The sequence below is a fragment of the Chenopodium album genome, chromosome 18 (genome assembly GCF_948465745.1).
Source record: "Chenopodium album chromosome 18, dcCheAlbu1.1, whole genome shotgun sequence".
Lineage (NCBI taxonomy): Eukaryota > Viridiplantae > Streptophyta > Magnoliopsida > Caryophyllales > Amaranthaceae > Chenopodium > Chenopodium album.
Genome location: NC_137851.1, coordinates 42,899,045 through 42,971,133, shown reverse-complemented (window position 1 = coordinate 42,971,133; position 72,089 = coordinate 42,899,045). Strand labels below are relative to the sequence as shown.

Genomic DNA, 72,089 nt, shown 5'->3' with positions numbered 1-72,089 from the left:
TTTGATATAGACTAAAGTCAAGTTGGCACTTTACAGGTACCTTTATCTGCTATGGGCTACTGTAATTTATAAGCAGAAATTTTTGAAGTTCATATACTCTTCTAAATTGACTATACTATGGAAGCAAGAAAAAAACATCAAGGCACAAATATATCTGAAAAATCTAATTTAAATGAAATCAATAATAGGAAGAGGAAGAGTTATACCTTAAATATGTAGCAGTAGTTGATGGTTTGAGAGGTTTGTAGTTTCTTGAATGATAAGCATGGATAATGAGGCTTCTTATAATAAGCTGTATAGAGGAGTATAAGGACAAAGAAATGCACATGTGGGGTGAACAGTAGGATTTATGTATACACAACTTAAAGTTTTGTCTTCTTTCATATTTCTTAAGGCTGAAGGTATATATCATATACTATGGGACTCATTATATCATACTTGTACTTTCAGAAAATTTTATACTTCTACTCACAAGCTATAGCAGGCTAAAAGTTGCTTTAGTTTATATATCCTTTGTATCCTAATTGCTTTATATAGGAAGGTATATATTTGATACTGCATAGTATTATTGTCTATTTTATGTAAATTGAACTTCATAAATGTTATATTACTTTTGTTTTTTGGTCGAGCCATTATTGACTTATTCTTCATATGATGGCTACTTTATTTGTAATTAGCTGATGTTAACTTATAACATATATGTGTATAACAGAAATCAAGCAGCTATTTATGTAGTACTTATCTGGTATATTTAGTCTAACATAAAGAAATTAGTGTGGTATACTGCATACAAATCTATCATAATTAGTATAGTGGAAGGTATTTCTGCAGATACAAATCTATCATAATCTTCAATACATTTCAGCTTGGACTTTAGCTTTAAGATAATCAGAAAGTGAGCATGTGGGAGCCCTCGTTTCTGAAAGTCAACCACAAATATCATAGTAGTGACCTCACCAAAGCACTTTTTTTCCTTGATTTCTTTTTTCAATGCAATTAATTTAGCATGAAAAATGCGTGCTACTAAATCAGGGCAATCTTGTGCTTGTTCATTAGGGCCCAATTCATTCCTGATCTTAGACCAGTTCGCATTGCATGTCATTGTCACAAAAAGATCAGGTTTTCCAAACTTTTTCACCAAAGCCATTGCATTAAAATACCTCCTTTTCATATCTCGTGGTCCTCCTATATAGTAGGAGGTAGTATAACCCGCCCAACATTTGCTGCAACAGTTTCACCACAACCAAAGAGTTAAGCACACCTTGATATAAGTCAGCCCTAATTGTGTCTTGATTCTTGCGAAAGAAACCTAGCCTTGTATTTTCTATTTTGACATAAATATCAACTATATATTGTTGTAAACATCTCCTTGCCCGGAGTAGCAAATTATTAGGCCTTATTTGTAATTTATAAGCATAATATTCTCTGGCTGACACATACTTATCTGCTTTTGTATTCCGTCTTGAAGAACCTACATTTTCAATAAGAACAAATTATTATGCACAGTGTGTAGTAAGAATGTATATTACTGAGATGTAACATAAATCAATAGGTCGGAACATACGTGATTCTTCTTCTGCAAGTAACTCATCTGTAGTATGAACAACACATGACATAATGGGATCAACCTGATTAGCTGATTGTTGCCTACCTCCCCATGTTGTTTTCTTAAGCCCCTGAGTCCATCCACATTCACCTCTTAGGAATAAAATAGGGTATTGCAATGGATCATAGCAGCCATAGAAGTGTTGAATGCGATGAGGTCTTGATGATCTAACGATGTGAGGACTACTACTATGGATAGAACCCGAGTTATCTGGCCATATACCAGAAACTTCATCAACTAATGGAGCATTGTACACTCTTTGATCCGGAACTGTATCTTTATTAAGGATAATAGTTGTGGTTTAATCAACAGGTATTTCTCACAAAGATCTAAAGAACATGGCATATGGATTATCCTTTGTGACATTCATCAATATAGAAACTATGTCCTCCCTTACTTCTGGGAAACTTTTTGTGCGATGGGTGGTTTCATGTTGACCATCGTAGAAATAAAGCTGTAAATACTTAGCTTTCCCATCAGTGGGAATTAAATCCGGAACAAAGTGATACATTTGACCATGCCCCTTGAACACATAAATTCCCTTGTGACTATCAGCACCATAATTACCACCCAGTGAGCTGAAAGCGAATAAATTGTTGTATAACCGAGCATATTTCTGAAATGAAGAGCATCTTCATCATCACTTGTAAAGAGTCTCTTTAGCTCAAGGGATATTTGTTGACAGCAATTTGAACTTCACCATTACCACAACAAAAATGCAAGGTCTCATATGCAAACTTTTTAGCATTACATTTAGAACAATAATGTGGCGGTGCTAATTTTGCAAGACCAGTAGGCAACTGCAATCCAATTGTTGCTGCTGGAATTTCTACAATACATATAGTGCATTAGTATGCTAATATTATTCTTGAACATGAAATAGAGGTTTTTGTATAGTATATAAACATCTTAACATAAGTAGAATAATTAATACCAATATTTCGAATAGGATGTCGACTCTGTGCTTGCCTAGCCATCCTAGTCCTAGTACCAGGAGACATAACAGTCAAATTAAGAAAATGACAAGATTGACTTGATTGATGTTCCAAAGAAGCAAATCAACATTAACTTGCCACTGCATTATATTATGAATACCTCACAGGTTGCGTTTGAGACCCCATTTCAATTGTTTTTCTTCTTCTGCTTAATCGTGTTCTAAGCCTAGTTATTCCAACATTGTGAATAGTCACCTCTAATTCAATTGGCATGCTGAGTTCACCTGCATCACTCAAAGCAGTCAATTGAATTGCAATCTCTGCTCAATAATCAACATGCATTTTGACATATCCATCAATAAATTTAAATGTTTAAACTACCTAAAGTATTCATAGGTGAAAGATTTGGTCGCCTCCGTCTGCTACGCCTACTTCAGGAAGCAGTAGAGAGTTAGAAAAGTATATATAAACTATAACACTTTCTATACCATAAACCACAACTGTTAAAAAGTTTGTATACACATCGAATTACTATTCTGTATATTCAGCATCTCTGTTCTGGCATCAGATATTGTTGTAGTTGCATAAAAAAGTATGTATTTAGTACTTTAGTCTGTTTGGCAAGTATTAGTATGTAGGGAATAACTGTAACTTTTAAGACTCTTCAGTACTATTCTACTAGTGTGATTTGCTGCCTGCTGAGCCTCAATTTGCCTACGTAATCTGCCAATCCTATTCGCTTGTGTGCTGTCATTGTGAACACTACATTAAACAAATGTATATAAACACTGCATAAGCAACCAATTGAAATAGACTACCTTAAAGCAAACTGCATATAGTAAGTACCTGACAATATTAGACTGAGACATGGCTGCTATTGCACGCCGACGTCTGCTTGTACTTGGTAGAGACCTTGACATCAAGCTCACATTAAAACCTATTCATAATATCACATATTAAGCTATTAGATACAACAATAGTATCATAACTAAGGGTTATATATATATATATATATATATATATATATATATATATATATATATATATATATATATATATATATATATATTAAAAAAAAAGAGTAAAATGAAATGTTTAAGAAGAAAAACAAAAATACTGCATAAGCATACAATACTGTTCTAATAAATGGATCAGTACAGGTATAACAATAAGACATAAAGTTATATATTATCTAAACAACAACGAACTTGAAATTTTTCGACATTGATTAGAAATGGCCATATATTCAAAAGTGTTTCATACAACCAAATAGATGTAAACATAATTTATGATACATCATAACAATCGGTATACATTAAACCGTTCTTAACTACATATTAGAAAGCTTAAATCCACAAAACCACATACTATAAGATAGTTGATATACAAACACATAAGACATAATGTATTTCGCTAACTAACATTCTAGACTTATACAAATCTAATTCTTTTTGCTACTACAGAGGGAGTGCTAGTTTCAGACTTGGGTGTACATGGAGTCCCTGATGGTCTTTTGGAAACTAAAAGAGCAGGAGTGCTTGGGGCAGGAACAATCACAACAACTTGAGAATTGTCCTTAGATGGAGTTGATGGACTTTCTGCAACCAAGAAAGGCATCAGTTGTACAGTATCTTTATGCCCTTTCTTTCGCTCTTCTACTGCTAAACAACTTTCCCCTTTCTAGAGAGCATAAAACTCCTTTTAAACTTGCAGATCCATAGTTTGCATCCACAATATCTAAATTATATAGCTACATAATATAATAAATTGTTTTCTTAGCAACCATTTGTCTGGACTCATTGCTATCCACACACAATTCACTGAATATACACTCCATCCCACTTTTGGCATGAGCACAAGTGACTATGCCAAGATACATAACCTTGCCTTCTGAATGCACTGTTTCTAAACCAGTTATGAGAACACCAGTTTGCCTAATGACTTTAGGTAGAAAGACCACATAATCAAGCAGAACATGTAGAACATCACCTACAATCTTCTTACTACAAGTATTTGTTCTATCACGAGATTCTAAAGAATTGCGTTTAAGCCTATACAATTTTCCACACAAGTCATACATTCACATTCTATCCATTGTGAAGTCACCAACACACACATCATATTTTTTTATTAAGAAGACACTGCTCTCTGAGCTGCATTTTCTTGAAACTCCTCAATGGTAGCTGCTTCTCCTCCATTATACCAGGCAAAAAGGCCACGCTCACCCTTAGTTCTTATATACACACATGAACTACACTTAACTCGATCAATCACGGTATAAGTAGGCCTAGGGAAGTCAAGACAGTTAGTGATCTGAACCAATAGTGGCTGGAAAGGGATACAAATTTTTTCGCGAGATGAAGATGAAGAAGCCATAACCTGAAAGGGGCACATTTCTATAATGTAGGAAACTAACCTTATGAATATAAGCAATCCTCATGATAGGAACATATACACACATAAGGAGACAAGTGATTATTAACTTGAATAATACCACATACCAAGAAATGTGATACGGCCGGAACAATGTAATTTTCCCTAAAGAGCATTTATCTTCTAGCCAACACTGACAGCTCCTTTTGCTCCTTTACCCCAAACTTTACACAGTTTTTTGAACAAGAATTACTCAAAGCATGAGGTTTAAAACTCTTGATCACTCATTTTTAAGTGATTACTAGTAGTTTCTCCCCATGTAAACTTTTAAACACCAACACTGTTAGCAATATTTCAAGGTTCCTACCAATGTTGGTGTCAGCAAGTGTACATGAGGTCAAATTATTGGAAATTATTGAAGCAAACTGATCAACGGTGCTGTAAACTCAGATTTATTAAATCCTTAAGGTAATTTTAGTTCAAAAGAACGGCCCAAAGCTTAGATTGAACTGGCAAAAGAAACTGATAGTGTTGGCTGGACCACAATTGATCATTAGCGATAATCAAATAGCTAGACTGGTAAGAGTCAAAAGAAAGGAAATTGAAATAACCTGAGCTATGGAGTAGCAACAGACAACGAATGGAAAGCCACATGAAACTAAGAATCTCAAGCACTTTCATGCCACCATGAAAGTTGTATCTTATCTTAAACTTTTTAAAATCACAAGCATTGAGGTTTGAAAACTTGGAAGAAGCCATCATGCTTTAAACAACATTTAAGTATCAATCTGAATCATCAATTAATTCAGATGAACAATTGGCTTACTTCCACCCTGCTTACAATGTCAACCAACACCTTAGCAACTGTCACTTACGATAGTTTATGTCTCAATACTTCCCCTATTCACAAACTTTAGATTTAAGGCAAGTGGATGGTACGAGATACAGTTTTCAATCTCACATTTAGAATTTTAGAAAGTGTGCAGGGCATGATAAATGCAGAGAAAGTAACTAATACCACAACAGATGGAAGATCATGAAAGATGAATCACACTATTCAACTACTTAAAACAAGCGGTATATTGTCTCATTTTCACATACATTATCCATTAAATCATTCTAATCAAACCAAGTCAACTACTATTTCTCATATTTCACTACTATTAACATAAACGTACAGAGAGGGGGGGAAATACATGCAAACCAATCAATATCAAATTCAAAGTTCAGATACACCTTATTTGAGGCATAATACTTGAGCTGGCAATGTATTATAACACGGTACACAAATATTATTCATAAAATAACTAAAATTAAAACAAGTCAACTCTTACTCTTCATAATTCATGACCACTAATTATTAACATTAAAATACAGGGGAAATTAAAGACATCCACTGCAATTAATAAGACATTTGATAAGTGACTTTTATGTCACTTTTAGGGTATTTATCGAGTCGTTTCTCGGCTTTTTTTTAGTTTAGTTTTATGTCCCTTATTTTCTATTTTATTTCTATTTTATTTATTTTATTTTATTTGTCTTGGTTTCATTTTATTTCGTCCTTTATTTATTTTCATTTTATTTATTTCTATTTTATTTATTTTATTTTATGTCCCGATCCTCTCCTCGGTTTTCTTTGGGTGTGTAGGTTTGCGTTCGGATTGAGGTTCGAGTGTCAAGTTTTCTTGTCCGAGGTTCGAGGCAAATGCACAAGCCGCTGCTCTTCCCTAATTACTGCTGCCAGCCTTAACCATCACCACACCCCTTCTTAACCTCCACCACAACCACACAGCTTCTCCCCTGCTCCCAGCTCTTCACGCAACCAACACCACGCATCTCACCTCAACAACCACGCACATCAACACCAATCCCCTGCTCCCTGCTCTCCCTTACGCAAAACAGCCTCACACCATCACCAACAACACAACACCAACAACAACAACCAGCAGCACCAATTAAACCACCAATCAAACCTCTAGCCTGCAACCCCGTAAACACCACACACACCAGCAACCCCAATTACAGCAATTTCCCCTGCTTCTCCACCGCAGCCAACCCCACAACACCCAGCACCACCACCGCAATCACCCCTTACAGCCACCACACCACCTCTGCGCGCAGCAGCCGCAAAATCAGCAGCACCAACCACCGCGTCCTCACAGCACATCATTCACCACCAATCGCAGCCCCCAAATTTCCCCAAATCAGCCCAATTTAGCCCCAATTCTATTGGAACTACTCGCGGCCGCGCAGCCCTGTCAGAAGGCGCACACTTCGGAGTCCAAAACAAATTGTATGCTGTAGCTATTGTGCGACCTCTGTGCGATGTGTGTGCGGGCGCGCAATTGTGGGTCAATCACGAGCTTTTCACGTGATCTTTATGAAAATTGGACGGCCACGATTTGATGTTAGATGATGATGGATGCTTGCGATGGTGGTGATGATGGTTGCGTGATGTGTGATGATGTTGCTTGGTGTAGCGTGAAGCAGGGGATTACACCCCAATTGAAGCAGCCAAATTCGAATAGAAGAAGATGGGGGGTCTGATGTATTTCGTGGGTTTGGTGGGAATTTTGGGGGTTTTGGGGTTATATTTTCTATTTTCTATTTTCTTTTATTTTCATTTTTATTTTAGTTTTGTTTTTTGGATTTAGTTTCATTTAGTTTTATTTATTTTATTTTTATTTTATTTTATTTTAGCCTTGTATTATAAATACCCCTTTGGGGTTATTTTCTCCTAACTTTCAATCAACATTTTAGATTAGATTAGAGTAGTTTAGCTCTTTTATTTTCTCTCTCTTAGGGTTAGATTAGTTTAGAGAGAGAAAGCTTGGATTTTTCATGGAGTTTTTGGGATTTTGAAGAAGCAAATTTGTGGATTTTTCCTCTCATAAATTCAATTAGTCTTCTTAACTTTCTCTCACCTTTATTGCTTTCATTTATTATTGTTTTTGCTTATTTATTTGTTATTTTGAGTAGATTAATTAGTTTAGTTATTTGATTCTTGCTTTTATTATTATTTTACCTTGTTTTCCTTGTTTTTGTTCCTCATGTTAGTTTAGGTTTTGTTCTAGGGAAATGGATGAAGGTTATGTTAATTAATTTAATGATTGATTGTGATTAGTATGGAATTGTTTCTTGATTATTGTGTATGGATGATGCTTATATGGATTAGAATCTTTCTAGCTAATTGATTCTATGTTTTTAATTGTGTTTTCAATCAATTGTGCGAAAGTGAGTTGTTTGAGAGCCCTAAATTCCTCCATACCTTTGCTAGGCTAGTTGCACGAGAGTGAATTAGTTTAGTAGGATAATTAACATGCTTAATTGCGCGAGAGTGAGTTAAATGTGTTGATTGTTCCTAATCAAGGTAATTTTCATCTAATTGTTTGATATTGTTGAATGCATTGATGTAATTGGATTCCACTTTCCCTAGTTTTAGTTATTTGTCCTTAGTTGTGTTTAGTTGAACCTCTCTTTACCTCACAAGCTCTCCTAGTAGTCTAATTAGCATAGATTGATACACTTAGTCATTTTGGGTTCGACCCTTTACTTACCCCTATACTCGTATTAGGGTAGTTTAGGTTTTATAAATTTCTAATTTGATTAGGGTTAGTAGACCAACGACACTACCTAAACCCCCGATCAACATTAAATATTCAGATACACCTAACTTCAAACATGAAATATTTATCTATTAAATAATGATAATCAAAACAAATCAAATGCTATTTATTACAATTAATCACCATTAACATAAATACAAGCAAAAATAAATGGATCCAGTGCAATAAGTAATGAAGCCAGAAATTTAGGTACACCTTAATTGAGGCAGCAATCTTGTGTCAGGAACCAAGAAACAAATGTAAAACTGCAATCAATATTGTAGCACAACAAAGATACAATCACAATATACATCGCACGAAAACTAACCAGAAGAAGCACTTCAACAACAGCAGTAATCCCAGTAGCTTCCAAAAGGTAAAGGAACCTATTAACACCAAAAAGCAAAGGAAGGGAAGTCAGATAAACGCTCAAGATAACAATGATACAGGCGAATTCACTTGAAGGGGGGAAATTCAGAAAAACCTAAACTCTAACCTCTTTAGAGTTCATGCAAAGAAATTGCTCTATCCAAATGTCAGTTGTTGTATTGCTTTGAGTGTAGTATATAGGAAAACTCATGCAAGTACTTTAAACCCAAAAACACAAGCACATCAAGTACACAGGTATACTGTTTAAGGATTCCTAATTTGTGCACTCTAAGGAGTATTTTAATACTATATTTTCACCTACTAAACCTTACAACCATACCCTACCTTACAAAACCTATATACAAAAGCACTCAATATCACTATATTATAGCTCAAGTGAATTGCATGTACTTTGTATAGTCTAGTCATTCATTGAAAAGCAAGACTATATACTACTTACGTGTACAAAGCAAAAGGGTTAAAAACACTAATTGTAAAATATCAATCAGATGCATGTAAGATTAACATTAGTCACTTCTATCTATGTCACACGTGTGATTTTCGCTTTAACGGAAAATGACGATATCTAAATAAATCGCATTTGTTGGCCATATTCATTTACAATGCAAACTATTTTTGTTTTCGTATATATAACGAAAGACCCCTCCCGGTTTTAAGATATCATGAGATCGATTGTTATTAAACGCAAAAAAAAAAGAAAAAAAAAAGGAACACAATTAAAGGAAAAGACATGACACGTTCGTGTGTGTCTTTTTGTTTGTATGTGTTTTTTCCCCCTTTTCTCCCTTTAGTGTAAATTTTATTATAAATAGAAGTAGGAACCGCAATTTATTATTCCCATAATAATTGATAAGTATCAAACGCAATTAATTACTCCTCACAAATATGTCTTAAGTCACATCACGACATAATGAAACGCAAGTAATTACTCTCGTAATTTGGTAGAAGGATTTAAAAGGCGATCGACCATGTATTAAGTCACATCACGACATAAACACATTTTAGTGTTCCTCAATGTCCAAATTTAAGTACAACCTTTTAAATTAAATTAAGAAAAAGGAAAAGGCAAAAAAAGCAGTGGATAAAGACAAAAGGGCCTTATAGCAATAGGCACATGAGAGGGCAAAGTAGGAATACACTATTCATTTTCAATAGTGTTGTTAGTTACTATTCATAAGCAACAGTAGAAGATTTCTCATGTTTTATAAAAGGGTTTTAAAAACATAACACACCACATAATCTAAGCTAATCACATAACAAAGACGTCCAATCCAAACAAATGCAACGGAAAAAACATTAAAAGAAAACAGATGCACCAAAAAAAATAAAAAGGAAAAAAAAATATCAAGAAAAATGATGAAGGGCCTACAGCTAGAAAAAAATAAAAACCGTTCAAAAAAAAGGAAAAAAATAAAAAGAGAACAAAAAAAATAAAATCAGAAAAAGGAAAGAGGGTTGTTAAATATCGCCCTCGAATATCTAACTAACGCCCGCAAAATAAAATAAAATTACGTATTTATCCTTATAATAACGATTATAAAAATAATTAATTTTACCTCAATTTGACACTTTTACTGTACACAAAACTTTTTACCGTTCTCTCTAGTGGGGTCAACGGCCACTAACGCTCATCGAACAACCACCCCAACCACCATGAGTTTCAAAATCAAACAAATTTTTTAAATTTTGCAAAATCAAATTCGTTAGATGTTATGGACAACGACGAAATACCAGAAACACAACCTTAGACGCTCGCCAAAGGCTCGTCAAACCGTACAGAATCGGTACGTCGCGATAATTTTTTTAAAAAAATTCGAAACCCAAGAAACACCAAGAATTTTCGAATACCCTAGGCTGAAACGCCTAGTTTTTTCGAAACATCCTAGGCTATTCGAAAAAACTAGGCGTTTCAGCCTAGGGTATTCTAAAAAACTAGGCGTTTCACCTCAAACGCCTAGATTTTTCATACAACCACACGGTTGTTTGCATGAATTAGGCGTTTGAGCCTAGGACGTGCGAAAAATTTAGGCGTTTGCCGCGAATTCAGAAAATAAAAAAAAATAAAAAAAAAAAAAAACATTTTCTCCGCCGGCGACCGACTCCCCTTTGTCCTTAATTACTCGTCAACACTGCGGCTGTGTAGATCGTGAAACCGGAGGTAAGGAGTTGATGGTTAAAAGAGGAGGAGGAGGAGGAGGAGGAGGAGGTGGTGGTGGTGGTGGTGGTGGTGGTAGTGGTGGTTAGTATGAAAAGGTGGTAGTGGTAGGTAGTATGAAGATGGGGTAAATTGAGGGGTAATTTTTTTTTTATTAAAAAAGGGTAAATTTGTAATTTTAGTTTATTTTGCGGGCGTTATTTAGATATTTGAGGGCGACGTTTAGCTTTCCACAAAGGAAAAGGCAAAAACCAAAAAAAAATAAAAAAAATAAAAAGGATGAAGGCGCCTACAGCTAGAAAAAAAGAAAAAGAAAAGAAAAAAATTAAATCAAGAAAAAGGAAAAGGCAAAAAAAGTAGTGGATAAGGACAAAAGAACCTTATAGCAATAGGCACATGGGAGGGCAAAGTAGGAAATACACTATTCATTTTCAATAGTGTTGTTAGTTACTGTTCATAAGCAACAGTAGAAGATTTCTCATGTTTTATAAAAGGGTTTTGGATTACCATTAAATTCATTTTTGATTGGCTTATTATATATTTATTTTTTATTGATCAAGCTAATTAAAAATGCTTTTCATCACAACGATAATTAAGTTGAATACTTGGAAATTTAACCAATGTTGTGAAATTAATCAAGTTTAATCTTTTACAGGTAGTAAACCTTCGTGCAGACACACAGGTAACACTTTCCTTTTGAGTTTATTTAGTCATTTATATTAAAAACGATCTTTTTGATCGAGCAATAGCTGAATATATAAGTTTCGTTTACAGTTTCACTACCAACCTCGGCAAAGATTGCTAGCAGAGATCTTGAAAGTGATGACCAAAGTATGCAAAGATCACGATTTACCTTTAGCACAGACTTGGATGCCTTGTACATGTCCTGACCAAAACTGCAATTCGCAGCAACTCTGCATGTCAAACGCAGAGTTGCCGTTTTACATGAAAGACTCTTCCTATTACCCTTTTTGGAAAGCTGGTGCCATGTATCACATGGCTGAAGGAAAGGCGGTCGCTGGTACGACATTTCTATCAAAAGGATTGTGTTTTTGTAGAGATATCACCCGGTTTCCTGACAACTTCGCCTTGGTACCTTTGTCAAGTGAATTCAAGATTAATTGCTCCTTGGCTATTTGCTTAGGGAGTGCATACGCAAACAACGATGTGTATATCGTGCAATTCTTTTGGACAAGAACCTTGAAAAACACGATAGAAGATGATGATCGAAAGGTCATGGATATTACAGCCTCAATGAAACAACAATTTGATAAGTTAAACTTGGTTTCGCCTACTTATGAAGAGTTCGAGGCAGAAACGGAGAGAGTTAGTTATCGTACAAAGCTCATCAATGGTAACAAAGATGATTTTACATTCTTACCGAGTACAATGACAGGGAAAGAGCACACTAAAGTTGATTTGATACAACCAGAGGAAATCCTTTCTAATATTTTTATTGATCAAGAACACAAGTCAATAAATCTTGGAATTGAAGTTGTCGAATGCAAAGTTACAAAAAGCACTAGGAAGAAAAGGTGCAATTTGTCCAAGGAAGATTTGGAGCCGTATCTCAAAGGAACATTATATGATGCAGCCAACGACCTGGGAAGTAAGCATTTATATGTTTCTAACTAGTCATTAAGCAGGTTGTCTGATAGCGTATATAAACTCATCCTGGGTTCAAATGTCAGCTTACCATTCTGATTGAGTTGGTCTATCAACATGGTATCTATGTTAACATGACATAAAAGTCGCATGTTCAAATTGGACACAGGCTCAAATCTTATCCACCCCCATATGTCCACATTTTAAGCCCAAAAAGGCTTTCAATCATGTGAGGAGACGTGATAGTGTATATAAACTAATCTTGAACTTCAACCATAAACTTAAAATTTTAGTTGACTTGGTCCTTTAATATTGTCTAATCAATAAGTATTCTAGTCATTGACGACCTGAGGAGGATCTTCTAAGGGGCAAGGCTGGGCTTGGCCCCCCTTAGATTTTGATCCAAAATTTATTATCTACTTAGGCTACTGCACTTATATTATTGTCTTGTAACTTGTCAGATAATTACAACACAAGCAAATAAAAATCCTTGCATTTCTATATATTTAATGGCATTTTTCTTCTTACTTTTCTTATTTGCAATGTTGTTAGAAATTTCATACTTGCTAATGCAGCTTTTATATCGCTAATTTTTTTTAGTTATACTTTAACATATACACCGTATCTAAGCCATGTTAAATTTAGTGTTTTCATACAAGTCAAAATCTGAATATGTTTTTTTTTTTTTTGGGTCGGTTGACGGATTGTTTTGTAACACCTATCCAACATGTTATGATAATATTTATATATTAGTAAAAACAATATGTCATGGTAATACATAAATCGTGTAAAATCGTAGATAGTTAAGGAATAATTAAATTATAATTCGATTGGCCCCCCAAAAGAAAGTTGTCAACATCCGCCACTGTTGACGACCACATTAACAACTACCATTCTGAAGGTGTTTAGTCTCATTAATCTTCTTTGCCATTCAAAGGTTCATGTCATCAATTTATGTGGCATCTTTTACCATGTTTAATACTAATAGATACGATTGCATTCTTGTATGCAGTCTCAAAATCCACCCTAAAGAGGAAATGCAAGGAATTGAAAATCGAGAATTGGCAAGATGAGCGAAAGAAAAAGGGTATTGGTGTTCCCGCTAGGAGGAAAAGAGCAGCTAAGTGTAATTTACTACAAGGTATTAATCTAATTCTTTAAAAATTATATTAATGTTATTTCATTATGATTCTTAAATATTGGAGATCTAATGTTTTTAAAACGGGTGCTTTGCTTACGGATATTGATAACAAAAGCTTGAATGCTCCATAAAGAAAGTACAAGTAGACGTAATAAGCGAAATAAAAGAAAACCATCATTCTACTTATTGATTTTATTAGGCAAAATTGGCTTCAACATCATGAAACATAGCTTAGGTGCACCAAATACTCAAAACTTTGAATAGAGGCACACACCAACTATTGATTGAGGTGCAATGCATGCTATTAATCGGTTTTTTTTGGCACTCAAACTAAGACATGTCTAGCTGCTAAAAAATGACACACGCACGTTGCACCTTAGTCAAAAGTTGATGGTGTTTGCTATTAGATAAGTTTAGGGCACATGGTGCACCCTAGGCCCCTAGCTATAGTTCAGAGTGTTGTGGTCAATTTTGTCATTTTATTATAAAAAACTGTAGCTGTAAGGACTACATATTTCACTACCTTAATTTAGATTATATCTTCTCTTTGTTTTTTCAAAAAAGTTTACGAACAGTTCAACTCTTTAATGTTTTATGTATAGATGGAACTTGTAGAAGAAGATATCTAAGAAGGTTTGGTGAGAAAATAGCTAATAAGGTACGTATTTATGCTTACTTAACTTTGTTCTACAAAATTTAAATATTAGGTCTGATCTTGTTCTTTTTAACTTAATTTTACTAATGAGCTGAAATTATTTTCATTAAACTTATATTATTATTATTAGAAAAAATTAATTTTACTATATTAAAATTAATTTTAAAGATTAAAAAATATTACAGATTCTCTTTAATAATTGTTCTTAAAAGTTAAAGATTTTTGTTAATTAAAATTATTTTAGCCGAACGAAGTTGGGAATTTTTATCAATTTTTCTTAATAATAAATAGATAAGTAATAAAAATCTGAGGTAAATGAATGACTAAAAAAAATATAGTGTTTAGGAGGGAAAATTCCTTCAAAATAAACTCTTATCTATCTATTAATAACGTATACTAAAAGCAAATCTTTCCGTGACACTTGCATTACCTTATAAAAAAATTTCCCGCCTTTTTCACCTTTTTTTTCGCAAAATCTTAAAGAAACTATTTATACCTTATGATATTTTCTTTCTAGTTTGAAAATCATATTCCATATATACCCAAATGAAATATTTTTGAATATCTTTTTATATACTTTATATTTTGTAATTTTATTGTCAATAATATTTAACAACCGTGCATTGCACGGCATTTTAACCTAGTTATAGGCATACGGACGAGTATTAATACATAAAGCACTATTTTTTTTCTTCTTTCCTTGTGCATATAACTTTTGGAAAGTTTGTTCATACAGTTACCTTGTTTACTTACATTTCCTTCCCTAACATGTGCTATTTCTTATTTGGTGCATGTTGTCCATCTTTGGAAGGATTGTGATCAATGATCCAACTTTGTGGAGGAGCTGATCTACTCTTAACAAGTCTTTTGGTATTTCCGTTTATTTTGAATGGGTCTGTAAATAGATGAATAAATATTTATCGTATTGAATTTTTTTTTTTTTTTTTTTTTTTTGACAAAGTATTAAATTGAAAAAATAGTTACTCCCTCCGTGTTTTAATAAGTGTTACACTTATCAAATTCGGTCGTGTTTTAATAAGTGTTACACTTCCTTTTTTTGGCAAAAAGCTACATTAGAGTATTATATCTCTCTTCTTTCATGGTCTCTTCCCAAACCCACTACTACTTTTTTTTATTATATCTTTCCTCTCACATTCATTACTTTTCAATAAACTATTGACACCACTATTTTTCTTTTACAATTTTTTAATACTCCAACTACCCCACTTACATCTTATTTTATTTAAGTCAATTAAATTTCCTAAAAGTATGTGCCGGTCAAACTGTAACACTTAAAAAAACACGGAGGGAGTATTGTAAGTTCAAAAACTTTTGCATGCCCCCGGTTTATAATAATTTTATTGTACATCGAACATTTTGGGCCCGTGAACAGTAATATTTTCACAAAAGTAACCCTTATTTTTTACAAAAGTGACCCATATTTTCACAAAAATGACCCTTTTTTAACAAAAGTAGCCCTTTTTTCATAAAAGTGACTCATATTTTCACAAAAATGACCCTTTTTTATAAAAGTGACCCATATTTTCACGGAAGTAACCCCCTTTTTTTTTACAAAAGTGACCCCTTTTTTCACAAAAGTGACCCATATTTTCTAATAAAAATTTCCATAATCTCATCAGTTTTTTGTTTTTTTTTTCAAAAATAACCCATATTTTCACAAAAGTGACCCATATTAGTATAAAAATGACCCATATTTTACTATACTCTCCTGCACTTTTTAACACTCTTGTATCTATTGTATAATGACTCATTTGGTCCAAAATTGTAGCTTTGGAATTCCTTGGAAAAAACCATCATCTCGAATTCAGAACACTACTCAATACATTAATTTTAATTACTTCCATAAAGTATAATTTCATATTGCAAGATAACAAAAATCAAATTACATAATCTAAAGACAAAGCAAAGTAAAATCCACAACATAGAAACCTATAATTTGATTTGGAAGATGAAAATAAATAAAATTTGCACAAATTACAAAATCCATCATAAAACCCAAGAATTCAAATAAAAACACGAATTACCTTTATTTCAATTGATCCTCGATGGTTATTTCTAATGTGTGTAAAGAAAAGTGAAAAACAGAATAAATAAAATAAAAATTGAAGAAAAAAAATTCACCTGCAGTAGCTTCATTTGTAAGACAAATTTCCCATAAAAAAGAAAAAAAAATAGTAAATTAAGAAAAGCGAAAAATGAGTAAACAAACCTAGAAATCGATGGAAGAAAACTGAAACAAGCTTGTAACAATGGCAGAAACGGGAGCAAAAATTATGGCCGAAGAGAGAATGAGCAAAGGAGAGAGAAGTAAAACTAGAAAGAGAGAGGAAATAAAATATTGTAAATGACACTGACACGTGCGAGCAAAAACAAAGAAAGTAATTACTTTCCTCATTCAACCCGCCACACAGTACATTAATGTAAATCGGTTTTTTTTAAATATTTGTGTTGTAAGTTATACTCGAATGGATTATATATATATATATATATATATATATATATATATATATATATATATATATATATATATATATATATATATATATATATATATATATAGTGAATTTATGTAATACCCTGTAATTTTTAAACGTATTTTATTTTAAATAAGTATTTTGTGAGATATTGAAATAATTTGAAATGAATTATTTATGGAATTTTAATTATTTATTTTAAATAGAGTTTGAAAATATTTTATAAAAGGAAAATTTTATTTAATTAATTATTTTATTAAGTTGGGATTTAATTTAGGAAAGTTAGGTAAGAAGGGTTCTAGAGAAAGGGGTATAAATATTCAACACTTGGGTAAATTAAACTTTGCCCAGAGTAGAGAATACCCAAGGTAAACTTTCTCTCCCTTCTCCTTTATTTCTTTTTCTTTTTCTTTTTCTTTCTCTTCCCCTTCCCATTTTTGCACAACCGGCCACCACCACCACACCACCGGCCGCCACCACGGCCACCGGCGTAACGGCCAGCAGCCGCAGCGACACCGGCAAGGCGCGACAGTAGCCCAGCCGTGCCGTGGTGGTGCTGCTGCTGTCCGGCCACCCCTTTCGAAAAAAAATTTATTCTTTTTATTTTTTTTTTTTTTGCTTAATCCTAGATCTAATTATAAATCATGAGTTTTGTGATGGCTTTATGATCATTGATTTTAAGTATGATGTGAATTAATTTTCAGGTTTTAATTTTAATTAAAAAAGCCCTAATTTTGAAACCCTAGATTTATAAATAATTGATTATTGAAGGAATATGATTTAGGGTGGTTTAAACCTTTAGTTTCAGGGTTTTAAAGTATAATTACATCAAGTTTTCATGAATTTAATATTGCTGGAAATTTTTGTTAGTATGCTAAAAATTAAGTTTCTTGAAGGAATTTTGACTACCCATCAATTGGGATTAAAGTATGAGGTTTTAAATTAATTTTCAGCTTGTTTTAATTAAATTATGAGTGGTTTAATAAGAGTATATATTGCTTGAAATTTGTGTAGAGTATATTTTAATGCCATATTATGATTTTGGATTATAGGAGACTTTGAAGTGAGTGATTTCTATTAGTCATGGCGATTTTAAGATCGTATTCAAGGTTCGTTCGCGTACTTAGCATAGTTTTGATGATGTAGTAACAACCTGGCTTGATTAATTTATCCCAAGTAGTATCATGTTAGATTATGATTGGAAATTATGATTTGGTTAATATTGGTGATTGAATTATGAAGCATAGTTTATTTGTGACGGATTAATGATTGGAAAATAATCGTTTGGCATGTTGTATATGAACCACACTTTTATTTATGGCATGATAGGAAGCATGTTTAATTAAACTACATGTTTAATTGAGTTTGGAATGTTGAGAAATAATTTTATTATGGTTCATATAATTTTTATTGATGCTTTAAGCATGAGGAAATAGATATTTAAGTGTCTTTGAACACGAGGAATAAATTATATTTTGATGCCATAGTGCACTTAAGGTGTTTTCAACACCGAGGGATAGGATTTGTGGCGCATTATGCGTTTAAAGTGTCTTTGACACCGAGATAGATTTAAAAAGAGTTCAACATTTAATATTATGTGGTCACTAATTATTCAAGAATTAAATTGGTATGTTTAATTGTTTGAATAATTATTATGATTGAATGATTATGGTTTGAGAGTATCACCAAGTCTAAAAATATGTAGATAACGTAAAGTGAAAGAGATTACGCACCAAAACTCTTGGAACGTATATACCTTGAGTATGAACATATGGGGGGAGTTATGCGACTTTATATTTGACCATAACTTCTACTGGGAGTACAGGACGCTGTATTTTCCTTTTTTATTATGCGCAAGAATTCCGCCACTTACGAGTGGTTCTTTTATACTGGCACGGTTAGCTCCCGTGTTAGTACCCCTTTATTGGGGCAGGTTAGGGGGAAACCCGTTCGATGCGTAATCAATACTATATAAGTTATTTAGTTACTTAGTTGAGAATTCTTGTTGTATGTTGTGTGCTTGTAAACAGGTGCAACGAGGTAAGTTGTGTGTTGATAGGTGAAAGCATATTAGTGTGTTTTAATTACGCTTATGTACTCAACTTTGCTGATTGTGTGTTTGTGTGTGTTTGTTGGCCTTGTCTTTACCTTGGCTCTATGATGACCCATTTTTAATGAAAAGTAGTGGAAACAAGTACAGAGAAGTTTTTCAGGTGATAAAGCATATTCATGATGGGCATGAGTGAAGAGCAAGTCATGCTAGTTTCCATAAGTTTACGATGTGTTTATTGCTTTCATTATTTATATATTATGTTTGCGAGACTAATGCAAAGGTTTTGAATTGAATCAGTTTTGTTAAGGGCTTACAATGGTTCCAAATTGTAGGTTGACTTTGTTTTACTTTGGTTTGACTTTACTTTCGTTGGTTGACTTTTTAAGTTGAGTCGTTTTGAATGTTTTTAAAAGTATTCTTCCGCTGTGTGTCTTTGATAGTTACCTTAGCCATTTTCACGGTGGCGGTTTTGTCTTAGATTTTTCTATTTTGAGTTTTAAACAGAGCAAAACAGGTATTTTAAAAGAAAGGAATTTCTAGGGTGTTACAATTTATGTATGCAGAATTGTGCTTACTTTTAGGGGAAGCCTTAAAACTTGACATGAATAAAGCTTATGATCGAGTTAGCTGAGACTTCTTACTGCAAGTGTTGCAGGTTTTTGGTTTTCGTGCTTACTAGATCCATCTTATCCAACAGTGTGTGTGTCTACTGTTTCCTATCAGGTTTTGATCAACGGTTACCCTTGTCCTTCTTTTCAACCGCATTGTGGTCTTTCCTGTTTGTTCCCTTACTTGTTTGTTCTTTGTATAGAAGTTCTTTCTGCCATGATCCATAAGGCTGAGATGGACTCATTATTGGCGGGTCTCCGTATTTCTAGGGGAAGCCCTCCTATGTCTCATGTGTTCTTTGCGAATGATGCATTAATATTCTTCAGAGTTTCTTCGGCAGCTTGTGATCAGGTTATGTCTTTATTACACGACTTTTGTTCGATTTCAGATCAAATGGTTAACCTACAAAAGTCCTTTTATAAGTTCAGCCCCAATACTCAAGAGGATTAAAGATATTACTTGGCTCACAGCATGCATCTTACTACTAAACCTTCCCTAGGCTTGTATCTAGGTCTTCCAGTGGATATGGGTCGTAGTAAAATAGCTGAGTTAGGGTTTCTAGTGGATAAGATTGTCCGTCGCTTATCGAGATTTGCCGGTCTTTGTTTGTCGTCTGCTGCAAAGTTGGTAACTATTAATAGCATCCTGGTGACCTCATTTAACCACATTCTCTCGATGTTTAAATTTCCGAAGTCCATTTATGACCTCATTGATAGTCTGCTTGCCAACTTTTCGTGGAAATCATTTGAGTCTTAGGGTATAGCTTTCATATCCCCTTCCCTTCTTCATTTACCCAAGGGTTTAGGTGGGCTTGGCTTTCGACGTTTGGGCTGCTTTAACTCTACCCTCTTATGTGGTGGCTAGGGAGGGGGTCGAAAATTGGTGGTAGCTAGGGGTTTAGGGGTGGTCGAAATTCGGTGATGGGGGTTTAGGGGTGGTCAAAATTAAGTGGCTAAGGTTTATTGGGTCAGAAATTGGTTGGAGAGGGTCAGAATCATGTGGGAGGGGGGTCGGAATTCGGTGGGGTTAGAGAAATACTCGGAAATCGATGAGAGAGGAGGTTTCGGTGCTTGGGCTACGATTGGGTTACGCATAAGGTGGGTTGGGCTGGCCTAGAGACCACTTGATCTGAAACGGCGATGAGCGGGGAGTCGATACCGGCGGTGGGGATGGTAGGAAATCTGGAGGTGGTTGAATTGGCAGTCGGTCCAGCGGTGAGGGTGTCGCCTATTGGTGGCTGGGTATTTTTTTAATTTTTTTTTTTTTTTTTTTTGTTTTTTTATTACTACCTCCGTTTCATGTTTTTTGCAACTTTGGCCATTATTTGTGAGATATAAAATATTCCAAAGTTGCAAAAAACATGAAACGGAGGTAGTATTTTTTTTTTTTTTTTTTTTGCCTAGTTATATGGTAACACATGTACTTGGTAGGCCCCACTAGCAGATTCATGGACGGATTTAATTTTTACCCATAAGTTGGGGTGATGGGTGGTAAAAGCCAACTTTAATTTTTTATAGGAAAAATTGTCAAAAATAAAATGATCTTTAGGCGTTCTTCCAAAAATAAAACGACATTTTGATTATTCCATAATAAAACGACCTGTGACATACATCTGCTCAAAATAGAACAAAAAACTGGTAACCTATTTAAAAGGTTACGCCCGGACACGTGTCATACTACGATTGGCTAGGATTATTTTTTATTTTCTTTTATATGAATGATTTTAATTACAAAAAAAACAACTAAAAAAAATTATATTCTCTCCTCCCCTCCCCCTCCCAGTCAGCCCACCACCGCCCATAACACCACCATTTCCCTAACCCCTTTAAACCTTCCAACCCTCTAACCACGGCTGCCACCCTTTCGCTTCTCCCCAACAATGCTCAACCATTCGCGGCATCGAAAATAGAACCTTGTAACCACCCAAAAACTCACTCCACACCCTCGAAACCACCTCCGCAGCCACCCCCCTCAACCATTGCCACGCCCTTATAACCCCCTCACCTATCCCACACACCCCAAAACCGACCTTATAGCCACCCCTTAACCACCGAACCTCCTTGAAACTGCCTCAAAATCCCCTCACTCATCCCACATAGCCCGAAACAAGCCCACGAACCAACCTAAACCCTCAATCGTTGAATCCCAACAAAAAAAGGGCAGGGTTGAACTGTGGTTCGCCGATACATACAATGGTAGGATTAGACTGGATATTCGCCGACGGCGAAAAATTGGGGTTGGGCTGAGTTGGATTCGCGACAGCGGTAGGGTAGGGGCTGGGGTTGGTATCACTGACCGTGGAAGAGTGTAGGGGCTGGGTTCATGAGAATCGTGACAGGGGGTGGTGATTTTTTTTTAATTAATCATTTTTTAATAATAGAAAATTATAAATAAAATAAAAAATAAATAAATAAATAAAAAGAAGAAGAAAATACCAACCTATTGCATTGCTACACGTGTCACATTAACCTGTTCAATAGGTTGTCAACCGGTAGCGTTCTATTTTTGGCAGATGGTTATCAAAGGTCGTTATATTGCGGAATAATCAAAAGGTCGTTTTATCTTTGGAAGGTCGCTGAAAGGTCATTATTATATTCTTGACAATTTTTACTTTTTTGTGATGGTAAAATAAAACTTTAATGGTTTTTTTTTCTTGTGATAAAAGTTTAAATTTATTTCGTATACGTTAGAAAAGTATTTAACTAAACCTAACTAATATCAGTAATAATGGTTTAAGATTAATTTGTGCTTTCATAAGGTAAAGGAGAAATGCTAGAGAATAAGGAGTAAAAAGGAAAATATGACATAGCTTCTTTACATAACGAAAATAGTTTCCCTTCTCAAAAAATTAATTCCATTTTCCAACTACAGGAAAATTGTTTTCCATCCTTTCATAAAACAATGATGGAAAATGGAGAAATGAAGGAAATCATTTTTCGGGAAAATCAATAACATAACACAAAAAAAGACAACATAATTGACATGTGTTACTTTCTGGTGTTGTTTTTTCCCTCCAAAATTAGTAGAATTCGAGAAACAATATGGCCCCTCACTCCTCTAGCTATAGAAAATTCTATCCTATTGAAGATATGAACAGCATTGTGCCCCAATTTCTTGAGTATTCGAGAACTTATGGTCTCGTTTCAGCAACGCAACCGCCTCATTCTTTAATTCCCCAAGTGAAGAGAAAGAGAAAGAAGGAAATTATACCTAATCGCCTGACAACTAGCTTCCTACTTGACCCGCTTACGCTGACCCACATCAGTTATAACTCGCCCAGTTACAAAGTCACACAACTCAATAGTCAAAGGAGAAAACCCTGTCAAATCATATATATATATATATATATATATATATATATATTATCCTTGAAGCATTTTTCATTGACAAATTTCAAACCATTCTTATTATTAGAAACCTTCTTGACTACTGTAAAATGATATTCTATTCAAAAAGAAAGAAACCTTCTTACTATCATTTCACAGTAGTCGTTTGAAAAATGCTACCACATTATTTTAGTGATATATAATATGATTGATTTAGTTTTTCACCTTATAAAATGGTCACAAATACTCTTATTATATCTACAATACGAATATAATTTTTGAAATTTTCAATTCAACATAAAATAATTTTTTTTCGAGAAACTATAAAATAAGAATAAAAATTACATAAATGAAATTAAAAAATTGATAAATAAAAAAAAAGTTGACAATATTATTTTATACCTAAAGTAAAGTAATATAATTAATCATCTGGAACAAATATATCAGTTATAAACTATATAATCATGAAAACATTATGGTAGTCATATTTCAAATGACTACTGTAATTTTCATCTTACTAATAGCTTATTTTTTGGATAAAAAATAATATTATTCAATTTTTTAACAAAATCTCACCTATTTATGTACTTTCTCGGTTTCTTAATACTTGCAACATATCTTTTTTCACTCTTGGAAATGCACTATTCAATCGTTAATATCTTTAATTGCCAATGTGTAAAAATTATAAAAGTTTTTTATATTATGAAAGTATAAATCGAGACGAATAAAACAAGACCATACATGACTATATATTTTTTTCTAACTTATAAATCATCAAAGCTAGTCAAAATGAGATATGTGAATAGTGTAAAAGTGAAATTGTTGCAAGTAAAACCAAAAAAAAAAAAAAAAAAAAAAAAAGGAAGGAAGTGTTACTTGTTTATGTCTTCCACTATCACAAAGTGTATTAAGCTTTGGTGCAATTTCAATCTTCATTTTACTATTATAAAGTGAGAATTTTGGTTGTTTTTTTTTAATGTTTACATTGGTTTTTGATATGAAAAACCTAAGAAAACGAAGGGGCATAACAAAATAGCTTAAAATTATAAAACATAATCTAATGTAGATATGAATACATGTGTACTGTAACACCCTAGAAATTTCTTTCCTTTAAAATACCTGTTTTGCTCTTTTTAAACTACGAATTAGGAAAATCTAAGACATTACCGCCACCGTGAAAACGGCTAAGGCAAATATCAAAGACACACAGCGGAAGATACTTTTCAAAACCAATCAAAATAAGTCAACTTAAAAGTCAAACCAAATGAAAGTAAAGTCAAACCAAAGTCAAACGAAATTAACCTACAACTTGAAACCATTGTAGGCCCTTAATAAAATCGAGTAACCTAAACCTTTATGTTAGTTGCAATCATAATAATAAATATTAAAAATAAAGCAAATAAACACATCATATTTTTATGGAAACTAAGCATGATTCGCTCTTCACTCATGCCTATCATGAATATGTTTTATCACCTGAAAACCTTCTCTCTACTTGTAGCCACTACTCGCCATTAGAAATGGGTCGTCTTAGGGCCAAGGTAAAGACAATGCCAAACAAACATACAATCAGCAAAGCTAAGTTCATAAGCATAGTCAAACACACTAACATATTTTCATCCTATGAGATCAATCACACCACTTACCTAGTTGCACCTGTAACGTAACAAGCATTCAAGGCACTCAACAATTGACTAGACAACTAAACATGACCATTTAAATTAAATTGGATTACGCATCGAACGGGTTTCCGACCAAATCCCTGCCCCAAATAAATTGAGGTAAACTACACCGGGAGCTAATTGGGTAGGCAAATGTCACATGAAGTGACGGACGTCTTGCGCATAATAATAATGAAAGGAAAATACAGCGTCCTGTACTCCCAGTAGAAGTTATGGTTAAATATAAAACCCCACAACTCCTCCCATATGTTCATACTCAAGGTATATATGTTCCAAGAGTTTTGGTGCGTAATCTCTTTCACTTTACGTTGTTTTACATGTTATTCAACTTGGTGATGACTCTCAAACCATAACATAATCAAATATAATAATTATATAAGCAACCAATCATACCAAATTAATTCTTGAATAAATTAGTGACCACATAACTTTTAATGTTCAATCCTTTTTAATCTACCTCGGTGTCAAATACAGCTTAAACGCATAATGCGCCGCAAGTCCTATCTCTCGATGTTAGAAACACCTTAAGTGCACATAGGCACCGCAAGACACTTAATAGCTCAACTCCCATGCTTAAAGCATCAATAAAATTTATATGAACCATAATAAATTCCCTTTTTACATTCCAAACCAAATTAAACATTTAGTTTAATTAAACATACTTTCAATCATGCCAATAATGAAAGTGTGGTTCATACTCAACATGCCAATATAATTATTTCCAATCACTAATCCATCACAAATAAACCAAGCCTCATAATTCAATCATCAACATAAACCAAATAACAAATAACAAATTCCAATCAAAACCTATCATGATGCTACTAGGAATTAATTATTCAAATCATAGCATGTACCTACATCAACAATAAATATCAAGTACACGAACGTACCTTGAATACGATCTCAAAATCGCCACGATTACACGAAATCACTCACTTGGAAATCTCCTACATACAATCCCAAAATTACAAAGAGGTATTAATATCTACTCCACACAAATTTCCAGGAATATATACACTCCTTATTTCACTCATAAATTATTTAAAACAAGCTGAAATTTAATCTAAAATCCCTTACTTTAATCCCAATTAATGGGTAGTCAAAAATCCCTTTAAGAAACTTAATTATGACTTACTAATAAAATTTCCAGCTTTATTAAATCATCAAAACTTGCTGTAAATATGTTTTAAAACACCTATTTCAATAATTTAAATCCCCTATAATCAAATTCCTTCAATATACAATAATTTAGAAACCTAGGGTTTTCAATTTGGGGTTTTTTTAATTCAAAACCAAATCTGAAAATTTATTTACATTATATTTATAACCAACATCATAAAAATCATCACAAAACCCAAAACTAAGAATTAGATTAAGGATTAAAAATTAAAAGAACAATTTTTTTTTTTCGGATTACACCTCCGGCGCACAACAACCACCGGCTAGCTGCTGCTGCCGGCGAGTGTCGGTGGTGGTGGCCGCCGACCGACAGTGGTGGTGACCGGCGGTGGTGATGTGTGTGGTAGTGGAATAAATCAAAAAAAATAAATAAAGGGGAAGGGGAAAAATAAGAGAGAGAAAGAGAAAATGAGAGGAGAGAGAGAGAGAGTTACCTTTGGGTATTCTCCACCTTGGGCAAAGTTTGATTTTGCTTATATGGTGGGTATTTATACCCTCTCTCAAAACCCTCCTTCCTAAAATTCCCTTCCTACCCTTAATGATTCCTTTCCTAATCCAACTACAATTTGACTTTCCTTTAAATTCCATTGACTTTCAAAATTACCTTTTATAAAATCATATGCCCAATATTTTAAATTATAAATGAAGTATTTCAAAATTATTAAATAAATAAATTGGACTTTTAATAAAACTCTTTAAATTAATTAAAACCCCATAAATAATTGATTTCAACTTATTTAAATACTTTGAAAAATACTATTTAAATTAAAAATACGTATAAAAATACGGAGTATTACATGTACGAAGTGACACAATTTGATTTATTAAAATTTCATCATTTTAAAAATTATTATATTTTGTTAGGGAAAATAATCGACCAAATCATAGCATTACTAATATATAAAGTCTGTCTCGCAGCCAGGCCACAAGATAGCAACACTTGGCATTCCAGTTTTTCGCCAAGTGTCACGCTATGTAGAAGATAAATAGGTATAATTGTGACATATATGATGCTAAGTAAGTGATTTTTGGATAGATTTTTAAAATAAAATTGTTGTATAGAGTTTTATTATCAATAGAATTAATTATAATGTTTCATATATACAAAATTAATCATAACTTTTAATAAATATTCTATAATTCAATTTTATTTCCATCATCAAATTCGTTTTAAAAAGCTCTTTAAAATAAGATCCATTTATAATATATTTAATTACAAACTTTTATACGTAGCTAGCCAAATCATGTTATCAACTATTACAAGAGTTACTTCGTTAGTGCTATACGGTTATTTGGTTAGTGTTATAGTGGTTACTCAAATCATGATATAGATAAAGGTTACTTAGTTAGAGTGTTAGAGGTTACTCATTTAGTATTACATGGGTTATTTGGTCAGTTTTATAGGGATTACTTAGTTCAGCCATATGGTGTGGCTAGCCGCATAAAAAATGCGTTGTTATTTAACTTTATTTTTAAAAAAAAAATTAGAGAATCAGTAAAAATAAATTTTAATCATTAAAATTAATTTTATTTTTGGTAAAAATACTTTCAGTTTAGTAATAATTTAAATTCAATAAAAATAATTTCAAGTCAATAATAACATAAATATCTATTTACAAACAAAACTACAAAAAGTACACAATTATATAAATAAGCGATATGATATTATATGTCTAAATATTTTACATTATTAGGGATTATATAATCGTATTTAACATTCAAGCTAAAACATTTAGGACAATCTGAGCATTGTCCGAGCACAAATCTATATCATATCATATCAGTAATAAATAAAGTCGGTATCGCAGTCAGGCCACGAGACGACACTTGACATTCCAGTTTTTCGCCAAGTGTTGCGCCACATAGGCGACAGATAGATATTATTGTAATTAGATTAGATGTCATGTTAGATTAGATTGGATAGATTTGTATAAGATAAAAAAGTATACACAGAATAATTTATAATTCTTTTGAAATAAAAAAATATCTTTTTATTAACAATAGAATTTTACTTATATCAACACACCACAAATTATAGTTAATATGAATATCCAATTAACAATAGAATTTTACTCCTATAGGAATAACCACATAGTTATGATTATAAATATGGCCATGTATCATTAATTTTTTTTATCTAACATTTTAAAAATAGAATATATATATATATATATATATATATATATATATATATATATATATATATATATATATATATATATATATATATATATATACACTAATAAAAATTATAATTATTATTGTTATTATTATAATTATATTATTAATAATACAAAACATGCCCACAAATAAGTACACTCTCTATAATGAGTATCCGGGGCAACGCCCAGGACATGTACTAGAGTCATTAAAACGGGGTTAATATTCCTAGCCATTGGGTTAATACTAATTTATCATTGGATTTTTTTAAACACTCATATGGTCCAAGACATAATTTTAAGTCTAATTGACTATTTCATTATATTCCATGTGTGGATTGTGTACTTTTAAATATACACAAAATAAAAAAACAAATAAATACAAAGTGCTATATATAATTGTATTTTGTCCATGTTATTACTGTGCATGGCATGGGATATAACCTAGTGTTTTCTAAAAAATCAAACCGATCATTAAATCACAGATGTAAAAGGAAATTAAAGCACGTTTTAGAGAAAAACGGATGTTCAATTGTCCAAAGCACGAAGTTCAGATCTTGTAATTGCAACCTGACTATGCATCATGTCATGTACTTTTCAACATACTATATATGTTTCTATGTTAGGTAGAATCAACAGATCAAGGTTGGGGAATTTATAGTACTACCAAAAATAATCAGTATACATACATTAATTACAAAAATTACAATATTACAACAGAGCCGTTTTTACTTGAATACATAACCAAGATGTCATCCTCAGATTTAATGAAATCATGAAAGGGCCGGACACAAAGAGCATACAATTTGAAAGGATCCGACACCAATGTTAAAAGAAGTGAGTGATAAATCAATGAATGGAAAGAAACCTTCAGGTTTCCTTCTTGTTTACATAATAGTATTTCTCTTGATAAGATGAGGAAGCTCTCCACTTATTCAGAAATGAGGGATGAAGAATTGTGGAAGAAATTTCTGCACAAGACGTTACTTCTGAATCTGCTCCACCTTGGCTCTAATTTTCTGCTCCAATACAGAGATCTCTGTCTCAAGGCTGAACATTCTGTTTAATGCATGCATATTTTCAAGAGTCTCAGTCAGAGTCCTGCTGTCGCTCCCATCACATCGAAGGTGCTGCATTGGACCATGAAGAATCTTGTTCACAATTCCTCGACTAAGATCATCTACTGCTCTCCTAGTTTTCTTTGGAAGATCATCGCCCATCTTTGACAAACATTTTTCGAGCTCTGCAACCCTAATTCTCTCAGCATACGCCCTCAACTTCTTGATGGTGGGGACTGTTTCCAAGGAATCCCTCCAAGCTTCAAACTGTTTGGATTCCTCTGCAATGATAGCCTGAGCTTCCATTGCTTTCCTTAGACGGTCCTCCTTGTTAGCAGCCACTACTTCTTTGAGATCATCAACATTGTATACTTGTGCATTTTCAAGGTCTGAGACACACGAACCAACATTCCTTGGAACAGAAATATCAAAAAATCGCCTAATACCTCCCACTTCTGAGCCTACAGAAGGAAGAGCTTGTACATCCTCTTTCTTAAATAATAAGCTCTCTGAGGCCGTGCTGGTGAAAATAACATCAGCTTCAGCAGCACAGGCAACCATTTCAGTCAGAGGTTTGTAGATGATTTCCACATCCTGCAGTTCCTCACAAATAGCAGCAACTCTCGCCTCACTTCGATTTACAACCACCATCTTTGTGCATCCTTTTGCTACCAAGTGCTTGATCACAAGCTTGCCCATTTTTCCAGCTCCAATCACCAACATTTTGGCACTAGCATGGGAAGATTCTGGAAGTTTCATCAAGGCCAACTCAACAGCAGCCGAGCTTACAGAAACTGCTCCAGCAGCTATGCTTGTCTCAGTCCTGACCCTCTTCCCAACAGTAATTGCATGCTTGAACAAACCACTGATGTTCCTTCCAAAGCCAACAACTCCCTGTCCAACTTTAACAACCTGTTTGACTTGAGCAAGAATCTGACCTTCTCCCAAAACCAAAGAGTCTAGCCCCGCTGATACTTCAAAGATGTGCTGGGTCACATCGCTGTTGTACAGCAAAAACCTGTGCTGGCAGATCTCAGATACAGGAACTCCACTAGTCTGCCAACAAGAAGGCTAAGGTTCATAAGTAGCAAGTTCATCCATGTTTCAACATGCATATGCTACACACACTTTAAGAGAAAACTAATAACTAAAAGAAGTTTCATGAATGAAACCCAACTATCAGAAAAACAGGATGACAAAAAACAACAAACTGTAAGAGAACAAGACAAACTTGATTAGCTTACTGTTAGATGAAAGGAAAATCAACACATAATCATGTAAACTTAATCAGCATATACGTAAAAAGATGAAAAGGAAGATAAATGACCACTCAAAACCAACTTAAAATCAAGCAGCTTAGCAGAAAATAGTCACCAACATTAATCTGATTTTAGGCATAGTGGCAAGCCAATGAAAACTGATCTTCAGCACCAAGACTTACAATAATCATTCAAGATGACATGACACTCATAAAAGTTCCATGGTAATTTAAACATATAGAGACTCAGGAAATATACAGCTCCAAATTATAGCTCGACATGTTCTCCTATTTCCACAATATCCACACAAATGTCACCGCAAAAATGATAGACTGACTTGATACAATAATCCAAGCCATCAATAAATTAAAAACACAAAACGATTTGAGATTGCCAAAATTGAGAATCAATTAAACTACCTTAGACATCCATTCTGTGACCTCCTTAACTCCACGATGCTGAGATAAAGCAACAACATATATCTCCATCCTATTGCATGTGCTAAGCACAGCAGCCTCCTCAATATGGTTTAAGTTGCACAATTCTTCGATTGCTCGAGGCCATTCGGCTTCTGGAACGGCAAGCTTCTCACGCATTTCAACCGGACAAGTGTGAATGCTGAGACCGATAACAACAATGCAGCTCCTTTCCTTAGTATACCCTGGAGGATCAAAATTAAGAAAACTCGGTCACTTTCTTCTTTCAAATACGGAGTAGTTAAACATCAACTAAATAGATTTTCAGAACACTGCAATCATTAAAACAAATAAGCAAAACAAACAAAAGAGATAAGATTCATAAAAAACAAATTTAAAAAAAAAATAATCAGAAATTAGCTGACAAAAGCAGGACAGAACTTTAACTGTGATTACAAAAGGCGCAAATCTGGGAAGCAAAAAGAGCATTTTTGAGCAATAATGTCAACTCCTAAGCATTTATTCCAAAATTTACCAGAATTAGAAAGCCTGCAATTGTGCTCCAACTATGAAATCCAGAAAACAGGCAATAATTTAGGGAAAAAAAAATCCCAAAAAGTTCAATATCAAATGCATTAATAAAACGAATAAGATGCCCTTTGCACAAAATCCAATGCGAGATGCAAAATTTACAAAAATCAAGAGATCAAACTTAATTACAAGCAAAAATCAACATTCTCCTATCACGATCAAAAAAAAAAAAAGGAGGAAGAAGAACATACGATCAGCAGCAGAGGTTTTGAGCTGTTCAAGAGCAGAAATACTAGATGAACGAACAGAATCAACGGAAGTAATCGCAACATCGGAGGAACCCTCACATCTAGGGCTAACCAACGGAAACCTCCGCTGAACACGGCGGTGAGTCCGACCGGAAAAGTTAATCAACGACGGCGAATACGACGACGACGCGGCGGCGGCGGCGGCGGCGGGAGAAGGAGAGGCGGCGTGAAGAAGAGTCTCCAAAGCGAAAGAGGTGGAAACCGCCATTGGAGACCTTCAAAGGGAGGTTGAAATTGGGAGATCTAGGAGAGAGAAAATTGGCGTGTGGAGAAAACAGGGTAATGTTTTGTTGTTCGTTAATGGAGGAGAGAGAAAATGTAATGTAGAAATAGTTGGGTGGGTTAGAGATGGGGGGAATTGTGAATTGTGGAATTTGATTGGTTAAAGGAAGACACGTTTTATCCACACGACTAGCTCTTTTGGCCCCCCTACGCCTACCCAATGCAACCAATCCTGGTAACAAAGTCAAGTTTGGCTGGTTGGGTTCTTTTATTTACTCGGAGAGGAGGAAGTTTCAAAGGGGTTGTAATTTTTTTCATTGAAATTTATGAAAACATGTGAAATGTGGACCAAGTTGCTTAATAGTTGGTGAAATTGGATTCTAGGTGAATGTGTATTGGAAAATACCATCTTGTATTAATTATACTTTGATATGTGTTTGTTGTTGTAATTAGGTTGTTGTAATTAGAGCCATAAATTTGGCCTAGTCAGATGTTCGAGTTAGATTCAGATTAAGATATTATTGGGTTAGATTAATGTCGGATTTAATTGATTAATGTTAGTGGTTTGGAATGAGTTTCTCTATAATTTAGGTTTTGTGTTTAATTTTAGGAGATAAATTTGAATGATATTTTTTTATTTTTGAGTTTAAGTTAAGTTTTGATTGGATTATCAACAAATCCCTTCAAGTGCAAGTCATCTTTAGGTTTAGGTTATCTTCACATTGGCTCTATCATCATCTACTAATTAGTGTGTTTCATCTTTGTTGATTTCTTCAACAATGGATCATGTCAGTTTCAAGCTTTTCTTCTTCATTAGGTCAAAATTTGAGTTTGACTCGAACTCATTATTATTTACTCCACAATTGACGAGTGTAATTTGAAATTAAACTACTTTTCTTTTGTGTCCTATGTAGGATGATTTCAAGTAATCTTTCTCACAAATTCAATTGATATGAATCATTTTTGAGATTGGATCATGCTCTTGGCTATGTCTTTTTCTTTTTTATTTGATAACTTTAATATATTTTGAAAAAAATTAATTCTCCATCCCGCATTAATTGGAAGACTTATTATACGAGTAGATTTTAGTCATTTGATCACTACTCCCTCCATTTGACCTTTAATTTTTTTTTTAATAGCATTTGACCATTAATTATTGTAATATATAAAGTCAAATCTCTATATTTAAATAGACTTCTAACTTTGATTTTTTTAGTATCATCAATTATTTATCACTTTATACTAAGCATAGAGCAGGAAAGAGGGATGATTGACCTAGATAGTACAAGTTCATGCCAACCAAAACTTTGTCGTAGTTGGATTATTAAACATGTAATTATAATTACTCTAGTTTTTTTTTTTTTTTTTTTTTTTTTTTTTTTTTTTTTTTTTTTTTTTTTTTTTTTTTTATTGAAAGGAATAATTGTTGTAATGCTCCTTATCTCATCATCTTAGATCATTATTTAATAGACAATGAAGGAAGTACATGTGAAAGTAGTGAATCAAAGCATTTGTTCATTCGGAACTTTTAATTCATAAATATATATCTTCAAACATGTTATAAACTTATAATGTATTCACATACTATAATTTATACGGAAAATCGATATCATGTCAATGTACATGCATGTTAATGCAACTCCAAAATCAAACATGTCAATATGTTAAAATAATGTTGTGACGTAAAGAGATAATGAGATATATGCTTTATAAAGTTCGAAATATTGAGATAATAATAAACAGTGATTTGGTATTCGTTCTGACGTAAAAATAACATGATCACAAATATATTCTGCCAAATCTCATCAAAATGTTTAGATTCGTAAATAAAATTCCATGTCTATCCAAATAACATTAATGATAGCTATTGAAAATATTAGTATGATTTATGATACAAGAAAAAAACAACGAGGTTTTTTTTTAATAGAAGAAAAAAAAACAATGAGTTTTTATTTTTAATAATAAGAGTACAAGCAAAGAGATGAAAGAGATAAGGATAGGAAGAAAGAGAGTGGGGGAAAATCACAAGTTTAGATTTCATTCATACTCTCTATTCGCCACTAATTTACTAACCAACCGTGGAGGCCAAATGTACTCACACTTTTAGATTTGGCCTTTTCCAAACTTGTGGTTCTGTTCTTAATTTCTTATTACCACTTCCTCCTACTCATACAAGATGGTTTTATGACTGCAATCCTATGAAAATGCCATTTAAATTCACTTCCATGAAAAGGACTTTTACATGTTGTTTTTAATATATAATTGAGATTACTTTGAAGTATCCTATACTTCTACCGTTATATTTCAATACATTTGCATGGTCTCCGACTCTCTGATGTATTAGTTTGATTGTGAATGTTTAGTTGTGTATAGTTAAATATTATAAAAAGTTATACATTGAAAAAAAAAAAAAAAAACAAAACACTTGTAACCAAATCTCTCTTGATCCTTTTTTTTTTTTTTTTTAATAAATATTATAGTGACCAAAAATGTATGGTCAAAGTTAATAAAGTTTGACAGTACATGATTTTAATTTTTCTAACATTGAAGTACTTAACCATAACGCAGCAAACGACTTTTTCTATCTGATGCCCCCTCCCCCCTCCTCTTCCTAATTTTGACTAATTTTACATATTAGGATTGACCTATTCGGGTAAAGTAAGCGATGATGAGATATTGATTATAGAAAAATTACATTAGAGTTACTAATAACTCAAGTTATTAGAGGCATATAATATACAACTACTCATACTAGATTAAACATAGGATGAGATTATAGAGGATTTCTACAAGTCTTAACACCCATTTTATAGTACATTTGAGGTATCTCATGAAATCTCAAAGACTCAAATTAAAAAGGTTGGAACTATTTTAAATTTTTAATGCATTCACAGAATAAAACTTTTGAGAAATGACAAATATGATAAGTGTAATTTTACATATTTAACGTTGCTACACAAATTATTTAATGAGAAATTCGAATTGATGAAGCTCACAATGAATGTGTAAACATGTGATAGAAATTAGGCTACCTGTTTGGTATAAAGTTGAAAAAGATGATTAAAAATGAAATTGTATGAGAAATCGAAGTCCATTCCCATGACAACAATCCCCAAATCCTCTTTTTCTTCATCACTTTTTTTTTTTTTTTTTTTTTTTTTAAATAAAAAAAATCACTTCCATTTGATCTTTTGTCCTTTGAAGTGGTATTGGTATAAAGAAAATTACAAGTTAGGGAAGAAAGTGCATTACTATTAACAATAGGATGTTACTTTACTGGCACAATTGCACTAAAATTCATTTCATCAGTACCTTACTAATTATCTTCTATCAAACGGGTAGTCGTGAGGTTAAAGGTATTATTAAGGTAGTAAAGTGAAAACGAATGTAAAAAGATTAAGGAGGAAATGAAAACAATATGGATGAAACATTATGCGGACCCAAGTCGAAAAAAAAAGAAAAAAAAAAGGAGAGAGAGACAAACAACAATCGCAGTGAAATGAATTATTTTTTGGCAAACAGAATACGAAATTAACAAAGACAGGGCAAAAAAAAAAAAAAAAAAAAAAAAAAAAAAAGCAGGAAAAAAATGTGACAAATAAATTAAAGACATGTAGAGTGGCAGAGTGATGAGCAACACGAAGTCAAGAACTTAGAAATTTAACTGATTATAGTCATTATACCACAAACTCTTACCAATAAGTGCTTTGATTTTAGCAATGAAGTTGCTCTAGTTTAACCTAAGTCTTGGCTTTGAAACTTAGAAACACAGCAACACATTGGGAGATTATTCTCCCAAACTTGAACCCAACAAGCCTCAAATCTTGAATCAATTGGGGTCTAGAAGGCTCTGATTATGAGGGAATTAAAAAAAAAAAAAAAAAATCACTAACTCTGGAGGGGAAAAAAAAAAAAAAAAAAAAAAAAAAAAAAAAAAAAAAAACGCTTAATGAATCATCCAGCGCATAACTCCCCAGCGAGAAGAGAAACTAACAAAGGCATAATCCATCCAAGACAGAAACTCGGATGGAGATGGGGCTTCATACCTATAAAGCAAACCAAAAGATCTGCATGCAACCAGAACTCAGAATAATACTTTCACATCATGGTAATATATCTTGGCCACATCACCCATTTGCAAGTTAGCAACCAAGTTATAAATTATTCTGAGATAACTACGACCAATATAATTGGGTTTGAACAGCCGCAAACCACCTGCATTACCTGCTAAATTAGTTCAGGGAGCATTACTGCAATCACAACAACATCCACATTTAAAACTAAGCATTACATCCCTGACCCATCACCATTCACCCATCAGTTAAATAGAAAGGTGACTTTTAGTAGGTGCAGCAACTCTTTGCTCTACTACTAGTCTTTCCAAACAACCAATGTCAATAATTGACAACCACTCGATCAGTCGACGACCCACAAACTCGTAACTTGAAACATATTGGTAACAATTAAACCACTCCAAGATATGCTATATAAAGCCCCCCCATTCCATTTTACCCATGACGGTCTTTATAGTATACTTACAAGAAAATAACTTCAAAGCTTCAGAAGCATACACACAAAACACAATTACAGATTTCACAGCTGTGAATCAAGAGGGGTGAGGCAGTACAGACTGTCACTGTGTCAGCGAAAAAATATCAAATCTCTGCATTAATTGCATAAATCTCAACAAATTGGTTGTGCATTGTGACAATCCAAGTATAGTTTAGCTCCTCAAAGTTATCTAAATTAAACAAATATAAACAGTTTCCTGATACTTCTTCATTCCACTACCTACGGTGATCAGCCAAACCCCTTTTGTAGTTGGGAGTTGAGTAGCTAACTGTTGTCGCTGGAAGAGGCAGCAACATCATCCTTGTGCTTGATCATACCAGAATCAACAAGAATGGGAATCTCCGCAGCAAGCCATGGAGCAAGGCCCAAACACAGAGCATGCGCGATACCAAAACGAGGACTGAAAATGCAAAAATCCAAAGTAAATTGACAGTAAAAAAGATGTACAGTGGAAAAAAGGAGGGAGTTACAAAACAAATAATTTAGTACAAAAGCCATCTGAAGACCAGTAATTGCAGCATCCATGAAATACTAGCCCGGGGGGATGCATCTATTTTACTTATTACAGAGTAAACCATAAGCAAAACATGAACAACGCTACTAGTAAAGCAAATTGCAATCTCAAAGAATTGGGAGGTATTTTATTGCTTGCTTATTACACAATCACAACCCTTAAAACCACACAGTAAATGCCTCTATACCAGCAATGCACAATAATATGGGCAGGGAAGCAAGTGTATCACAGAAGCCAGCAAAAGAAACAAAAGTCGTTCTGAGAAAAATAAATCACAAATTAACAAATAATTAATTCAGCAATATCAAGAGGCGGGAAGGACACAAAGGCACCAATTATATATGTATTTCGGCTTCAACAAGAGGCTGACGCCAACTATATCACAAGTGTAGGAGGACGCTACTCCAGAGCTTGTTCAGCAAGTTGAACCGTTAATTACCCCAGTCTTAAGAGGAAAGAGAGCTTATGCAAGCATCTCCACATCTTTTAAGTTAGAGTTGCACTTAATATTCCCAAAAAATGATGACCCGTGATTATATCAAATGAGGCATTAGTTACACCCTCTCCCTATTTAACTAGTAGAGGACATGAGAGATGATGAGCCAAATTTTGCCACTGAATTCTACATGGATCATGCTTTGGATGAAAATAATAACTAAGGCTATGCAGGCCTCGACTTCGATTAGAATGATTACATAAAAGAGGACTTTTAATAATTATGTTACTTGAAAAAGTGGCATTTTTAGGTCGCATCATCTCAAAAGATGGTGTGTTTGTGGACCTGCAAAAATTACTGTCATAAGAAAGATGGAGTACACCCAAGAATGCACTTGATGTTCGATTTAGAAGCTAAGCTAGCTATTATGGACATTTTGTGGAGGATTTATTGAGCATTGCACCTATGACCACTAATTGAAAAGGGAGAACATTTGTGTTGCCCGAAAACAATTAACATACAAAATTACAAATTGACTACACTACATGATGTATTGTCTTTAACCGAAGGGAATGAAGGATTAAAAGTATATAGTGATACTTCAAAAAAATTGTTTAGGTTGTGTATTGATGCACACCAGAAAGGTTAGTGCGTATACTTCATGACAAATGAAACTGTTTGAGGTAATTATCCCATACATGATTTGAAGTTAGTTATCATCATATTTGCTTTGAAAATACTTTGGCATTATCTTTAAGAACGGACTTTGAAAGATCATATTTAAAGTATAATATTTACTCAAAAGGATTTGAATATAGTTGATAAAGGATAATGATTTGGATAACTAATATCACGAGGGTAAGGCAAATGTAGTTAACGACATGCTTAGCCAAAATATCACCCACAAGGCAAAGAACATAGTGATTAGTGATAAACTCTACAAGGATTTTAAGTAGTTCAACTTGGAAGTAGTAAAAGTGGTGGATAGTGTTTGAGAATAAGAAAGAAAAACAAGTATAGTTGACGTTGGAACTGAACAACTACTACATTCTCATATTGATGAATTAAAAGTGTCTCTTAAACAGGCTACAAGATGATCAAATATTCCTAAAATAAGGCAACTTAATCCTAGAGTAGAGTTGTGCTTAGAGCATGGCTTACCACATGCCTCAATAAGTGCCCCACAATCTTAATTGAAAACAAACTAATTTGACTAAGCCAACAACTATTCCTAGAATTAAGCTAACATACTAAGCTACTTTGAAGCACAAATAACTTCATCACACTCCCTTGCTTCGAAATTCAATAGTATTGAAGCATATCTCCTCAACTTAGTGATGCGCATCTCACCAACATACTCTTCGAAAATTAGAGCACTTCTCTCCATGGTGCACATAATCACCCACCATTCTAAAACAAAATTTCTTCCACGGCCACTTGTGCCATAGATTCTTTCTTATCACTACGAAACCTACAATTCCTAGCCATATGCCTAAATTTATTACATCTGAAGCATTTTGCCGATTTTATCTTTCCCTTATGCTAACAAATTTTTTCCACATGACCAATCTTTTGACAATTATCGCATTTTACTTTACTACCTTTCCCTTTTGAAAATGAAGATTTAGCTAAAGCTCCCTCAATTTTTTTTATCCATTTGCTTCCTCCCTCTTTTGATCTCCTTTAATCTACAACACTAAGGGTATTGACTAACTCTATTAGGGTTATTTTGGGGGCAGATATGAAACTCAAGATTCATGATGATTAAAATTTGAGGTATAAGAATTTTGTTTGAAAAAAGTGATAACTTAATACAAAGAGTGATAGAGAAAGGCCAGATAATGACATGCTATATAAAGATATCAAACTCAAGATTCATGATGATAAAAATTTGAGGTATAAGAATTTTGTCTTAAAAAAGTGATAACTTAATACAAAGAGTGATAGAGAAAGGCCAGATAATGACATGCTATATAAAGATCTCAAAAAGGTGGTTGGTGGCCAAAAATAAAGCATGATATTGTTGGTGTCAAAGTGTCTTACACGTCAGAAGGTGATAAAGAGTGAGTACAAGAGACCACAAAGAAAAGTACAACCATTAGATATATTCGAGTGGAAATGGAAATCTATTATGTGATATCAATTAATCAACTAAAGTCTTAATCTCATGAGTGGTGTCGGCTACATGAACCAAAAGTAATTATTCCGTAAAGTCTCCACAATAATCTTCCTCCTATATGAACCAAGAGTGATTTTGTGATATGATTACCAAGAATTAAGAATAGAAATTATCACATTTGGGCTATAGTTGATATAGTAACCAAAATTACGATGTATATCTTAAGAAATATTCAAAGGATGGAAGAATTAGCATAGGTTTATGTGGAAAACGAGATGACGTTTCACGGTGTTCAATAAAATTTTGTGTCTAATCTTGATTCGAGATTCATTCAATAAAGTATTGTGTCTAATATAGATTCGAGATTCATTTCAAACTTTTGAAAAATTTTGAAAAGAGCAATGGGAACCAAATTGTAGATGACTATTGTATTTCGTCCTACGAAAAATTATCATGTTGAGCATACTATATAGATTTTATAAGATATGATAAGAGATTGGGTATTGGATTTCAAAAATTATGGGAAGATTTCCTTGATTTCGTTAAGTTATTGACATATCAAACATGCAAGTATTGGCATGGTACCCGTTAAAAGCCTTGAATAAATGTAAGTGTCATATACCTTTGTTGATTGGATACTAATGAAAATGTATAATGTACCTAAATTAATCTAAGAAACCATTAATAAGCTTTGGGAAGAAAAGATTTAATCTTCTCCACATCAACAAAAGAGTTATGCGTACTTGAAACATAGAGAAGGCGAGGACTTGTACCAGTCAATGACAAAGTTGTATTAATGTTTTGCCCACGAATGAAGTAATGAAATTTGGGAAGATAGAAAATTAAGCTCGGAGTTTATAGGTCATTACGAGATTTTAAAGATAATAGGCAAAGCACCTTATCAGCTAGCATTACCTATAGATTTAAGTCAATTCATGAAGTCTTTCATATCTCACAACTTAGAAAGTATATTCCTAATAAATCTCAATTGCAACCTAAATTGATTAAGGTTGAAGAGTCATTTGGCTTATACACATAAACTGTTTAAGATTTTGAGCATAAAGGTTCCCAGTATTAAACATGTTACACAACATAGATCTTCCTTCTACAAGTAGAACTAAGAAAGCCATGTAACAGGTAATTGAAAAATGGGCCATTTAGAGGTTAAGAAAGCTAACCAATTATGAGTAATGAGAATATATAAATACAAAAAGAGATTCTAGCTCTGAAGTAATTTCCACCTTCAATTTAACCCATAAAAAATCTGAACCAAACTACAATGCTCGAGCCCTAGTCCACATCAACTAAAATTCAATCAAGCTAACTGAAGTATCCATCATAGTTAATGTCATGAAACTGATTATTCAGCCAATTGAGTAAACTAATTGCAAGTTTCTACACAAAAGTAGTATGATTCCAACCGACTGGGATACAAGAGATATAATCAAAATGCAAGCAGTAAATTCAGCTTCTAACTCAACATAAAGGTAAATTAGAAACTAGAAATCACAAACAAAACACAAACAGCTAAGAAGATTAGAGTGGATAAATGTACCAATTTTTGGCCCAAAGCGGCTTGAAATGCACAGTCAAGCAAATTTTCCCTCCTCTATACATCTACAAGATTCAGGAAATCAAAACCCATCAAAACAAAAGGGGAGAAGAGAAAATCCCTAAATTTAAAAATGTTCACAATCAATCACCTAAAAAAAAAAAGCCAAAACAAAAGTAAGGAGAGAAAATCCCAAAAATTAAACATGATCAAAATCAAAAACCCAAATTAAAATGTTCACAATCAAAACCCTAAAAATCCAATAAACACCCATCAATTCACAAACAAAATTGATCATCATCAAAATCAAAATCAAAAACCCAAAATCCAACACATACCCAAATCAATTCGCACCAAACCCAAAAAAGGGTAGACAACAAAATCTAACCTTGTGAGTCTTGCCATCGAGTTCAGGAAGTTCAAGCTCAGGAGCAGTAGCAGGGTAAGTGACAGGAATATCGAATTGAAGATCAAACTCAAACTTGAGAAGATTGTGGACATACCAACACTTGCCAACCCAACGAGTACCTTCAGGATTAGCGGCAGAAATTCGAAACCAGTCGTTGTCGTTGGCTTTGTTCATGGAAGTGTAGGCGATCAATGCCTTGTATTCCTCCTTAAGACGCCGTGTCCAAGCAGCGCCGTCGCGAGGACCGGCTTTAGTGGTGAGAAGTGGGATTTTAGTGAGGGTGGATTTGGTGGTAGTGTCCCATTGCTCCATTCTTGATCAAGATCAAAATGCCCTCTCTGCTACTGTGTAAAACCAAACCCCCTTCTTTCTTTCTTTCTTTCTCCCAAGATGATGATTATATATGGTTTCGATTGGGAATATTTCTTGCGTTTTTTCGCAGCATTTTGTTGAACTTTTAAATGTCAAAGTTTTTCTTTTCCACATATGACTTATCACGAGAAATGATTTTGACACACCCTTAATTGATTTTAGCACTTTTATGTGCAAACACGGCTTTCTATGTTATTCTCACATAAAAATGTGGCAAAATCAATTAAAGGTGTGCCAAAATCAATTTCCACTTGTCACTGTGTGATTAATCACAATAAAATAACTCATCTAGATTATTATAGGGATTATTTTGTTATTTTAGGGTTATTAAATTAGTATAATAAAGGGTTGGTATAGCAGTTGTAATAGGGGTTATTTCGTTTTCTTATAAGGTGGTCAGCCACACAAAAAACCAATTGTTTTTATTTTTTTCCTTTTTAATTATAAGAAACATTTTGTTTAATTAACGAAAAACATTAATCAAGAGGGTAATTGACATTGTCATGAATTATTTGGGGTATTGTTGTAAATTCAACAAGTTGAGTTGTAAATTAAAGTAACGACGTCACTTGTTCTTCCTCCATCCTCCATTATTGCTTCGTCCTTCTCCGTCCTCTATTGAAGCCTCCTCTATCCCCCCCCCCCATTCTCCATCGAAGCGTCCTCCTCCTTATTATTCCTTCCCTGATCTCTACCATTTTCGACACCATCTTCAAAAATCAAGCTCAATGCAAGATTCAATGGAGGTAGGACATGGCCACATCTGCCCTTTTGGGTTGACCATGCCCTTAATTTCTCCCTTTGTTAATAAACTTTTCGTTTAATTTGGCGACGAAGTAGCTAAAGATGGTGGTCTCATCGGTGGTTTCATTGGTGGACGGTAGAGACGAGGAAGATGGTGTCGGTGGAAGGCGGACACAATCAAGGAAGAAAAAAGGGAGCTTCAATGGTGGTGTCGGTGGAGTAATGCTCGTTATTTTCTCTTCCATTTGAGTTAACTAGTAAGTAGGATCACTAAACATCAATACCATTATATTACATATTTTTGTCAATAAAAAGATCAACCGGAGCTTACTCTTTAATTATGCAAACTTATTCCCACGAACTTAAATTATTTTTAATGATTCTCTATTATTATTCTTTAAAATTACTCATTTATACTAATCAAAATTTATTTTTACTGAAATGAAATTATTTTTTATTTGCTGAACAAAACTTATTACTAATTTTTTTTAAATAAATATTATATTATTTTAATGTGAAGAGAATAAGGTCTAAACTATCTTCTTAAAACCCCATTAAAATAAATAAAATAATTTGATATATGACAAATTATTAAAAATAAAGTTATTTAACAAAATATTTATGGCTCTTATAGTCTTATGGTTAAACTTTAAAAACTTATCTATATATATACCTATAGAATTTGTTATATACACCTGGGTGTACCGTACACCCGGATCATTTGCTCATTTAATCAACAAATGAGCAAATAATTATTGTTCATTTATTAAATGAGCAAAGATTATTTGTTCATTTGTTGATTACAAAAGCAAAATATTATTTGAATTATCATCGTCGTTGTCATCAATGATACTACAAATACTCTACAAAACTTGAAGAACTCATCATCATCTTCCACTTCTTTGTGTAGGAGTTACACAATTTACGAATTGCTAACTCAAATAACAATAAGAGTATATGAAGGAGATACAAATATGGGTTACAACCCGGATAACAAAAATGAACTTCTTCTCAATATATATATATATGAAGGAGATACAAATACGGGTTACAACCCGGATAACAAAAATGAACTTATATATATATATATATATATATATATATATATATATATATATATATATATATATATATATATATATATATATATATATATATATATATATATATATCTTTAGAAAATAAAACTCCTTTTATCTCCCTGCTCTTTCTCTTAAGCTTTATCCTTTTCTATTTCTCTTTCTTATGCTTCTACATATTACAATGAAACAAAAAACACATATATTTATAACATATTCTTTGCTAATAATTCAGAGGATGTAATTAACTTTAATTGTTAACCACCTCTTAAATTATCACATTTTTAAATTAGCATTCTAATAAAAGCTAGTTAAAGTTTGGAGTTTCAACACACCCCCTCAAACTTTAACTATCATTCCAAGCATTTCTCTCATTTTTTAAAATGTATCAAGTGATAGAGGCTTTGTAAAAATATCTGCAACTTGCTCGTTAGTATTACAATACTTGAGCTCAATTGTTCCTTGTTTGACTTGATCACGTAGGAAATGAAATCGGGTATCAATATGTTTAGATCTCCCATGTTGAACTGGATTTTTCGCAAGTTTTATTGCTGACACATTATCTACATAGATCGTAGTTGGTCCTTCTTGAACATGTCCAATTTCTTTCAGTAAATTCCTCAACCATAACCCTTCACGGACGGCAGATGAAGATGCAATATATTCTGCTTCGCAACTTGACAATGCCACAACTGGTTGTTTTTTCGAACTCCAAGTGAAGGCAATAGAACCCAAGTAGAAAGCATATCCAGTTGTACTTTTTCGTTCGTCTTGATCTCCGGCCCAGTCACTATCAGAATAGTCGTATAATGTTGCTTCATTTCCATAAGCATAAAACATTCCATATTCTAAGGTACCCTTTATATACCTTACTATTCTCTTTGTAGTACACCAATGTGATTCTTTTGGTGTTTCCATGTATCTACTGACAAGTCCAACTCCATATACAATATCTGGCCTTGTGATAGTTAAGTACCTTAGGCTTCCAACTAGACTCTTGTACAAAGTTGGATTAATTGATTTTCCTTCTCCAGCTTTCGTCATCTTTATTCCTGTTGCGACAGGAGTGCTCATGGGTTTACATGAATCCATCTTAAACTTTTCAAGAATTTCTTTTGCATATTTCTTTTGTGAAATGAAAATTCCATTTTCACTTTGTTCTACTTCTATCCCAAGAAAGTAATTCATCAGCCCACAGTCAGTCATTTCAAATTCTTTGAACATGGCCCTTTTGAAATCTTCGAACATACTTTCATTGTTCCCAGTGAATAGTAGATCATCAACATATAGGCTGACAACATGAATATCATCAGCCTTTTTCTTCACGTAGAAAACATGTTCATACGGGCATTTAGTAAAACCGTTTTGTATCAAATATCCGTCAATGCGTGCATTCCATGCACGAAGAGCTTGTTTTAAACCATAAAGTGCTTTTTTCAAACGAAGCACTTTATCTTCTTGTCCCTTTACAATAAAACCTTCTGGTTGTTCTACGTAAACTTCTTCTTCGAGAATGCCATTTAAGAATGCAGATTTTACATCAAGCTGGTATATCTTCCATTTATGATGTGCTGCAAGTGAAATCAACAATCTTACTGTATCTAATCGAGCTACGGGAGCAAATACTTCATCATAATCAACTCCGTATTTTTGTTTGTAGCCTTTTGCTACAAGTCTTGCCTTGTATCTATCAATGTTTCCGTCAGCACCTCTCTTTATCTTATATACCCATTTTATACCAATAGCCTTATGGCCTTTTGGCAATGTAACGAGTTCCCATGCATTATTCTTCTCTATTGATCGAATTTCCTCTTTCATAGCCGATGTCCATTCTTTTTCTCTAACAGTTTCTTCAAAATTAATCGGTTCATGATCTGCATACAGACAAAATAAATCAACTTCTTCAACTTCAGTTGTATTCTCATAGATATCTCTTAAGCTTCTCATCTTAAGAGGTGTTTTTGATGATGAATTTGATCCTTCAGTTGATGGTAACGATGATGAATCATTATTATTTCGTGGAGTGTTTGGTGGAGTTTGTTCAGAACTCTTCTCCTTAACATCATCATACTCTTCAAACACAATTTTCTCTTTCTCTTTTTCATGGTCATCCCATTTCCAAGATTCTCCTTCGCTGAATATTACATCCCTACTCTCAATCAACTTTCCAGTGATTGGATTATATAATTTGTAAGCTTTAGACTGTGAACTGTACCCAATGAAGATACATTTTTCACCACAATCATCCAACTTCTTTCTATTTGCTTCAGGTATTTGAGCATAGGCAATGCACCCAAATACTCTCAAATGTTCAACATTTGGCTTTTCACACTCCATGCTTCTTGTGGAGTCATATTTTTCACACTTTTTGTAGGACAACAATTAAGAATATAAGTTGTCCAGGCAATAACTTCGGCCCAGAATTGCTTCGGCAATCCCTTTTCTTTTAAGATGCTTTATGTCATGTCTAGAATTGTTCGATTCTTCCTCTCGACAATTCCATTTTGTTGAGGTATATAGGAGGCTGTGAATTGTTGCCGAATTCCAATAGCTTTGCAATAATTTTTGAATACATTTGATCTACATTCACCCCCTCGATCTGATCTCAGGGTTTTCAGCTTATATCCACTTTTGAGCTCGACCCGAGCTTTGAATTGCATAAATGTATCAAATGCAGCTGATTTCTCCTTCAACATATACACCTACAATTTCCTGCTATAATCATCAATGAAGGTAATAACATAACGATTACCTCCCAAAGATACTGGTTCCAGTGGTCCACAAATATCTGTGTGTACCAATTCTAATGGTGCTTTCGCTCTCCATGATAACCCCTTATGAAATGGAAGTTTAACTTGCTTTCCAGCCGTGCATATTTCACAAACTTGCTTTCCAGCCATGCACCATGTTCTTCGATTGTAAAATTTTTAGGCCATTGAAATGCAAATGCCCAAAACGTTTATGCCATTTCCATGACTCGTTCTTGATAACACCATAGAAGCACTTTTGTACCTCGGTGTTAAGTTGCAGCGGAAACATGCGATTCTTCACCATTTTTGATTGAGCAATAAGTCTTCCACTTTTATCTTTAAGTTGAAGATTATCACCCTCCATATGAACAATATATCCTTTTTCAAGTAGTTGCCCAATACTAAGGATATTACTTTTCATATTAGGCACGTAATAAACATTTGAAATGAATTCTTCATTTCCATTCTTCTGAAATATTCGTATTTTTCCTTTACCTTTACCTTTAACTTGTAGTTTGGATGAATCTCCCAAACTTACATTACCTTGAACCTTCTCATCCAGGTCAATAAAATATTCTTTTCTGCCACACATGTGGTTGCTCGCACCAGAATCGAAAAACCACATGTCTTGTTATTAACTAGCCTCTTCATGCGCTAGCAACAATGTAGGACTTTCCTCATTGTTTTTGGATGATTCAACGAAATTTAAATGATTTCCTTGATCCTTTTGTTTGCTCCAACATTCAGATGCATAATGTCCATATTTTTGACAATTATAGCATTGGATGTCTTTTCCCTTGCCACGTTCGTTGAAACTTCTTCCTCCTCTGTTTGACCCTCTTCCACGGCCAAAACTCCTCTCATTATTTTGGTTACGAGGTTGGTAGTTACCACGAACTCTACCGCCTCGTCCTCAAAAATTGCCTCGTCGATTTCCTCCTCTTTGTTCATTTGATGAAAATCTTAATTCAAGTGCTTGTTCAGTTACAGCCGGTCCATCATTCTTCAGAATTCTTTGTTCATGCACCTGAAGTGATCCTATGAGCTCTTCTATTGATAATGTATCAATATCTTTTGATTCTTCAATCGCTGGTAATACATGATTAAATTTTTTATTGCACGATCGAAGAATTTTCTCAACAATTTTCTTATCTTTAATTTTTTCAAATTTTCTTATCTTTAATTTTTTCTCCGTTTTGTTTTTATTGGGTTACATTTGTGAGAAGCCGAGAAAAATAATTAGAAATGGTCTCAGTTTATGTCATTTTTATTTCTTCGAATTCACCTCGTAGGGCTTGTAGACGGATTTTTCTAACTCTCTCGACACCTTTAAATGTTGTTGCAAGCGTGTCCCAAGCTTCTTTGCTTGTGGTTGAATTTGAAATCTTCACAAATGTCTCACAGTCTAAACCTGCATAGATAAAAAATAATGCCCTTTGATCTTTCTTCTGATTTTCCTTCAATTCTTCTTTTTATTCTTTAGTTAACGAAACCTTTGTTTCATCAGATGGTTTTTCAAAACCATCACTTACAACGTCCCATAAGTCCTGGGAGCCAAACAACGCTTTCATTTTGATACACCAATCTTCATATTGGTCTTTAGACAATTGGGGTACTTGTGGTTGAACAATGTTTGTAAACATCTTATGGTATTGATATTGAAACGATAACGTGGCTCTGATACCAAGTGTAGGAGTTACACAATTTACGAATTGCTAACTCAAATAACAATAAGAGTATATGAAGGAGATACAAATATGGGTTACAACCCGGATAACAAAAATGAACTTCTTCTCAGTATAAGTATATATATATATATATATATATATATATATATATATATATATATATATATCTCCTTTTATCTCCCTGCTCTTTCTCTTAAGCTTTATCCTTTTCTATTTCTCTTTCTTATGCATCTACATATTACAATGAAACAAAAAACACATATTTATAACATATTCTTTGATAATAATTCAGAGGATGTAATTAACTTTAATTGTTAACCACCTCTTAAATTATCACATTCTAAAATTAGCATTCTAATAAAAGCTAGTTAAAGTTTGGAGTTTCAACACTTTGTAATTTGATTCAACGTCATTATCATCAAATTGGATACTGTAGCTAACATTTAAACAATTCTCTCATCACAAAATTCCACAGATTACCAAATAAATCAACACAAAAATCATCAATTTCAATAAACATCAAAAATGATAAAATTCGGCAAAAAAAATTAATAACCATAGCTTACTAAGGTTTGGACATCTTTCATAATCTGACCTTAGTAGATCAACCTTTGCTGCTTAGCAAGAACATCACAATTTTGCGCAACAAGCTAAACAATTTGAAAGCGCCGACGTTGGAATCAAGCGTAGTACTGACGGAAAATTCGAAGCGGTTGGAAAATCGATGTTGATGAAAACTTTGCCGACGGTATTAGGAATGACGTCTTGAATCTACTTCAGCTTCCATGGTTATGGAAAAGGGGAATTTGATTGATCGATCGAAGAGAAGAAGAAAGTCTAGCCAAGCAAGCTGATCAGGAAATTACGAATATGCCTCTAGGTGTACCTTCCTACACCCGGGCGTACAGAACAAGTTCTCATATACTTATACTAAAGTAGAACATTTTGTTCCCTCTAATATCATTTCTTATCCCTCCCAAATGCTTTTTTTTTTTTTTTTTGAAAAGTTATTTATAACAAAAATTATCTTACTTTTACTCCTAAAAATATGTAGGGGAATTTTTCTATGTGGCTGGCCACACTTTGTGGCCGGGGTTACTCGAGTTACTCCTGACCGAGTAACCCCTCAAGTAACCCCTAATCGAGAAACCCCTGACCAAACCCCTCAAGTAACCCTTGACCAAGTATTTCAAGTAACCCCTGACCAAATAACTCGAGTAACCCTTGATCGAGTAACCCCTCAAGTAACCTTTGACCAAACCCCTCAAGTAACCCCTGCCGAGTAACCTGTAATACCCCGTATTTTTATGTATTTTATAAATTATTTAATTAATTGTAAAATATAATTTTGGATCAAATTATTTTAATTATGGGATTTAAACAATACAAGGTTTAATTTTTGGGTTAATAAGTATTCGATCAATCCGAATTGAATCTAGTCCATTTTTTCATAATAAACCCAATCATTCTAATTTTATATTTAGGCTATCTATTTTATTATTTAAGTTCACAATTTTAATAAAGCCCAAACCTACCTAAACAACCCTACACTATAAATACTCAATCAATCCCCAAAATTTGCCCACACAAGATAACAAGTAGGTAAATTTATTTTTTATTTTTTCTTATTTTCTTTTTCCTTTTCTTTTCTTTTCCTTCTTTTCCTTTCCTTATTTATTTTTCTTTTCTTTTGGGTTAACTTGCCGTGAGGTTCATGGAGGGGATTTAGGTGAGTGGGATTTTGATCCCACTTGTTGCCCACGCAAATCAGCCCCTGCTGCCACCTGTCGGCGCCCGATCAACCCAGCCGGCGACCGACCACCCAGCCAACGCCCGCTTGCCGACAACTTTCCTCTTCTCTCTCCTCTTTATATTTTAGTTAGTATGATTATTTTAATTATGGGTTTTGATTTTAATTGTTTAAAATTTGTTTAGTTAGTATATGAATCATCTTTTAAGGGTTTTAGATTATATTTTCAGATTATTATTATGATCATTATTTTCAGATTTTAATATGATTAAAGTTAGGGTTTTAATTTATCAAAGATGTGATTTTTAGGGTTCTTGTATAAATTAATTTGGGACTTTTATATACCCAATGATTATATGGATATTTTAAGTATAAAGATGTATTTTTAATAAAGTTTTAATGAGTTTTTGATTAAAGTTTAATGCTAGAATTTTGCCTAAGTGTTGGTTTTGATGATTTTATAAAAAAGGTGTAATTACCCATTAAAGTGGGGTTTAATTAAGGGTTTTTAAATAATTTTCAAATTATTATAAGTTGTTTAAAGCGAGTTTAAGTTGCTGAAAATTGTGTTTACAAGGATAAGTAATGTAGTTTTGTTGTCCCTCTGTAATACCCCTCATGATTGCTTTAAAGGAGTTTGATATACTACTCATATCAACAAGATGCATCTTCCTTTTAGGGATCCCATATGCTAAGAATACTCCATAGTTAAGCGTACTTGGCTGGGAGTAGTCTTGGGATGGGTGACCTCCTGGGAAGTTTTCTCGGGGTGCGCATGAGTGAGGACAAAATGCGCTGGAAGGACTCGTGTTGGTCTGTGGGGACAGTTGTTGGCCCTCGATGCGCATTTCGTGACAATAGGCCCCTCCCTAATCTGTTTGGGGTCGGGGTGTTACACCCTCTATATAGGAGAGTTGATTCGGGAAGTGTTATAATGTAATCGGCTACTTTAAGGGCTTAATTGAGGTACGATTGCGTACTTGGTAATTATTTGAATATGTAGAAGCATGCTAGACTTTGATTAATTAATTCCAAGGTAGTATCATGATAGGTATTGGTTGGAATTTGTTGTATGGTTGATGTTAGGGAATGGATTTGTGATGTATGGATTATTTATGATGGATTGATGATTGAAATTAGATATGTTGGCATGTTAGATATGAACCGCAATTTTATTATTAGCATGATTGAAGACATGTTTAATTAAACTAAATGTTTAATTTGGTTTGGAATATGGAAAGGAAATTTTATTATGGTTCATATAGATTTTATTAATGCTTTAAGCATAGGAATTGAGCTATTAAGTGTCTTAGTACACAGGAATAAATTATATTGTGGTACCTATGTGTACTTAAGGTGTTTCTAACACCGAGAGATAGGATTTGCAGCACATTATGCGTTTAAGGTGTCTTGGACATTGAGGTAGATTAAAAAGGATTCAACATTAAAAGTTATGTGGTCACTAATTATTCAAAAATTAATTTGGTATGATTGATTGCTTGTATGAATATAATGTTTGATTATGCTATGGTTTTGAGAGTCATCACCAAGTTGAATAATATGTAAAACAACGTAAAGTGAAAGAGATTACGCACCAAAACTCTTGAAACGTATATACCTCGAGTATGAACATATGAGGGGAGTTATGGGGTTTTATATTTTACCATAACTTCTATTAGGAGTACAGGACACTGTATTTTCCTTTTATTATTATTATGCGCAAGACATCCGTCACTTCATGTGACATTTGCCTACCCAGTTAGCTCCTGGTGTAGTTTACCTCAATTTATTTGGGGCAGGGATTTGGTTGGAAACTCGTTCGATGCGTAATCAAATTAAATGGACATTGGTTTTTGTCTAGTTAATGTTGAATGTCTTGTATGCTCGTTTACAAGTGCAACAAGGTAAGTTGTGTGATGATAGGATGAAAGCATGTTAGTGTGTTTTATTACGCTTATGTACTCAACATTGCTGATTCTGTGTTTATATGTTTGTTTGGCCTTGTCTTTATCTTGGCCTTACGACGACCCATTTCTAATGGCGAGTAGTGGGGACTTACGTCGACCCATTTTATTATGCTCATGAGACTAACGTAAAGATTTTCAGTATCGTTTGGTTTTAAGGGTCTATAATGGTTCCAAGTTGTAGGTTGACTTTGTTTGACTTCGTTTGACTTTGGTTTGACTTACTTTTGTTTGGTGGACTGTTGGACTTTGACTTTGTTTCGAAAGGTTTTGAAAATGTCTTCCGCTGTGTATCTTTGATAAATGTCTTAGACGTTATCACAGTGGCGGTCATGCCTTAGATTTTCCTATTTCGTATTTTAAAAAGTGCAAAACAGGTATTTTAAAGGAAAGGAATTTCCAGGGTGTTACATAACCCCTGACCGAACCCCTCGAGTAATCCTTGACCGGAGAACTCGAGTAACCCCTTCCACACGGTGTGGCCAGCCACATATAAAAATTTACCAAATATGTAACCATTTTTCTTATCTACAAAATTTATAATTGATTAATCTATCTATACAAAAAATAAATTAAAATCACCCCATATAAACGTGCAGTTATATAGGTGTAGGGAATATTTCAAGCATTACCCTAAACTTGAACCCCACTGTGATCATACACTAAAGCATGGTGGCGTCCAAAGGGAAGGAAGCTAGAGAAAAAGAGTCGCCAACAAGTTTTAGGAACTTGTAAACCGTTCACAGGGTGAAGGTTACACCCCTTAACGATCCAGGAGATCGTCAACTCCAATAGGTCTGGAACCATGACTGGAAGTTCGGGGATGAAGGTACAAATCCAACCTAAAAGAGATTGAACCTGCCCTAATAATAGGCCTCTACTTTATTCTTCTCGTATTCATGTGCGCTTTCTGACTAACATGCAATCAATAGGTTTACCATAAACCTATTTATTTATGTTGGTTGAATATTAATGCACAAATAAAACTATTATTGGCGATCACTTGAATTATAATCAAATTAGCCATAAACAAGATTATGAATTATCTTATTAAGCGTGATTACAAGTACAAATTCCCTTTAAACATGCATAAAAGGCGTGATCAAGCAATAACAAATAATAATATATATCAAGAAACATAATAACAATCATCATAATTATAATCATAATAATAATCATAATAACGCTAAAGCATAATAATAGCAAGATCCTAGGCATGATACTAACAAGATTAATAACAAACCCTAGCATGTCACTAAACATAAAAATCAAAGCTTTAGCCCTAACATGATACTAACATGATATTGATATGATATTAGAAAGAATAGGAAGCATCCTAGAAATCATAATTGATATAAGCAAATCACCCTAAATATCATACTAAGGAAAGCATCCTAACATGATACTAGGAACCAAAATAACAATCTTAACATGATTTCTATATCATAAGATCAATTAAACAATTAAAGTACTTACTTGGATGCCTCGTACCTCTTTCTAATAACAAAATACACACGTTAGTAACTTCAAGGAAAAGTAATAAAATCAAACAATTAAATCAAATAATTGAAATAGAGATTAGGGACCAAACCCTCAGAAATTATAACCTTTCACGTCTAGGGCGAAGGCAACTTCGAACTTGGCTAGGTGTGTCTAGTGCTAATGTATGAGGAATTGTGTTTGTGAAAAAGGTTTAGAAAAAGAATAGAGAGAGAAGGAAAGCTTCTAGCTTTAGAGAGAGAAAGAAAGAGATGATGATTGTTGATTGTAGATTGTAGATGATTGAAAACGGAGGTCCAAGGACCCTATTTATAATGAAAACAGTCCGGATATGATAAAAAAGGAATTGGAGTTCGAAAAGGAATAAAACACGACGCTGTCACCGCAATAGCCTCTGTCGCCGAGCGACAGAGTGAAGCGCCGCGCGACAAGCCTGTCGTCCGGCGCTGCAAGACAGTTTTTTGCGGATTTTGTTTTTATCATATCTTTTGATCTAGAAGTCCAAATAAGGCATATAATATGTCGTTGAAAATATCTTGAAGTCTACTTTGCAACCTAATTAGAATCAGATTAAAATTTTTTGTAGATAAAAATAACTGGCCGAAATAGTGGGACGGTGTCAGTTTTGGATAGAGTTTCGTATTCCTTTCATATCTTTTTCGTTATAGCTCGGAATTAATATTATAATATATCATTGGAAAGATAATTTGAAGATCTATCCAACCATATAAGATTTGGATAAAGATTATGAGGCAAAAAAATAATATCTGACTGTCTTTGAACATCTTTAAATTCGAATAGAATTAGGACTTAAAAAAGGAAAGTTTTATTCAATTTCAAACTCTTTGATTCTATCTTTTCTAAAAGGATAATTAACATCTTTTAGAAACTCATAGAAGCTTCTAATTAAATCCTAATTAGTTTAGGAATGGGATTAAACCTTTGGACCCTCCACATGATCATTGGGGCGTAGGTAAAATCCGGTTTGGGTCCGGTTTAGTATTTTGGCCATAACTTCCTCATTATTCATGGGAATTGGGCTTATAATATATCGTTGGAAAGGTCTTTTCAAGCTTCATCCAACTACACCATTATTGGACCCATATCATGGACTAAACTAAACTGGATTGGCCGTTTTCATAAATAGAGTATAAAAAGAAATATTTTCAAAAACAGAAAAAAGAGATATTTTAATAAAAGCATCCTCATCACTAGACTTTTTACACTTTCGCTTTGTTCGATAATCAAATGATATGAAAGGTATTCATCACTGGGTTTGGTTTTGGGGAGACACATTTGGGTGTCTACAATAGGGATAAAAATGCATCTCTTAATTCACAATAAATCCGAATGAAAAGCTAAAATCTATACTACATACTAAAACCACTTTTTTAATTATTTTTTTTTATTAATCTACCTTGAAAATAATAATTCTAGTTAATAATTTCCCAAAATTATTTATGACAACACTATATCCTATGAACTTAAATATTTTAGTTATTTTTATATATTTTATCCATCTACTATATATCATCATATCAATAGTAGAATACTTCGAATTGTTTTTCTTAAAATTCTATTTCTCCTTATTATACATATTTTTTTTACAGGCTCTTTATCAAATAATTTTTTAGAAAAGATATTGTATTATTTCCTAAGCCGATTTTTTTAATCAAATAGCAATCAAGCACCAATTTATATTGAGTAAATCGCTAGATTTTAATTTATTATATGTATTAATTTAAAAATCCGACAAGCATAGCTCGGGTATTACCTAGTTGATAAGAAAAAACTATGTGTAGTAGAAGTAATTTTTTTGATAAGAAAGGCAATATTATGTTACTCAAGGAAGCTTAAACTAGCAACCTTGAAATCCATAGTTTGAAACAAAATAGGTGGGGGCTGCCAAGAAGCAACAGAGGAAAATTAGCAATCAAGGCAGCTAAAATCCACCAAGCCTGCGAGATACGAAAACTAAAAAACTGAGTAAAAAAAAAAAGAGCTGAACTAGGAAAGCTATAGTGGACATAGGCCTTGTTTGGCAATTGGCTGTTTAACTTGGCTTGTTGTACTGGCTGTTAGTATTGGTTGTTTGTAGTGGTTGTTTGACCATTTGGTGTATAAAGTTTGGTAAAATCAGCTGTTAGCTGGTGGCTATAACTATAAAGAATGACCTTAAAGAACATTATTATGTGCTCTTATTTATTTATTATAAATATTATTAATTACTAATTGCTAATTTCTTTATTTTAATTATTATTTACTAATACAAAATACTAACTATTAATTAATAATTTCTAATTATTAGTTATTGATTATTAATTATATATTATTAATTACTAACTAATAATTATTAAGTACTAATAATTATTAATTATTAATTATTAATTATTCACTATTAATTATAAATTAATAAATTTATTATTAATTACTAATTACTAATCAATAATTAATAATTAATATTTAACAATTATATTAATTATTAATTAAGGATAAAGAAGTAATTTATTCAATGAAAAGCCAAAAGCCAAAACTAATAAAGTAGTAAGACTAGTTTTTTCTTTTTGGCGGAAAAGCCATTTACCAAACATGTATTTTGGCTGTTTGATCAAAAGAAAAAGCCAAAAGCTAAAGTAAAAGAAAGCAAAAAGTCATTTACCAAACAAGGCCATAGTGAAGCCAATAGCAGGTCCAAGGAAGAGAGCAACAACAAAGAGGTTAGCTTCCAGTGATGAAGGGTAAAGAGGTGGTCAATTCTTCTATGTACGCCTTAGTGAGCCGAGGATGAGAGAAAAAAATGGTAGGCAGGGTCATAATCAACTTGGTTCCTACCAATTTCAGCAAGGCCGTGAGCTAACCTGTTTGCTTGACACTTGACATGGAGGATGGTAGCACTACATTCCTTACGAAGGAGCTGAACCACATCATTGATAATGTTGGATAGCTCGTGATCCATGTAGTAGAAAGGGTTTTCTAGCATGTACTTGATAGCCTGAGCATTTGTCTCTAGTTCAAGAAAGTGTATTTTTCTTGCCCAGGCAGTGGTAAGCCCCTCCTTTATAGCAATGAGTTCAATTAAATATGGCCCTACGGATGAGAACCCATGCACCAGAAGCTCCTAAACTGACCCAAGATATATTCGTGTTCAACTTGTATTAACCTGTTTGAGGAGGAGACCAAACTCTAGGAGAATCACTAGAGTTGGAAGTCATGTCTTCAAAGACCACCTTTGAAAGGTTTAAAGTAATACCGTAGTCCAATTGAAATTTGTTAAAGCAAGAAAGGAAGGCATCCAACTTTTTATCATAAACCATTTTGTTTCTAACAGACCAAATATGCCAAAGGGCTATGCAAAAGATGATTTTCCAAGTTTTATCGAAATTCATGTTAAAGCTTATCCAATCTTCAAAGTGGGAGTTATAAAAAGTGGCTAAATTAAAATCAGTTTGATAATAATTTCCAAAGATGAGGGCCCAAAAAACTTTAGAAATAGAACAATCTCTAAATAGGCGGATAAAATCTTTGATGGGGGAGGAGAATCTAGTAAAAATTGATAGGAATAGTGTCCTTTAAACAAGTGTATTATTCTGATAGAGGGTTCAGAATTATTAGAAAGCTAATTATTCAGTGAGGCCAAGTGATCGAAATGCCTAGCTGGAGGCCGCTTCCGATTAGTAATATAAATGCATAATTAATATTACAGCTTAATCTTGATTGAACCCTTCGGGTTACACTCAATCAAGTCACCAATCCGTGACGACGAATTAATCCGAAAGGAATTAATGAGTCATTAGAGTATTATGAGCAAAGACGTCGGATATCGAGCTAGGAGCATCGAAACCGAACATCTCAAGTCGAGTCGGAATTGTGAAACGACGAGACGGTAAAATCAAGCAATCAACAAGTAGTAAATACCCCTAGCATCAGAATGCCTCGAGCAAACCGAGTGCTAGGGGCATGGCTGCTAGCATGGGCGTCGCACCAAGCCGAGGTTGCTAGCAGCGCTGGCTGGTGCGAGGCATCGCATGCTAGCACGCCAGCATCGCTAGCAAGCTAGCAGCGCTAGCAGGCTAGATGCATGCTAGGCCTTGCTAGCGCTGCTAGCGATACGCGCAGCATCTTGGGCCCAGCAGCCCACAAGCATGCGTACCGTGCTGGGCCAAGGCAGCAGGCGCGTGCCAAGCTGGCAGGCTCAGCCAAGGGGGCCAGACCTCCAGCGAGGCAGCCTTGGCGCCCAAGGCTAGGCGCGCCAGATGGTGCGCGTGGATAGGGCCGAGCATTTGGGTGAGGCGATTTGTGATTATGCTTGGGGAGGAAGGAAATGGTCCCCTCCCATTGGTGTTCCTCACCTACTCCTTCTCCCTTGCTATGTCACTTGTTGATTCTTGATTGCTTTGCCTTTTTCTTTTGATTTTTTGATTTAAATTAAAATAGAAAAAGGGATTTTACCAATTCTCCCACATTGATGGGAGAGAGGAATGTTCATGGGATTTTCTCTATAAATACCAAGTTTTGGGATTTGACAAAATCCACTTTGAGTTGTGAGCTTGAAAGGATCACCAAAAGCGTGAACACTTTTGCTCGTAATACTCTAAATTCTTTTGGTCTAGCCCCGGCTAAGCTCCAGGGTAGGGGCCGTACGGGGCGTGCTTGTGGGTGGACTTCGTAGGAGGTTCTCACATTTGCGAAACTCGAGTAGTTTTTCAAGTACGAGCTCTTTAAGTAGCGAAGCACGCTTCAAGGGTAAAATCGTCTTTCTCTCTCTTTATTAATTATGTAATTAATTAATTATGTTATTAATATGCTTGTTTAGTTACATTTATTTATGTATGGGTCTCGGGGTCGGGTTTTGATTACGCGTGGTGTTAGACATCACGAAACCCAACAACGATATTGGAGCCTCGCTCATTCAAATTTTTGTAACTAATTTTCAAGCTGATTTAAAATGGCTTAAAATTCTGGTTATGCTTGCTAATTAGATTAGAAGCTCGTTTTATTTATTTTAATCTCGATTTTAAATCGAAGTTTGGCTCTAGAACCCAGATTTCGACCTAAGACTAGTGAATTTTGGGTGGAAACGTGATTCTGGAACACTTTTGGCCCCTATAGGATTGTCCAGAAGCCAAATTCTGCTCGGAAAAACTGTTTTGGAGGCTTTTTTCGTTTTAACAAAAAATTTTAAACCTTTAAACCTTGTTTGTTTAATGGCATATTAATTGTTTATTATATGTATGGTTATTATAATTAACCTACTGCATATATAAGCCTATTTTGAGCATGATTATTAAGTTATAATTAGTGCTTAAATGGTTGGCTAATTTTTCACAAATTGCAAATTAATTGCTTTGTGTGTGAAAAAGTTTGTGTTTGAAGCTTTCAAGTATTAAATTTCTAATCTTTAAATATTTTAAGTGATGGGGACTTTATATATTACTAGATTTCATGATTGTTTATTGAAATTTCTTGATTTAATCATTTATCCAAGTTGATTAAAGTCCTAAGGTTTCAAACTTGTGAATGAAATGTAATTAGTCTTCATATTGGAAGATGTAATTTTTTTTTTCAAGAATGCATAAGTTGATGTTGAAATTTTTTTTTTTTTTCGTTGAATGTTTGAATTCATATTTCCAACTTCTTTTAGTTTTATCAAAACTCATTGTTAATTTACGTGTAGTTAAATTAATTATGAGGTTAGCCCTTATCAATTTGTGGCATCAAAGTAAACCAAAATTATTTAAAGATTGGTTCTTGAAATTAATTTTTGGTTATGCACTTGAAATTGAATTTATTTGACTTAGACTTATTATTTCATTTTTGCCCGAAATTAATTCTAAAATAATTTAGAATTAATCATATATGTCACACAAAATTGGGATAGAAATCCCGAGGCAAGGGGCACGCAAACCGAAGCATTCAACCCGCACAAAATCCCTTGGCCAGCTGCCAAGGGTTGCGGGGTGGTGCCTCGATTGGGCGATGCTCGAGCCATGTGTGTGTGGGCTGGTGCGTGCTTGGTGTTACTTTTGTGCATAGGGCATGTGCGAGGGATAGCCATGGTGCAGCAGCAGCTACGGCCATGGCGCGTAGTATGGTGCGGGCTGCTTGGAAACGCCCAGCAACAGCTCGGCACGCATGGTGTGCGAGCTGCTAAGCAGCGCACAGCACATGCGTGCGTATGAAGGCTTGAGCTGCTTGACTTGGCCAACCTAAAGCACCTAAATTCTCTCGATTTTATTTTTTCGTTTTTCCAATTTAATTATTTTAATTGTGTTTAATTTATTTTAATTAAAAATGGAGGCTAGGCCTCGGGTTATGAGCGGCATTTGCAAAATTTTATTTGGCAAAATTATGGGTTTACCTGCTTAATTAATCGGATTAATTAAGTTGGATGCGGAATTTAGTAGGAGCTTCATTGTTTATTGCGTTTAATCACATAATTGATTAATAACTTGACTAGTTTTAATTAGGCGCGTTAATCAGATTAACCATCTTAATTAGTTACTAGTTTGCGCGAAATATTGCATTGTTACTTGTTTTTCGTTGTAAAATGCATGGCTCATTCACATATAGTGAATGAATGAATGGAATATATATTCTCTCACAGATTTTATGAAAATGACAACTAGTGGGGCCCGATTAGGATAGAAAATACGGACAGCGATCCGTTATGTATTTTTGTCAATCTAAATACGGTATGTGAACCGTTGCGTATTTTTGTACCTTAATATTTAGATTAATCCTAGTCGTAGTTACTAGCATTGCATAAATGATGGTGATGTCTTGAAGACGGCGTTTCTAAGAAGACGAAGCCATAAAGGTGCAATGAAGACCCTTGAAGACTTAAAGACTCAAGGGGTCATGCTAGTTGTCAAATGCATCTTTCACTTATGTTTTCGATATATATTTATATTTAAATTATATATGAATGATATGTTAGATGCATGTTTAGGGTTTCGAATGTTGCGATGATTAATTAAGTTCACTTAAATCAACCAACATAGAAACCCTAAGTCCCTAAAATACTGAGTCAAATTTTGCCATTCTAAAATAACACTTATTACCGAACTAATGAGAATTGTGATGGGCTATGCCAAAGCGAGGCATCACTATTTTCCTAGGGACGTATGGTATATACATGTTGATTTTGGTTAAACTCAACGATATCACTAAAGAGTCCTTAGATGCCGTGGCAATGGAGATAAATGTCATAAAGCATTAGATGCGACGTATTATCGAACCAAGAATAGCTTAGAGCTATTAACAAGGAGTTCCTTACCTTGGAATAATAGGTATTAAGACAAGCCAAAGCATGCTTAATCACTCATTGATTCTTTGGATCTTGGAATCGTTTTATACTCGCCAAATGGGGACAAACTTAATGTGTGGATAAAACGCTTAATAAGCTTGAAAATTGCATGAATGCTTTAAATTTCAAACTTATTGATTCATGAATGGTTTTTCATTTCAAATTCTTTCAATTGTAGAAACTTGTCTGGGAACAACCTAAACAATCAACTTTCGTTACGCTCAATTCTCGACAAGGAGAAACTGAGTGGGCTAAATTTCCTTTATTGGCAAAGGAACTTGCGTATATTTTTCATGCAAGAGAAAAAGGAATACGTCCTTGATGAGGAAATGCCCGAGACTACCAATGAAAAAGTCACTCAGGCTGCCTAAACCGATGGAAAACTGCTAATCGGGATGTCAAATGCATCATGTTGGCCACAATGTCTCCCGACCTTCAAAAGACTTTCTTTGAGAAGGTGACGACTTTTGAGATCATTTTAGAACTTCAAAATATGTTCCAAGAGCAGACTCGAATTGAAAGGTTTGAAACCCACAAGTAGATCCTTGAGAGCAAGCTCAAGAAAGGAGAGCCAGTCAGCCCACAAGTGCTCAAAATGATCGGTCTATTTGAGAACATGGAAAGGCTTGATACGGGGTATTCGACCGAGATGGAAATTGACATCATTCTCCATTCGCTGCACAAAGCCTATGATCAGTTCAAGATGAACTATAATATGCACGGCATGGAGAAAACCCTCACCGAGCTTCATGGTGTGTTGAAGCAAGCCGAGCAAACGCTCAAGGATGAGGGGAAGCATGATATGCTTATGGTCAAGAAGGGAAAGCTGTTCAAGTGCTCGGGCAAGAAGAAGAAAGGCTTTAAGGGGAAGGGTAAGAAGACCTTTCCGCCTAATTCAAAAGCTACCAAGGATCAGAGAGACAAGAAGGTAGCCTCTTCTAAATCTGATTCCGAATGTTTCTATTGCAAGAAGAAAGGACATTAGAAGAGAGATTGCCTCAAATTCAAGGAAGATAAGAAGAATGGAACCGTTGCTTTTGGATAAGGTATTTTCTTTATAGACTTAAACTTTGCTAGCAAAGCATCATGGGTATTAGATACCGGATGTGGCTCTCACCTTTGTTCTAATTCTCAAGGACTAAGGAAAACTAGAAGGCTAGAGAAGGAAGAGGTTAAACTCTGGGTCGGCAATGGAGCTAGAATTGTAGCCGTATTCGTGGGAACTCTCAGTTTGTCTTTGCCCTTCAGGCTAGTTCTAGAACATGAAAACTGTTATCATGTTCCGAACATTACCAAAAACATCATTTCAATTTCGGCATTGGACGCCAAAGGATTTGAATTTCGAGTAAAAGACAATACATGTTCATTTTATCTCGATAATGTTTTTTATGGTACTGCACATTCTGGAAATGGTCTTTATGTGATTTTTTTAGACAAATATGTTTATAATGTTAATGATACCACCAAAAGACCTAAGACCGTTGAGTCAAATCAGACATACTTGTGGCATTGTCGTCTTGGCCGCATTAACATCAAGCGTCAAATCAGAAACTTCTTCACGAAGGTATTCTTGACTCATTTGATTTACAATCATGTGAGAATTGCGAAGGATGCTTATTAGGCAAGATGATAAAGCAGCTATTCTCCAAGTTGGGAGAAAGGGCAGGTGACTTATCGAGCCTAATACACACCGATGTATGCGGACCAATGAGCACACCCGCAAGGAATGGTTATCGATATTTCATCACCTTCACGGACAACTATAGTAGATATGGATATGTTTATCTTATGTCGAACAAATCTTAATCATTTGAGAAATTCAAAGAATTTTAGAGTGAAGTTGAAAACCAGCTTGGTAAGAAAATCAAAGCCCTTCGATTGGATCGAGGTGGTGAATATTTGAGCCATGAATTCGATGACCACTTGAAAGAACATGGTATTCTTTCGAAATTGACACCTCCGGGAACTCCACAATGGAACGGAGTATCCGAAAGGAGAAATCGAACCTTGCTAGACATGGTACGATCAACAACGGGTCTTAGTGATCTTCCTATCTCTTTTTGGGGACACGCACTTCTAACCGCGGCACTAACACTGAACCGCGCTCCGTCAAAAGCTGTCGAAAAGAATCTATATGTATTATGGACGAGGAAATCTCCAAGGTTGTCTTTTCTCAAGATTTGGGAATGCGAAGCATATGTCAAAAGATTAATTTCTGACAAACTTCACCCTAAATTTGACAAGTGTTTCTTTGTGGGATATCCATAATAAAACAAGGGGTATTACTTCTACAACAAATCCGAGAACAAAGTGTTTGTTGCTCGCGATGGTGTCTTTTTGGAGAAGGAACATATTTCCAAAATGACAAGTGGGAGGAAAATCGAACTCCAATGAAGTTCGAGAGGACGAGCAACAAAGTCAAATTGACAGTCAAAGTTCTCAAACAACATCTGTTAACATTGGTCAAACTGTGCAAAGTCAAACCGACAATACAAATGCTCAGTCCATTACCCTACGTAGGTCACAAAGGCCAAGATCTCAACCAGATAGATATCTCGATGTTGTATTAACCGAGAATCAAGACATCCTTGTTATGGATGGAGATGATCCGGCAACCTACAAGCAAGCTATGACGAGCCCCGACTATCCTAAATGGCAAGAACCCATGAAATTTGAGATAGACTCCATGTTTGAAAATCAAGTATGGGAATTGGTTGATTTGCCCAATGGTTACACACCTATCGGTTGCAAATGGATTTTTAAGATGAAAACCGACAAAGATGGAAATGTATTTACGTACAAAGTTAGACTGGTAGCAAAAGTTACACGAAAATCCAGTTGCAATGCTTAAGTCCGTTCGGATTATCCTAGTAACTGCTGCCTATTACGATTACGAAATATGGCAGATGGATGTCAAAACCGCTTTCCTAAATGGTATTTTGGAAGAAACCGTGTACATGACACAGCCCGAAGGTTTTTCTGATCCAAGCAATGCTGAGAAGGTATGCAAGCTTAAGAAATCCATTTATGTGTTGAAGCAAGCAAGCAGAAGTTGGAATCTGCGACTCAATGAAGCCATAAGTAAGTTTGGTTTTATCAAGAATCCAGATGAGCCTTGTGTTTACAAGAAGGTTAGTGGAAGTGACATCTCTTTCCTCGTCTTGTATGTCGATGACATATTGCTCATTGGAAACAACATTCCAATATTAGAGTCTATAAAGGCCTGGCTTAGAAAATGTTTGTCAATGAAAGACTTGGGAGAGGCACAGTATATATTGCACATCAAGATCTATAGGGATAGATTAAATAGGATGATTGGATTAAGCCAAAGTACTTATATCGATAAGGTACTGGCATGATTCAATATGCAGGAGGCCAAGAGAGGTCACCTACCCATGTCACATGGCATAACCCTAAGCAAGAAGCAGTGTCCTAGGACACCTGATGAGCGAGAAAGGATGAATCAGATTCCATATGCTTTGCTTATTAGATCGATTATGTATGCCATGATATGTACTAGGCCGGATGTATCGTATGCTTTAAGTGCTACGAGCCTATACCAATCAGACCTATGAGAGGCGCATTGGACTGCGGCCAAGAATATCCTAAAGTACCTGAAAAGGAACAAGGATAAGTTCCTAGTGTATGGTGGAAGTAATGATTTTGTTGTTGAAGGTTACACCGACGCAAGCTTCCAGACAGACAGAGACGACTTCAAGTCGTAATCAGGATACATATTCTATCTAAATGGAGGAGCGTTTAGTTGGAAGAGTGCTAAGCAAAGCACGACTACAGATTCTACAACTGAAGCCGAATACTTGGCTGCTTCTGAAGCAGCTAAGGAGGCAGTTTGGATTCGTAAGTTCGTTGGTGAACTTGATGTTGTACCCTCCATCAAAGGTCCAGTTGACCTCTATTTTGACAACAATAGAGCTATTGCTTAGGCCAGAGAGCCAAGGGAACATTAGAAGGACTAACATGTCAAAAGGCGATTTCACATGATAAAGGAATGGAAGTCCGAGGGTGAAATCAGAATTTGTAAGATTGGAATGGAAGAAAATGTTGCCGATCCACTCACTAAACCTTTGCCTCAAGTGAAACACAACAAGCACGTTGAGGTGATGGGAATCAGGCACGTTGGAGATTAGATTTGATTTCCCTAGTTATGTGTTTTAATTTATTTCGGATATTTTAATGTAAAACACTTTGTTGAACCATTTAGTTTTCGGAATAATTTAAATTTTATGAAATTTCTATCACTCCATTTTTATTTAATTGTGGTTTAGAACTAAATAATGAGTCCATTCGATTTTGAAAATATTCAAAATAGGGTATCTAGACAATGTCTTGGATAAAGAAACACCAATTAAGTGAAAGTTGAATATTATAATCGAAAATTATCTCTAATCAAGGTCATTTAAATGTTGGACGATTAATGACCACTTGAGATTAGTGTGTAGTATGATTTATAGCAACGTTTCTTGTGCTATGAGGACATGATTGTCATAAATCATTTGCACAGGTATTGGTTTAGAACTATGCTAGATAGACCTATGGGAATACTTTAAGAGATTAAAAATCATCATAAGTATATTTCTTATTATGACTATCATAACCTTTTTCCTTGACCATGAGTATTGCAAGTTCTCTTGTTTGAGTATACATGGGGATTATAACAGCAACACTTGGGTGGCTAGGTCCTCTTAGTAAGAGAAACTTACATTACAAGACCGGGAATGTCCTCCTATTATATAAATAGGAAACATGTCTTTGTTGTTTACAAGGCCTCTCGATGAGCGAGACTGTGAAAATGCATGGCCGTGCTCAGATGAATTATAGAAATCATCTGCTTATTGACAGTCAAACTCAGATATCAAGAAACACTTCTGAACGTAATAAGGATGACGAATAATCTTACCTTATATATCATGGAGAGACATTAAGTGACATAGGAAATAGGCTATACACTGAAACCGCAAATGTCCGAGAGGAGAAGTGGGAGATTGATATGAATGGTGTCCTCCGAATAAGTGTATTATTCCGATACAGGGTTCAGAATTATTAGAAAGCTAATTATTCAGTGAGGTCAAGTGATCGGAATACCTAGCTGGAGGCCGCTTCTGATCAATAATATTAATGCATAATTAATATTACAGCTTAATCTTTACTGATCCCTTCAGGTCACACCCAATCAAGTAACCGATTCGTGACGACGAATTAATCCAAAAGGAATTAATGAGTTATTAGAGTATTATGAGCAAAGTCTTCAGATATCGAGCTAGGAGCATCGAAATCGAGCATCTCAAGTCGAGTCGAATTTGTGAAACGACACGACGATAAAATTAAGAAAACAACAAGTAGTAAATACCCCTAGCATCGGAATGCCCTTGGAAAATCGAGTGCTAGGGGCATGGCTTCTAGCATGGGCATCGCACCAAGCCAAGGCTGCTAGCAACGCTGGTTGGTGCAGGGCATCGCATGCTAGCACGCTAGCATTGCTAGCAGGCCAGTAGCATGCTAGGCCTTGTTAGCTGTTGTTGACGATACGGGCAGCATCTCGCTCCCAGCAGCCCGCAAGCATGCAGAGCGTGCTAGGCCGAGGTGGCAGGCGTGCGCCAAGCTGGCAGGCCCAACTAAGCGGGTCAGGCCGCCTGCAAGGCAGCCTTGGCACCCAAGGCTAGACACGCCAGCTGGCGCGCGTGGATAGGGCCGAGCATTTGGGTGAGGCGGTTTGTGAGTATGCTTGGGGAGGAAGGAAATGGTCCCTTCCCCTTGGTGGTCCTCACCTATTCCTTCTCTCTTGATATGCCACTTGTTGATTCTCTATTGCTTTGCTGTTTTCTTTTGATTTTTTATTTAAATTAAAATTGAAAAAGAGAGTTTACCAACTCTCCCACATTGATGGGAGAGAGGAATGTTCATGGGATTTTCTCTATAAATACCAAGCTTTAGGATTTAAGAAAATCTACTTTGAGATGTGAGCTTGAAAGGATCACCAAAAGTGTGAACACTTTCGCTCGTAATACTCTAAGTTCTTTTGGTCTAGCCCCGGCTAAGCTCTGGGGGTAAGGGTCGTATGGGTCGTGCTTGTGGGTGGATTTCGTAGGAGGTTCTCGCATTTGCGAAACTCAAGTAGCTTTTCAAGTACGAGCTCTTTAAGGTGCGAAGCACGCTTCAAGGGTAAAATCGTCTTTATCTCTCTTTATTAATTATGTAATTAATTAACTATGTTATTAATATGCTTGTTTAGTTACATTTATTTATGTGCGGGTCTTGGGGTCGGGTTTTAATTCCGTGTGGTGTTAGACATCATGAAACCCAACACAATGGGGTTATAGTTAGGAACTTTAGTAACAAGAACCGAGCTATTAGGAAGGGTTATCCTAAAAATGTTCCAAAGAAGCATTTTGTATTTAAAAGGCACCTTTATTTTTCACATAGTAGGCCAAGGGAAGTTAGCAAGAAAAGGATTTGGGGTTTTAAAGGGAGGGATAGAGGAAAAGTAAGTCAATTTGATAGTTAAAGAACCCCTCTTGTGAAGGGTCCATCTAAGCTTATCTTTAGGAGAATAAAGGGAAGGGAGAGGGGTAGCTTTGATGTTGAGGAGAATAGAGCTTGGGAGCAAGTGAGCAATAGGGTCGAGGAACCATTTATGGTTCCTTATGATACTTGAGACCCTCCAATATAATGGCCCTTGTTGTTGGAAATATTAATGTTATTATAGAGATAAAGAGGCTTAACTCCAATCCAATGGTGGACCCAAAGGGAAGTACCTTCCCCATTGCCTATAGTGATTGAAAGCCCTTTTTAAAGTAATTCTCTTCCTTGAAGAATATCTTTCCAAATGGGAAAAGGTTTTCAATGAGCAATCCATGAAATTGGTATACTTGAGATATCTCTTCAAAATAATTTGAATCCACTTATATTGTTAGGTTGGGTTAGGATTTTCCAAACTAACTTAGCCATAAAACAAAGATTCCAAATTTTGAGGTTTCTAATCCCTAAACCGCCCCTATTAATCGAGTCACAAACAACAGACCAAGAGGATCTAGGGATATAACTAGACTTATCTACTCTATTCCAAAAAACTTTTTAATGTTTTTTTTGGAGTTCATCAATAAAAGAACTAGGAAGGATATTAGTTCGCATGGCATACATAGAAAAGGAATTAAGGACTGATTTAACAAGCGTGGCCTGACCCGCTATATTAAGAAGCTTACTTTTCCATCCTTTAATACTAGAATTCATTTTTTCAAGGAGGTCATAGTAATCCTTAATTTTAAGTTTGTTAGGACTAATAGTGATGCCTAAATACTTTCCAAAAGAGGTGGTGTTTTTAATATTACAAAATCCATAAATGGATTTTCTTATGCTGTAATCCATTTTCTTTGGGAAGATGATTGAGGATTTTTGAATATTAATAGACAAACCAGAAATTTTCTCAAAATCGGTAAGAACATTCATCATAACCGAGATGTTATCAAGATTGGCTTAACCAAAAGAAAGACATCATCGGCATAAAAAAAGGTGTGAAAGTTTAATATCCTTAGAAATATTCATAGGTTTCCAAGAATTATCTTGAACCTTATCTTGGATCATGCAAGAAAGGTGATCAAGGCATAGGATAAAAATGTAGCGGGAAAGGGGGCAGCCTTGTCTAATCCCTTTGAGGGCTTGAAAGCCTTAGTAATTTGGCCATTCCAAATGACAGAGATGGAGGGAGTACAAATACATTTTAAGATAAATAAGGTTGATGAAGTTATCGGGGAAACTAAAAGACTTAAGAGTATCCTCAATAAAACTCCACTCAATACAATCGAAAGCTTTAGCAAGGTCAATTTTAAAAGCCATTATATTAATTTTTTTAAGAAGACTTGCTGAAAAAGTGAGCTACTTCTTTGATGATTATAATGTTTTCAACAATAGTCCACTTAAGGATAAAACTAGATTGGAAAGGGCTTATTAAATCGTCAATAAGCGGTTTCAATCTAGAGGTAATAGAATTGGTGATAAGTTTGTAGAGAGAGTTACAAAGCCCTATAGGTCTAAAGTCGGCCATAGTATTAGGATTTTATATTTTAGGGATTAAGCAAAGGAAGGAGTCGTTAATAGCACTATTAATAGAACCACTAATAAAACAAGATTTAACAAATTCATAGATACTAGATACAATATTATCTCAATTTTTGTAAAGAAAATGGCTTGTATTCCATCGGGGCCTGGAGAATTAATGGAATTCATGGCCATAAGATTGTTTTTAACCTCATTCGGTAGTGGGGCAGAACCAAGGTTGTCTGCCAGGTTCATATCAATAGTTTTAGGGTAAGAAAATCTAGCAAGCAAATTGCAGCCAGGTTGGGAAATGGTAGAGCAAAAAATATTCTCAAAGTATTTCCTAGCCATGTTTTTAACGTTAATCCAAACATCACTGTCATAATCATACTTTAAACAAAAAAAATTTCCTTAAGATTTTTTTAATTTTAGCAGATATGTAAAAGTATTTGGTATTACAATCCGCATACTTACGCCAATCTATTCCTGCCTTTTGAGCCCAAGAAATGCATTCAGATTGAAAATTAACATTTAGTTGGTGTAGTAGATCCTTTCAAGGTGAAACAAGAAGCTAGAAATTTGTTTAAAAAGACTACGTTGGATACCATCAATTCACTAAATTAAATTTTCTTTAATCCTAGAGGTATCACCAAAGACATTATAATTCCAATTATAGATAGTGTGAAGAAATTCATCTCTGCCTTTAATAAAATCAAAGTTATGAGCATACCAATTATGAGCAAAATAATGTTTAAAATTATCATGTTCAAGCCAAGCAGCTTTACAACGAAAAGGATAAATATCAAGGAAATTATTGTTGTACATAGAGATAAGGAAAGGGTTATGATCAGAGAAAGTTCTCGGTAAATGGGTTACTTGAGTATTAGGGAAGGTATTACGCCAACTCAGGTTTGCCATAGCACGATCAAGCCGCTCCCTAATGTTTGCCGCACCTTCTTTAGCATTGTGCCAAGTGAAGGGATTTCCACTAAAACCTAAATCCACGAGACAAGCAGCATTAGCTAACATGTTTAGGTTGCGACATTGGGAAGGTTTGAAGTTCCTGCCACCCACTTTCTCAGACGAAGATGTGAACTCGTTGAGGTCTCCAAGCACCATCCAAGGGACATCGTTAGGAGGGAGAGAGTTCTTCAAATCATTCCACAATTTTTGGCGCTCCGAAGTGGAGGAAGGTGCGTGGATTCCAGTGAGCAACACCTCATTGTTACAGGGTTTGAACTTGAAGAGAGCGTGAAAACAGTTGATAGAATACAGATTGTAGAGAATAAGATCAACTCCAGCATTACACATAAGCCAAATTCCCCTCTAGAATCGTTCGGTTCAATGAATCGTAGCCATCAAAGCCAAACAACTTGCTTACTTATAGGGCACAAACACTCTTGGCTTCTAAAATAATAAAATACTACCTCCGTTACATATTATGTGTAACTTTGGAATATTTTATATCTCACAAATAATACCTAAAAGTTTCACATATACAATATGTAACGGAGGTAGTAGGAGGTTTATGAGTGGCTAAATCCGCCTTGAACGACGCGGATTGGTTGGAGCTCATGGGTTTGTTTACATTGTGAATTTGCAAAGAATTTTTTGCTCTGTTTGAAATTGAAAGGGAGGAATTAAATTCGGTGATTTTAATTTCATTATGTGGGTTTTAAATGGGGAGATTGGTGGTTCCTGAATGGGTATCCATGGCAACGATTGGTTGTTCCATGTCCATTGCCATGTGTCCTAATTTGTCTGTGGATAAAACTGCAGTTAATGACCCTTGCACGCAAGACTCTTCAGCTGCCTGGAAAATAGAATTCTCTTTAAAGAGAATTTCGGCTGAAATATTTTGAGAAGATAAAATTTCTTCTTGAGCTCCATTATAGCTCAGAATAGCAATGGAGTTTTCTTGGGAAGGAGGAGTTTTGGTTGGCTTTTGGGATAAAGGTTCTTTTAAAAATAATTTATTCTTATTGTTAGTAGATTTTGGAAGTTGGTTGTTTGGAATTTCATTGTTTGTCTTTTTGTGAGCTACTCTTTTTTTAGAAACAATCATCCAGATCCATATGTTTCTGAAGAGTGTGGATTTGGATAATCAGAGATGGTGGACATTTTGGAGGGGCCCAAGTCTTGACTTTGTTGGACAACTTGGACTCCACTATCAACTTGGGCCCTTAGAAGTTGAAGTAGAGGGCTGGTTTATGGGCTTAGTAATGGAGGTGAATGGAGAGATTTGTTTCCCTTTGTCCACCATTTTTCAATGATCCTTTTGATGGCCAATAATTCCACAATTAAAACAAAGAAAGTGAATGTTTTCATATTCAATTTGTTGCCAACCACTGCTTACCCAAAAAGAAGTCACCAAAGGATTTTTAAGGTTGATATCGATACATACCCTAGCATAACGAGCCCTGGTTAAATGATCAGTTGCATAATCAACTCGAAGCGGGTTTCCAGCTAGTTTTACAATCTCGAAAAGGGCATCTTTATCATAATATTAGATTGGTAGTTCTGGAAAACAGATCCAAGCTGTCATTCTATCAAAAGGATTCATCAAGGGTTAGAAATTAGGTTTCCATTTGGTTAGTATTAGGTAATGGTCTAAGACAAACCACGGTCCCCCAAGAAGCTAAGGGCTCTCTCAAAGTCGTCCATGATCAAGAACCTACAAAGGTAAACATCTTTCCCAAGATCGATGACTTCCAGGGTTCCTTTAGGCTTCCACATAGCCCTCACTCGTAGGGTGATGAAAGAGGGCCTAACTGATAAGCCAAGGCATTTCCCCAACAAGGTTAATGTCAAGGATGGCGGAGTTTGTCTAGAGTTTCTTTGCCGAAGGAGACTGTGTTGTTTGAATTAGGAAGGATGATAACTTCATCTTCCAATTAGAGGGACGAGACGGCTATGTCTCTAGCCTTAGAAAACCATTGAGAAGAGCCTTGGATATGGATGGGTTTAGGTTTGGGTGAAGACGGGGAATGAACTAAGGAGGAGGGAATGTCTTGGATATGGATGGGTTTCTCCATCATGGGAGGTCCAAAAGGGAAGGTATCGGTGGAGTCTTCCATGGTAGTATCCGAGATTGGAGAGCTAGCCATGACAAGGGAAGGAGACAAGAACGAGCTAGGCAAAAACACGAGCGAGCTTCAAAACCAGCAAAAGAAAAGAAACAAAATGGAAAAAACAATTTGAGGAGAAAAAGCTTGATCCCTACAAAAGGAGACTCTCATAACCCCCTCGCTCAAACGAAAAGATGGATTTCTGATGATCACCTTAGTGGAGAGAAAAACCTAAAGAGAGAAATAGAAGACATTTTAATGTGTAGTAAAATTAAGTTAAACTTAATGTGAATATTCTTGATATTAGCTTTTATTAATTTTCTTGTAAAAAAAATTAAATTTTTATAAATACAAGAATAAATTTAGTAATGACCACATTATTCATATATGTAATTCAAAAACCGCACAAAATTTTCATCATATACCATCAAAAACTTTCTAATACACCA

General features: G+C 34.5%; 3 protein-coding genes across 3 annotated transcripts; all 3 read right to left on the bottom strand.

The window, feature by feature from the left end:
* Positions 1-28,617: 28,617 nt before the first annotated feature.
* On the bottom strand, positions 28,618-31,869 carry LOC145592420 (glutamyl-tRNA reductase 1, chloroplastic-like). Its single transcript, XM_081648868.1, has 3 exons — positions 31,487-31,869; positions 30,708-30,949; positions 28,618-30,085 (listed from the first exon to the last, which is right to left on the bottom strand). Exons 1-3 carry the CDS (start codon positions 31,749-31,751, stop codon positions 28,955-28,957), a joined length of 1,638 nt encoding a protein of 545 aa, XP_081504994.1. The 5' UTR covers positions 31,752-31,869; the 3' UTR covers positions 28,618-28,954.
* Positions 31,870-36,333: 4,464 nt separating this feature from the next.
* On the bottom strand, positions 36,334-41,790 carry LOC145592419 (ubiquitin-fold modifier-conjugating enzyme 1-like). The gene is made up of 3 exons (XM_081648867.1): positions 41,347-41,790; positions 40,962-41,023; positions 36,334-36,737 (listed from the first exon to the last, which is right to left on the bottom strand). Exons 1-3 carry the CDS (start codon positions 41,677-41,679, stop codon positions 36,602-36,604), a joined length of 531 nt encoding a protein of 176 aa, XP_081504993.1. The 5' UTR covers positions 41,680-41,790; the 3' UTR covers positions 36,334-36,601.
* Positions 41,791-69,187: 27,397 nt separating this feature from the next.
* LOC145592172 (uncharacterized) lies at positions 69,188-69,883 on the bottom strand. The gene has a single exon (XM_081648632.1). The coding sequence runs from the start codon at positions 69,881-69,883 to the stop codon at positions 69,188-69,190; it is 696 nt and encodes a 231-aa protein (XP_081504758.1).
* Between the last annotated feature and the right edge of the window lie 2,206 nt (positions 69,884-72,089).

Excerpts from the sequence above, each read along its gene's own strand:
- LOC145592419 (XM_081648867.1), bottom strand. The coding sequence starts at position 41,679 with ATGGAGCAATGGGACACTACCACCAAATCCACCCTCACTAAAATCCCA. Across the intron at positions 41,024-41,346 it reads TCGATGGCAAGACTCACAAG|ATGTATAGAGGAGGGAAAAT; the intron begins GTTAGATTTTGT and ends TGAATCTTGTAG. Across the intron at positions 36,738-40,961 it reads CCGCTTTGGGCCAAAAATTG|TCCTCGTTTTGGTATCGCGC; the intron begins GTACATTTATCC and ends TTGCATTTTCAG.
- LOC145592420 (XM_081648868.1), bottom strand. The coding sequence starts at position 31,751 with ATGGCGGTTTCCACCTCTTTCGCTTTGGAGACTCTTCTTCACGCCGCC. Across the intron at positions 30,950-31,486 it reads CAAAACCTCTGCTGCTGATC|GGTATACTAAGGAAAGGAGC; the intron begins GTATGTTCTTCT and ends TTGATCCTCCAG. Across the intron at positions 30,086-30,707 it reads TCACAGAATGGATGTCTAAG|ACTAGTGGAGTTCCTGTATC; the intron begins GTAGTTTAATTG and ends TCTTGTTGGCAG.
- LOC145592172 (XM_081648632.1), bottom strand. The coding sequence starts at position 69,883 with ATGTGTAATGCTGGAGTTGATCTTATTCTCTACAATCTGTATTCTATC.